Source organism: Glycine max, chromosome 12, assembly GCF_000004515.6.
Source record: "Glycine max cultivar Williams 82 chromosome 12, Glycine_max_v4.0, whole genome shotgun sequence".
Classification (NCBI taxonomy): Eukaryota; Viridiplantae; Streptophyta; class Magnoliopsida; order Fabales; family Fabaceae; genus Glycine; species Glycine max.
Genome location: NC_038248.2, coordinates 9,878,313 through 9,950,401, shown reverse-complemented (window position 1 = coordinate 9,950,401; position 72,089 = coordinate 9,878,313). Strand labels below are relative to the sequence as shown.

Genomic DNA, 72,089 nt, shown 5'->3' with positions numbered 1-72,089 from the left:
AAATGACACTCAAATATATTTTTTTGTGTGTTAAGTTGGTGGAAAAAAATCGACAAAAAGAAAAGAATGTGTAGAACAATTAAAATAAATTAAACTAAACAATAAAGAGAAGATTTGACAAAAACAGATGAAGAAAAGAATAGTTTACAGAGAAAACGATTTGATAAAGAAAAAATAATCCTTAGATAGAAAAGTAATTCGACAAAATAAATCCACAAAAAAATTAAAATTGTTAGAAAGTACATGAAAACTGAAAAGGAAATTGGATTGGTAATTAATTTAAAATGAGAGAAATTTAAAGGTGTAAAAATATAGATGGATAAAAAATAAAAGAGTGTGAAACGTACGATGCAAGAAAGGAAATAATGACAAGAAAGTGAAAGGGTTGAAAAATAACTTTGGCAAGTGGCAAGTAAATGGGTTTAAGAAAACAAAGACAAGGCGGCACTTATCGTTTGGTTGGGAAGAGGAAGAAATAGAGAATAGAAGAAAATAGATGAGTAGAGAAAATAAGAAAAATAAGCAAGAAATAGAGTGAAAATAGGGTTATTTTAGTTAAAGAGAAATAAAAAATATTTAAACTAAATTTAATTGGTAAGTAAAAAATGAAAAAGGAAAAATTAATATTAGATTAAAATATATTATTATATTATAAAAAGTAGAAAATATAAAAACTTGTACCTTTTTGCACTGAGTGCAAGTATGCAAGATGCAGTATAATATAATTCCGCCGCGCTCATCCCCTTGGTTTAGTGAAGAAATGAACAATAACATTATTTTTTTCTCCATACTTCTTCGCTCTTCGCTCCTACCAAACAATGCAAGTATCCCAATATCCTTTCGCTCTTACACCCTTCCCTATCTTCTGAACGCTTAAAGTTGCAAAAATAATAATGTTTTGAAAATAAAATAACGATAAATTAACAGGCAATAAATAATATATCTAGAAAAAGTTGGAGTGTTGAAAACAAATGAAACGAGAAATTAAATTGAAAGAAAGATAAAGACGATAAAAAAAAGTAAATGGATTCAAATTGCACCGGCAAATGTAAAAAAATACGATTGGAAGACTTGTGGTAGAATCTAGTTTTTTGCTTCAAGGAATTACATGTGTTTAGTTCAAAAATGCCAAACTAGACATCATTTAAAAAAACTAGTATTTATAGATATATCTAGTAAATTTATAAGTTTTAAATTAATTCCATTTGTCCAATATAATTGAATGATAATTTAATTTTAAAATCCAAAAGTAGCACACTATTAATAATTATTTAGGAGCGGACAGTTTTTTTTAATAATTTCTTTCCATGTGCTAAAATTATAGTAGTTGTCTTTAACTACACTAAATTCTCATCTTGTTTTTTATTTTATTTTTTTTTAAAAAAAAACAACACAACACACTCTAGTACAAAATTAATATTTATTATATCGAAAATATATATTGATTTTTGAAAAGTTAACGTATGAGATATTAACATTTCTGTCAATTGTGATCTTAAAAGTTCTTTTTTTTAAGAGTGACAAGTGTTTTATTGATGTATCTAGTCATTTTGTGATATTGTTTAGATTATTTTATTTCGTAGTTGGTAGTGAAACAAAAAATTTTAAATATGTAACATGTATCTTTTTATCAATTAAGCCAAATTTATTTATCAATCTCATTATAACATCTCATTTTAAATGTGATTGCTATCATCTTGATAGTTAAAAAATTTCCTCCTTTACCCTTTTAATCTCACATTATGCAATTGTTCTTTTTGCTTCCACCATAGTTATTGTTTCCACACCACTCTCATTTTCTTTAATGTTACTAACCTTCTCACATCACTACTACCATTGCTCCCACTCTATTATCACCATTGTGGTATCACAACCAAGGACAATTGTTAAGGGAATCAAAATTATAGATTTACAAAAGGATGATACATTCCACTCATGAATAAAAATTAGAAGGGACAATTTGTTTTTAAACATGTAAATGTAAACATTAATAACATGTTCTTTTGGGGAGGGGAACAGACTCTCTAGGTTAATGTCTAGTTTTGCTCCTAATTGTAATCACCACAATTTGTTGCCTCTATCACCATTTGTTATTATTCTTGAGCCTCATTATCACTACCTCTATCTCTATTGCCACATTTACTATTACCCTCACCTCTATTATTACAACCATTATCACCACTATTGTTTTTATTATCACATTTATTATTGCTCCCACCTCATCATTGTCATCATTAACATACCATCATTGTCATCACATTTGTTGTCTTAACTATCACCACTATTATCATTTCATTACCACCATTGTTCTCACCATTACCAACTTGGTGGGGGTCAACAGAGTGAAGAATCAGACTCAAGGTGGGCCTTTGGAAGAGAATGACAAGGCCCATGTCTCGTTACTTTATCACAAGGTTGTGAGCGGTAATAATACATTGTGGGTTAAGGGTGGCTTTTTGTTTTCGTTGGTTATATAGCATTTATGGAGACATAGGCTCATATATGTTTAATAATCGAGAGGTAGCTGGTGTGTTATGTCTTTATTTGAACATTATGTAATATGTGGAGATACGCCTAGTACCTTGTTATATCTATAAAATTTCATTTCACTGGCAAAAAAAAGGCTAGATAGAACGGGAGTAGATTGCCTAACTATGGCACGGTAAAGTCAAGTGCAGTTCATGAGTTTTGAAGCATTGGATTAAGGTATGTACTAGATTTTGGCACTTGCACTTTTGTGTAAATACTTTTTGGAAAAATATGCACCATGACTTTCCGGCGCCAAAGTCTGGCAATATGCTCCTAACTAGAACAAGTATTGTGTGTTTATATCTTTCTTTCTTTACACTTTACTTACTCTCTTGTCTTACCACGAAGTATAGGTTGCCAAAGTAAATACCGGTCGTTAGATATATGAGTTTCAAATTAGATGGCTAAGAGTTGTTTTTTTCTCTTTTTATTTCTTCATTCTTCTTTACCAATTTACCTTTTGCCCTCATTCTATTTTTGTTCCTTCTTCTTCATCACCACTGCCACCTACGACGAAGCTCTACCTTATTCAAGAGCCACATCCTCATTCCATCACCAACACATCCAAACCCATAACACAAAAACATGGATCGTACACAAATAAAACCACGAATCTGATGGTATTCTGGCCACAAAAATCTAAGAGACCCAAAAATTCATTTGGGAGAATCAAGACTTATACAACATAAAGGTGATTGATTGAGCTAATCAAGCCACCCAACTTCCATTATCACATCAAAAAATCAGTATTGAATACAAAATGCCACAACCCTTCAAAATCCAAATATTGAATGATTATTAATGAATGATAATCATTACTAATTGATGGTAATGACTATTAAGTGCATTCTTGATGGTAGAATGTCAACTCGTATAAATGCACTGTTTCTACACTAGCTAGGTTTGAAACCCACAAGTTACCAAAAAACGCATGAGCCACTAGATCATTTAAGATTATTTGATATTTATTTGTTTTTCATATCTTATATTCTTATTCGTTTCTGTTTACCTTTGCAATTTATAAAGTTTTGATTTATTTTACGAATGAATATATTATGGAAAAATTTATTTTATGCTTATATATATGAAATCAAATGCATAATATTATGTTTCAACTACGAAATTATATATGAGAATTTTATTCATCATTGTATTATATCTTGATCTTGAAGTGCGTAATATGATTTATTCTCATATGATTAAGTTTTATGTCTAAGTGATCTTTATAATTTTGATTAATTATGGATTAGTCACAACATCAATAATTTGATTAAAATTATATATTAAGTTGTTTAAAGATCATATAAGGAATTAGACATAATATTGTGATTAATGGTACTTTATATAATGAATTTTATCCCACAAGAATTTTTATTATATTTGTATAATTAATTGGAATAAAATGACATATTATTTTTCATGTTTTCATGGTTTACCCACATGGATCATGGGGTATGCATAATTTGTCAGTTTTATCATAAAGTAAATATTTGCGATAGAAAATCAAATTATTTCATGTTGTACCCGTAAAACATGAATTTGAGTATGTAATTTGATTATTCTATCATAAAATTTAATTGTTTTTTATTGAATTAAAAATTTAGCCCACAGACAATTTTTATCTCACAAGATTCAATTTTCTGATATGTTTACATTGGTAAAACATAAAATTAAGATTAATATGTTTCAAATATTGACATAAGCCTTTCAATTTTTGTAGCTTCTCAAAATGTTAGTTTTTTTAATATTCAATGTGATGTTCCCAAGCTCAAAGGAGATAATTATAAGATATGGAATGAGAGAATTCTTCTGGAATTGGGGTGGATGGACATAAACTATGCTATAAGAAAAGACAAACCACCTTCAATCACTGATGAAAGTAACCCAGTTGTTGTTGCGCTATATGAGCGGTGGGAGCGATCCAACTGGCTCAACATGATGTTCATTAAGACCAAAATCTCGGCTGAGGTATGTGGTTATGTCGGCCAGCATGAAAAGGTCCCAAACTTGCTTAAGGTTATTGATGACCAGTTCATCACTTCAAATAAAGCTTTAGCAAACACTCTGATCATCAAATTCTCCTCTCTCTGGCTCACTAGTGTCAAAGGTGTGCGTGAGTACATAATGCAAATGTGAGATATTTCAACTCAACTTAAGAAACTGGAGGTTGATATGTTTGAGCCCTTCTTGATGCACTTCATTCTGAACACACTTCCACCAGAATATGAGCCATTTAAGATTTCCTACAACACACGTAAGGACAAATGGTCTATCAATGAATTAATGACTATGTGTGTTCAGGAAGAAAAAACACTTGTAATGGAGATGAGTGAGAATGCATTAATGACAACTGCTTGTGGGAAGAAAAAAGCAACTAAGTCTTAAGCTAATCAGAAAGGGAATGGTAAAATACCACCTCAAGCTGATATTAAGAAGGTGACAAAGTGTTTCTTTTGTAAGAAGAAGGGACGCATGAAGAAGAATTGCCCCAAATTCCAGAAATGGCTTGAGAAGAAAGGTAAATCAATCTTATTAGTGTGTCATGAATCTAATGTGACTAGTGTTTATATTAACACCTGGTGGATTAATTTTGGATCTACAATCCATATTGCAAATTCTTTACAGGGTATGCAAAACTTAAGGAAACCAGTAGGAAGTGAGCAAAACATTTTATTAGGCAATAAGCTAGGCTCACCTGTGGAGGCTATTGGAACTTGCATTTTAACTTTTAGTAGTGACTTTATTTTGAAATTAGAAAGGACCTTTTATGTGCCAAGTTTTTCTCGAAACTTGATTTCTGTTTCCCGACTCATACCTTTTGGATATTCCTTTCATTTTAAAGACACATCGTTTGAGTTATTTTATAATTCTGAATGTGTTGGGAATTGTATCTTGTCTGATGGTCTTTATCTTTTTGGTTTACAAAATTATGCCACTTATAGTTCAATGCATGTTCAAACTGGTATTAAAAAGTGTAATATTAATGAGAATTCCTCTATGTTATGGCATCGGAGATTAGGACATATCTCTACATAGAGGATTAAAAGGTTAGTGAAAGGTTTATACTCTAGATTTTGTTGACTTTAAGACTTGTGTGGACTGCAATAAGGGTAAGCAGACCAACATGTTTAAGAAAGGTGCTAACAAGGGTTCAAGCATATTAGAAATAATTCATATTGATATTTGTTGTCCAGATATGGATGCACGTGGTCAAAAATATTTTATCACCTTTATAGATGAATGTTTATTTGCTTCATAACAAAAATGAAACATTGGATGCCTTCAAAGTCTTTAAGGTTAAAGTTGAGAACCAATGTAACACGCAAATAAAAATAATAAGATCAGATAGAGGTGGAGAATATTATGGCAGATATACTAAGAATAGACAAGCACCTAGTCCTTTTGCAAAGTTTCTTCAAGAACATGGGATCGTTGACCAATACACCATGTCTGGTTCTCCAAATCAGAATAGTGTGGCAGAAAGAAGGAATTAAACATTATTGGACATGGTACGAAGTAGGCTTAGCAACTCTAATCTTTCTAAATCCTTGTGGGATGAAGCACTAAAAATGATAGTGTATATATTAAATTGTGTTCCTATCAAGGTTGTCCCAAAGACACCTTTTGAGTTGTTTAAAGGTTGGAAACCGAGTTTGAAACATATGCGCGTTTGGGGTTGTCCGTTTGAGGTGAGAATATATAATCCACCAGAGAAGAAACTTCACCCAATGACTATTTTCATTGGATATGCCAAAAGGTCTAAAGGTTATAGGTTTTACTGTCCATATCATATTACTAGGATTATGGAATCAAGAAATGTCAAGTTTCTTGAAAATGATTTGATCAATGGAAGTGATCAATTGAGGGACTTAGGTTCTAAAATTGATCATATAGAGTCTCAACCTTATACATCAAGTGAAATATTGGTTGTAATTCATATCCCTCAAGTTCAAAGGACAATGAACAACAAATGGCTGATATTTCACAACCTATTACTGATAATCCAATAGATTAAGTTGATCATCAAATTCCTGAAAATGATGAACAACTGGCTGAACAACATGATCCCTAAGAAAATGTTGATGCAACATTAAGGAGATCTACTAGAGTAAGAAAATCAATTATTCCTAGTGATTATATTGTATATTTGAAAGAGTCTGACTACAACATTGGAGCTAAAAATGATTTGAAACTTTTGATCAAGCCATGAGTTGTAAAGAGTCAAATTTATGGTATGATGTCATGAAGGATGAGATGAATTCCATGCAGAGTAATGGAGTTTGGAACCTTGTAAAGTTGCCTAATGGGGCAAAGACCATTGGCTGTAAATGGGTCTTTAGGACCAAAAGGGATTCATTAGGAAACATTGAGAGATACAAGGCAAGACTCGTTGCTAAGGGATTTACTTAAAAAGAAAGAATCGATTACACAGAGACTTTCTCTCCTTTATCTAAGAAAGATTCTCTTTGTATTATCTTGGCATTAGTTGCTCATTTTGACCTTAAGTTGCAACAAATGAATGTGAAAACAACCTTTCTTAATGGTGATTTAGAGGATGAGGGTTATATGAAACAACCTGAAGGCTTCTCCTTTAGCAGTGGTGAGCATTTGGTTTGCAAGCTTAATAAATCTATATATGGTTTAAAACAAGCCTTCCATCCGTGGTACCTTAAGTCTCATGGGATAATTTCTTCATTTGGTTTTGATGAAAACCTCATGGATCAATGCATATACCATAAGGTCAGTGGGAGTAAAATATGTTTTCTTGTTTTATATGTAGACAATATTTTACTTGCAGTCAATGATCGGGATTTGCTACATGAGATGAAACAATTTGTCTCTAAGAATTTTGACATGAAGGATATGGGTGATGTATCTTATGTCATTGGTATTAAGATTCATAGAGATAGACCTTGAGGTATTTTAGGTCTATGACAGGAAACCTATATTAACAAAATTTTAGAGAGATTTTAGATGAAAGATTATTCACCAAGTGTCGCTCCCATTGTGAAAGGTGATATGTTTAATTTGACCCAATGTCCAAAGAATGACTTTGAGAGGGAGCAGATGAAAAACATTCCTTATGCTTCAATTGTTGGAAGCCTCATGTATGCTTAAGTATGCACAAGGACTGACATTGCTTTTGCAATTGGAATGTTAGGAAAATATAAGAGTAATTCAGGTATAGACCACTAGAGAGCTGCAAAGAAAGGGATGAGGTACCTTCAAGGGACCAAATATTACATGTTTATGTATAGACAGACAAACAATCTAAATGTGATTGGTTATTTAGACTCAAACTTTGCTAGCTGTGTTGATTCTTGCAAATCAACATTTGGGTACACTTTTATGATGACTGGTGGAGCTATTTCGTGGAGGAGTGTTAAGTAGACTTTGACTGCTACTTCTACCATGGAAGTTGAGTTTGTCTCTTGCTTTGAGGCTACATCACATGGTGTATGACTTAAGAGTTTCATTTTTGGGCTAAAGATAATTGATACTATTTAAAGGCCTTTGAGAATTTTCTGTGATAACTCAGCAGTTGTCTTTATGGCTAAGAATAACAAAAGTGGAAGTCAAAGTAAGCACATTGACATTAAGTACTTAGCCATTAAAGAAAGAGTAAAAGAAAAGAAAGTGGTCATTGAGCATATAAACACTGAGTTGATGATCGTTGATCCTTTGACTAAGGGCATGTCACCGTTTAAATTCGAGGATCATGTAGAGAGAATAAGACTTGGTTTCACTTTATGATTGTATACATACAGGTTAAAGTTAAAACTTTTATATTGTGATATTTCTCATATTCAAGTGCACATTGATTTATTTGAGAAAAATTATGTTTTGGACCAAGAATAAACATTAGGTTTATTCATTAAGTTTTATTACCACCTTGAATATACTACTTAGGAAATTGAGCATGTTGTAATACATGGATGATATTACTCGTTATAAGAGGAAATATAGTTATGCTTCATATGTTCATTTTTTAAGAAGATTGAGCATTGAATTATTTTAATCAATGAGTCAAAACGTTTAGACCAAGTGGGAGAATGTAATAATTTTGGTCTGTACATTTTGGAATGTCAATTGTTCCATTAGTTTTGGAGTTGAAAAACCAAATATTGAATGACTACTAATGAGCGGCAATGACTACTAATTGGTGATAATGACCACTAAATACATTCTTTATGATAGAATGCCTATATATAGCACATGTGTTTGGTCCCTGAGCTCATATCTTTCATTTTTGTATGATACACCATCTACAGAGAGAGACAGAGAGAGTTTGGAAAAACCAAAACAAGACAGCTCTTTCATGGAAATGGTTGGAGGTATATTTTGATTTTTATTTTTCCGTATTTTTTAATGACCTATGTTTCATTTTGTAGTTTGTAACATCATAGGTTTTATATTTTAGTCTTACAGTGTAACGAAGCAAGTGCATGTTTCCATCATTGCATAATCTCGACCATCGATTGGCATTTGCCGTCATGCACATTTTTGAGCCACCACCGTCGTTTGCCGCTGACGCCTATATCTCTCTTTCTTTATCTTTTTCACCCTCTCTTTCTTTCCTTCCCTTCTCTCGCTCTGTCTCTACAACTATTCCACCCAATCTCGTAGCCACAATTAGAGTCTTGCGTTGCTGCTACATTGAACCCCTTTTGTCCCTTTTTGCACACATAAGTTTAATATTAAGGAAAAAGAAAGGGAGACATAGAAAACAACAGAACCAATGAGGCAAAGAATTTTTTATTTATTTGTTGAGGCAAAGGGATTAAAGAGCAGAAGGAAGAAGAAGAGAGAGAAGGAGAGAAAATTTGAAAGGTAAATGGGGAAATGAATAAATAAAAAGGAAAAAAAGAAAAGAAGAAAGGATAACAACCTTTGATTCAAAATTTTAGGGGATTTAACGGTCCAAGTTACTTTGGCACGGTGCCAAACTTCTTTGGCTTTGGCACCCTAGCCTTTGTGATTGTCTTACTTATTCTTTTCCATCATACTTACAAAAGAAGCCCTATTTTCAAATTTTATCATAAAACTAAGGTGATGCTTTGTTCGAGTATTTTTTATTTTCATTTTTAAAGAAGACAAAAAATACAAGTGAATACATTTATTTAAAATTTAGAAAACATTTTTTCTAAAGATATTTTCAAAAACTGTCCCAAAATTGAAAAAAAACAAATGAACGTTTTCAGTCTTTTATGAAGAAATGAAAATGCAATAATATCTTAGAATAATTTCTTCTTAATGCATATTTTATAAATCTTGAACATTTGAAAATAATAATTATTTCAAAAAATAAAATAAAAATTGAAAACAAAAAATAAATACTCAAACCAAGCATTACCTAAACTCTTGTTTTTTAACTATAGCTAAAACTAGATTTTTAAAATATGAGAATCCTTGAAAAAAAATTTGGTGCGATGGTGGCAATAGATTTTAAACATACAAGTTCACATAAATTAGTTAAACTCTTCTTCATCAGCTTAATGTTAACAACTATCATATTTTCATATTATTTTCTTTTACACATTTTTTTTTCCTTTTCTTTTGTCGCATTATTCATTACATCAATTATATTCCTTCCATTCTTAGCTCTCTTTTCCTAAACAAAATGTATATACACCCTTGTAGAATTATGTTTGGTATAAACGACATAAATAAGTTAGCGACGACGAAAACAAGTGTTGCTCATTTCATATGTGTGACTTATATGAGAGATAGGTTTGAAATTTATGGGTCCCATATGCATCATTTCTCTCTTCGAAGAAAGTTGGGTATTCAATGAAAAATGCAAAAATATTTTATTACCCCTACTTACAAAGCCAAAGAAGATGAAGAACAAGGTGCAAGCGCCATCGACCATGAACATCAAAGCCACTAACGCTAAATCACTGAAAGCCCCTCTCGTTGCCACCAACACCCTAATTGAACTCCTAAACGACGCCCAACATGAGCTTGAACACTCCAACGACTCCTAGAAGATGCCGAAATCCGACCATGAAGAAGGCAATGCCTCTGAAGAGGATCCATCCTGAACAAATAGACACGACGACAATGTTGCGTTTCCCGGATAGGATCAACCACACAACAAAGATTGCGACCACCACCACCACTCTGCTTCCACAACTCTAAACGACACGACGGCAGTGCCACAATTTTAGAAGAGAATAAGTGCACTGAGCACCAAGAGCTACAAAATGGTGCAGATGACGAATAGGCTTATGCAAGACACATGTGTTTTAGAGATACAACAAATATAAGGGCACATGCAATGATATTTTTGTACACTTATTTAATTATCTCCTTCCTAATTCATTCATATCGAACAACTTGATAATATTATTTTTTATTGATTTTTCTTAAACCAAACAATAAAACATATCACTTTATTTCTACTATAATTCTCCTTTTTAAAATTATCTTTATTCTATTTTTATCTATTTTATTTTTCTCATCTAAACCAAACATAAGGTAAAGGATTTCAAATTATCTCTCCCCCCCCCCCCCCAAAATGCATAATTGTAAACAATAGAGCTAGTTGGTTTGAATATATTTTGACAAAAATACTAGAAGTGATGATTTGGTCAATAAAATCAAATAACCTTTTCTACCATTTATCTTTTTCAAATTGCAAATAATAGTATAGATGTCCGTATAAAAAGCCAAAGAGGGGTTAATTTTATAACTTTGTCTATGAAGATGCAGACTACCTGCACTTGGACAAAAAGACCCTATGAAGCTTTACTGTTTCTTGGGATTTGGGCTTTTCTTGTGCAGATTAAGTAGAAGACAAAGAAGGCCTCCTTCTTGGGGGGCTAGAGCCATTAGTGAGATACCATTCTGGAAGAACTAGAATTCTAACATTGTGTTAGGACCTATAGTTTGAAGGGGACAATCTCAGGTATATAGTTTCTATGGGACATAGGCCTCCCAAAAGGTAATGGAGGTGTACAAAGGTTTCCTCAAAGCAAACGAATATTAGCCCTTGATAATTGCTAAATAAGAACTATTTTTTATAATAAAAATATATTGAACATATCTTTAAAAATATTTATTTAGTAGTTATTTTTGGCTTAAATGTTAGGAATTGATATTTTTCTTATTTATGGCTTGCAGATATAAAAAAAAGGGATTAAAAGCGAAAAAGATCCAGAAAATATCAAAAATATGAATAAGGAAATTTTTTTGCATCATGCCCAAGTCCACTCCAACAACTATAAAAAGGGAGTCAAGCCAAGGAAAAAAGATACCAACTCAAAGACTTAGAGCTCTCCAATGAATACATTCTAAGCCTGAGTATCTCTAGTAGGGGAAATCTTTCTTTTTATGTCGTCTTTTCATCCCTTCTCTTCGATCAGTTTCTAAACCCTTTGTTAGGGCTGAGCAAGCCTAAAAAGCCAAAAGATGTATTATACACTTCATATTCATCCTTGTATCATCTTTAAGGGTTAGTTGCTCGACAGAGGGTAATCCTTAATAGAAATACAAGGAAGGTCTTACATGCATCAGTTTTAGGGATTAGTCGTTCGACAGAGGATAATTTCTAATAGAACTAAAAGGAAGATATATCTTAACAAAATTATTGTTAGACATAGAATGATTGCATTATGCCCATGCATTTTATCTATTGAGTCTTTGTAAAGTCATTTGAGAGATAGATAGGTAAAATAGACTTGTCATCCTGAGACGTTAAGAGCAAGTATTCTAACAAATGTGGGTAGGAAGAAGATCCACCAAATTGATAGAGAAAAATCTAAAATAATACATCCTAGGAAAATAAGGCAGGTTAGGTTCCAACATTATAATTTATCTTTCTTTATCTTTATCTTAATCTTTTATTTTTTTTCTTATCTTTTACTTTTTTATCTTATCTTTTATTTTTATCTTTATCTTTATCATCTTTTAATTTAAATATTTTATCTTTTGTATCTTCTATTTTTATCTTTAAATTTTTATCTTATCTCGCATCTTTTATCTTTCTTTATCTGTTATTTTAAATTTTTGATCTCTTGCTTGTAAATTGAATTTGCATCAATCTAAATACAAACAAAGTCCATGTGGATTCAACACTCGAGTACTTTACTACTTGTGACAAATTTGGTGTACTTGTCAAATGAGTTAATAGCCCTGGAGTGCAAAGGTAAAAGGGAGCTTGACTACAAGACACACTAATCAAATACGGACGAAAGTCGACTTTATTAATTCAATGGTGCCAAGTGGAATGGCTAGAATAAAACTTTGTGTGTGGAATGTTCACACATATAAATGCAATTTTTTTGGGTGTGTGACATTTGGTCCCTTTTTAGAGTAGTTGTAGAAATTATGTACTCCTTCTGTCTCAAAATACGAATTAGATTTGAGAAAAAAATTATCTCAAAATTAATGTTGTATTTGACTTTTCAATTTAATAATAATTGTTTCAATATAATATTAGTACTAAGGTTAGTTTTCTAAAATCATTAATATTTTTCATATATTTACTAGTTTTTCTTGATCTATGTAAAACTAAGAAAATACTTATTTAAGATGATGGTGTCATTTTTGTACTTATTCCTTCCTACTTGATAGCATAAAGCAACATGTCCATGTAAATGCAGAATTTGAAGACAAACATTTTAACATAATTTTTAGAATTTATTATCTTTTTAATCTTTATATTTTTAGTTACTATTTTTTAATCTATTTTTAGTCCTTTAACTTTTTTTAGCCCCTAGCTACTTCTATTCTCTTAACTTCATTCAGTTCTTATTTTTAGTCCATTGAAACTTTAAAAAACTAAAAGTAAAGATGAAAAAAAGAGTTAAGGAATTAAAAATAAAAAAAATAATTAAGAACTAAAAATAAAAATCTTTAAAAGTTTAGAGAAAAAAATATCAATTCCCAATTTTTATATTCTTTGTCTATAAAAATTAAAATGGCTATATTAAACGAGAATATTTTTACGAATTATTCTCCAGCAATAATGATTTGAGATTTTTTCTTCATTTAGATCATCTCCAACAAAACTCAACATTTCAATTTATCATTTTTATCTTTATTTTTAAATTTAATTTTGATATTTTAAAAAATATCAGTTATTAAAATAATCTTGTAGTTTAAGATAATTATTTATAATAAATCTAAAATATAATTTATATATTTTAAAATATTTATTTATTATAATTTGTAGTTATGTTAGATAAACAATCAATTTGCACATTGCACTGACAAATGAGAGGGTGTATTTAGATGAAAGTTTATAAGTTATTAGTTTACGTGGTTAGGATGAAAATGAGTAAGATTTAAGCAAAGTAGTCTTTATATTCGTATTTTAAAAAAATTCTCATATCCAAATTCATATTTGTACTGATAATTTTAACTTTCATCTAAATACACCCTCCCAAATTCATATTTGTACTCATACCTATATACATATACTCACACTCTGGTGACTCACACTTTACTTTTGTATAAAGTTAATAAAAGAATTAATTAAAACAATTATTACAAGTAAATTAAAAATATATTCTTAAACTTAGAAAATATATTTTTAAAAGCATCCCATCATAATATTAAAAACAAATAAGTATAGTACATTGATTTGTCTAAACTTAAGTCATAAATAAAAAATGATAAAGATAATCATTCAACTTGAATATAGTGATTCTTAAAGTTTATAATTAATGTTCTATTGTTTAACAAAAACTCTGATTAAACTTGAATATTATTGGTGACGACACTCTCTAAAACTTGTAAAAAAAGAATACATTAAAACTAATTAACTTATAATTATATATTATAAATTATTAAAAAAAACACAAATAGATAAGATATTTGACCTTATCATCATAGTTAATTTTTTCATATTTTTGCATACGCTTATCTCCCAGGTCTTTATATTGCTTTGGTCCATTAATACTAATAGAAACTATAATATGATAATAAGGCTAAAGATTAGATTATTAAAAATAATAATTAAAACTATTAATAGAAGATTAGTCACAAAAAATTAAAAAATAAAGGGATTAAATTTAAAATTTCACTCCAGTACTCTATGTCGGTTACTGTTAAAATATTAATTACAAAAAAGATACATAATTATTTTTTTACATAAAATCATATATATATATATATAATATTATTTATTAATATAACACATTATAATTATAAATAAATAAATAATCAAATATATATGACATGTATAAGAAAAAATAGGTACTATAATATCTATATCCATTTCTATATAGTTACAAATAAATACCATCTCATATCCTATTTCAACATGTAAGTAATTACCCTTTTTCAGTTACAAATTTATTACGAATATTCATAAGGTTCTTAATCATGACTAAAGTGACAATAAAGACACAAAATTTACTATTGGGAGAAAAAAGATCTAACGTATTTGATTGAGCTTATTAGAAACAAGTCAGACAACACAAAAAAAGAAGAAAAAAAAAAGAGTTGGTTTGGAACTATATTATCAAAGAATGAAAATCATAGTTAGTGCTCCTACGTACTCCTTAAAAAAAAGACTTAAAACAGGAAAATAAATAAATAAAGGACGGAAGAGGAAAAAAGTTAAAGGCGGTGAAATATATAAAAATCATATATACCATTATATTTAATAAAAAAATATGTCTTTTTCATTTTTAAAATAAGATTTCATTATTCATTCAGTCTCTATGGTTACACAAACCTTACTTTTTAATCCCTATATTTAAAAATGATCTATTTTAATCCCTATACATATTATTTTTAATCCTTATAAATTATAAGCACTTTTTTTATGTGTTATGGACTAATTAAAATATAAGTAAATTTTAACTAATTTTCTTTTATTTAATGATATTATATCCAAAATATGATTCATTTACTTATAGTTTTATTTCTTACAACCTTCTATTTATTTGTCCTATGCAATTAAATGTAAAGGATATTTTCTAAAGGATATTTTAGAAAATGAATTATTTTTTTTCATTGAGACTATCAAAATTAATGATGTTAATTACTTTTTTAATAGGTGTAAAACAATTTTTTTTCATATATTTCAGTCGGGAGGAAGTACATATCATTTTTATCCCTTTTAATTAATTCCCACCATATAAATTTATAAGGATTAAAATAGATGATTTTATTAGTATAAAACTAAAAGATAAAGTTTGTATAATAGTAACGACCAAATGACTAATTAAAATATGAATTTAATTTACATGTATTACTAGTACAAAATGTTTTTATAAAACCATTTAATAAAATTTTTTGGTAACTAAGTAATTAAGACTTTTGATTTTCCGGTAAGATCTCGATGTATTCTTATAAAGTTTGATCATTTGGATTAATTATAAGATTGATTCTTGATCTAAAGTTTGATCACATTTAAAGTTTTTAGTTCTTTCTTAAAGATGTATTGAACCAAAATCAAACTTAACTCATTTCTCACGAAGTGCATTTTACCAATTAAGCTAGTATTACACCCATCGGTCACCTCAATAAGATGTTGTGATAAAATAAGTTCTTATTAAATATTGAATCAATTATTCTCATATTATTTTATTCATCGATAAGATATTACGGTAAAATAAATTACTATATATCTGTATAAAAATATTCTATACTCATATAATATTAAATATATCGTGTTATTTAACAAAAGAACATTCAAAATCTAAACTCGTGCATTCACCCCAAAAAAAAAAAAAATCTAAACTCATCAAATATTTGGCCTCATAGCAGCCCCCTATGGTCCCATCGATTCAGCACCCAGTTTAGCAGTGTGATTATATGTAATGAAATGAAACGTTAGGTATTTGTTTGATGTAATTGTTTTTAGTCTAGCAGTGTGATTATATGATTTTTGATTCCACATGTTCTAATTACATCAAGTGAGTTTATCAAGTTTTCTCCTATTCTCAATTAAATTTCGTCATCCTGATCGATTTATCCACAATTAAACGGAATTAACTTACAAAACACTGAGCATAACATGACAATAAATAAATATAAGACACCAAGAAAAAATATAGAATATTAATTTAAGCTACAATAACCTAAAAGAGTACTATGACTAAATTAACTTAATTATCATATTGATATACTTTAGGTAAATTATTATTTTTATGAGAACATTTCTTTCTGGACAGTTTTTTATTCTTTGTATGAGAACAGTTAACAGTAAAAGAATGTCTTTTCATTCTCAAGAAATCATTGACCAAAATATTAAATGAAATAGTGGATAGCTAAAGAACCTAATACTGTACCATCGATGCAATTAAATAAGAGAAAATGTACCGTATTTTAGAAAGTCAAATACTCAATTAATGCAATTAAAATATGGAGAAGAAAAATCTCGTAATCATAATACATGAGACTGAAAATAAAATATAACCAAACCTGTTGATTTTGTTTGACGAGCTAACTCATTTTTTGTTTAATGTTTGATAAAGAAGAGAGAAATTTTTGCATTTTTTTTGGATTCACATCTTTTATATTATATTTTAATTTAAAAATTTATTTTCTATTTTTATTCTCTAAACCATACAAACTCTTCGTGAAGAATGAAGCATCACATATATAGATTTAAGTAATTAAGCAATAAGCGTGGGGGTGATTGAATATTGATACGTGGAGTGCACATCACATAGATTCCAAGCACCGTGATTAGTGACAAGTTGGTTTGGATAATAAAGAGATAAAGATGGCCAACCGTTTTAGCTTTTTTTTTTCTTCGTTGCTTCTTCCTTTTCATAACATAACGGTCGCTTTGGTTGTTGATGGCTATGAAATTGACTTCCTCTTCTTTGGTCTTTTTCTTTCTTGTTTTTTCATTTCCAACGTGGAAATTATTCTTCCCACGTAATAATGACTTGGAAACTCTAGTAATAGTTATCCTCTTGCTGCCCGATGCTTCACATTTTCAAGGAAAAACAAACAAGAAAACGACAAATAGCATCAAATCACCCAAAAAAAAAAAGAAAAATAACAGGATGATTTTTAGCGAGAAAAAAAAATGCAATTAGTACTAGATTAAATTAAGATTAAAGTATTAACTTTTGAATAAATTTAGGTTATTTTTTCATATAAAATATATTCAAAATTCGTCCTGGATAAAATGTCATGATGACATTCTACCAAATTTGTATTTGATTATCATTAATTCTCTTGATATATTGTTTATGTAAATTTAGTTATAATGTTTTCAAAATCATATAATATCTATGTACCAAAAAATATCATATACTATCTTGATTAATTTGATGTCTTTTTGTTCTGTTCTATACACTTTTCTAAAATCCAATCATTGTTTCATGAAAATCAATGATTTTTTTGAAAGCCTTTGGAGTTTTTGAGTTGAAAGCTAAAATGCAGTTACTTATACGGTTTGTTTTACTCGATTACTAATAGTATTTTTATACAAATTCTTAAAAACAATATTCTTTCTGCTCCATTATAATTATCATTCTAAATTATTTTAGACAAAAAAACTACATAAATAAATATTTTTTATTAAATTAACTTTATCATTAGTATCACTTTGCTGTTTGTTTATGGCTATGAAAATGACTTTCTTTTCGTAACATAACAATTATTTTTAAATTTATTTTTTCTTCTTAATGACTAATTATGGATTGGAGGAAGTATTACTATTTTGCTTATAGTAAGAGGATGCATTATTTTAAAAAACAAGCATGAACCTGTAATAATCAAAATCAGTATCCAACCAATTATAGAAGTGGATATTCATAAAATTCAGTGGGCTTTTAAATTAGGCATCACGAAACCCATAATAATCATTCAATACAGCACGTGAGCCCCTCTTTCAGAAACTGACGTCTCTTACAAAGTTTCACTTTGAAGATAGACGATGAATTATTAAACATTCATTGTTTGTTATTATTACGGTTTATTTGGATCCTACTTCTTTTAAGAGTATGTTGTCTATCTTTAAAAGATTTAGACATAGAATTTATGTTTTATATATATATATATATATATATATATATATATTACATAAGTAATAATTTGCATGAAAAGGGCGTGTGAAGATTTATATTAGCCTTTAATTTTAGTACATTGTCATTTTAAGATTTTTAAATTTTAGTTAATTATAGATTATTTTGTTATTAGCTGAAATTTATTATTGTCTAAAAGTCACAAATCTCTTAAAATACATACATCTATATCATTAAAGTGTGGTTTTCCTCTTTCAATAAAACATTTTTCATACATATAATTAATAAGGGAACTTTAATTTAACATGCTTAAAACTTAAAAGACTTAAATATTTATTAATTTTAAGAATTTTTGTTAATATATATATATATATATATATATATATATATATATATATTCCTGTCACTTTTATTTTTTCGTATGGTTTGCATATTAAATTAGATCTATGTAATTTTTATAGAACAAGTGTCAAAATAGAAAACTTAGTACATAAAATACGAAAATGAAAATAAACATATAAGAGTAAGTAATATTAATTTGTGAAGATTTAAATTTAATCATCTTAATTTGTGAAGTTTCCAATTTAATTACCTTTTTCAATTATTAGGCATTTTTGTAAAAGCAAATATTAATAATTGCTTTTAAAGATTTTGATTAAGAAATTAAAAGTAAATATTTAATATTAATACGCTCTATCACAATTTTTAATGAATTTCTAATAAAAAAATTTAAAAAATATTTTATTATTTATTTCTTAACGAAAGACTTATAACAGTAATAATAATAAAAGAAAAAAAATTACAGTTTGGCAAATTATATATTCTAATAAATTCCATGATCACCCCACGCGCATCTGAAGCAGGTGGAAACACTCCAGTCTCCACGGCGAAGCGCAACCATCGTCCAAAAAATTAGGAAGGAAAATCTGAAAAGTGAAAACTATACATTCTTGGTAAATTATTTATAAATTTCCATTTTTTTTCTCCCTTTAAACTGATTTTTTTTTAATTTCATATTTTTCTAGTTGATTTTTAAAATAAAGTTGGATACACTCACTATTGTGTACGTAAACCACACATTATATTCTTTTATGACTGATAAAAAATCGCATATTACATATTTTTACCCCAGGTTTCATGTTTAGCATTTAAGATTATTAAATCCGTCACTCTGAATCTCTGATAATATATAGCATAAGATTTATAGGTGGAGAAATAAACTTAGTCAACTTCACTCATGTGCTAATTGAAAGAAGGGTACCAACATATATAGTAGTACCATTTTGCCAAATGAATGCCGAGAATGATGCTTAATTAGCTTATTCAATTGCCTGCCCTACCTTCTTACACATGCTAATAACTAATAACGTAGTATTTAGTGCGTTTTTTGTGTCCTAAAGTTCCAATGTGTATAAAACTTCTGTAATTTGGTCAAACATAAAGAATAATATGGTGCAATTATACACTAATTTGTGCGAAGATAAACTGAAAGGTAACGTGTGACATTTTCTATAATTATACGTATTCAGTTATATATGTCTGATTATAATTTCTTATTTTGAACTGTGTACTTAACGAGGGTATCTTAATGATGAAATATGAATTGCATATAAGAAAATATTATTTTTGACAGATGCATATAAGAAAAGATATAGGTATTTTGAGAACAGGGGTTTAATGTTTTATTAATTAGTAAAATCAAGTTAACACTGTATTAATGATATAAAATAATTTGTTATCATTCAATTACAAACTAAGTACATGTTTGATAATCTGTTGAACAAACTCCAAATGAGATTTGGCCAAAGTATATTTTTCCTTTATTTATTCATTAATTTGTTGGATTTTTCTCAAAATACCACCGCAACAAACTCACAGGTAAAGCATACATGCTTTAAAATTAAATATATGATAAAAGTTGTTTAATTTTACTATAATTATCTTTATAAATGTGTTTGGAAATCCACTTGCATTAATGCAAACAAAAATTCTCTTTCCAAAACATAAAAATAAGAAATAACAATAATAGAGATCTGAAGGTTTACAATTGGAAATCAAATACACTTAAAAATCGTATTAATAATAATTTTTAATTAGTTGATGATGTAAATTTTTTTATACCAGCAGCCATGTATAACGGTTAAACTTTTAAAAGATACTTATAATTGTGACAATACCCATAATGTGATAATTTATTTTATATGAAAGAATATATGCTAATTTGAACAAGCTACTGACTTGTGCTCTAACAAAGGAGATAAAAAGGTTGGAATCAGATTACCTTTTCTCAGGTCTTCTTCAAGGTTGGAATAATTTCCAACGACACAACACCAAGGCGCACCATTAATGGGGAACATGTACATACATGTATTCCATGACAGAAAATAACATACGAAAGTGGAACCATGCAACAACAAATGAGTATTATAAGTATTTATTAGTATTTAAAAAACAACAACATTGGAAAGAATTTAGGATTAATGATAAGCTTCTTTAAATCTATTTGTTGAAGAAAATATTTATTTTAATAAAATAAGCAATTTTTTGTATTTTTTAAGTATATTTATCTAAATTATTCTTGTTTAAAAAAAAAGTTGCTATTTATTTTTTTTTAAAAATTGTATCTGCTTATTAAAAAGTATGTTTTTACATTACTTATTTTAATACATTTTTATAATTTTAAACAAACTGCTCCTAAGATTATAATAATCTTAATTATGCATGGAACACAAGCAAAGCAAAGAAAATGCACGCGCCCTCGTTGGGCGCGTGAAAACAATAACTCTTGCATTCTGAAAAAAACTTTTGCAGAGTAGGTATATATGACTTGACTTCATTTTCTTGCACACCCTTTTCCTTTGTTTATAGAAAGAGAGAGAAAGAGAACACTGAGACACACAGAAGAAGAGGGAGAGAGAGAGAGTGTGTTTCAGAGACAACCTCTTACCTTCGTCATTGTACCTTTCCAAATTTGCCTTTGCCTTTTTCCTTGTTCCCAGCTCCTTCTTTTACAAAGGTTAGGGTTTTACGAAAGTTTCAACTACTTAACAATAATTATTAGTTTATTGATTATTTATTATTATTATAAGCTAAATTTCCCTTTTTGATGCAATGTTATGTGTGTGCTTACGTTCCCTTCTCTTTCATCAATCTCATACGCCAAGTTTATTTTTTCTTCAGCACTCCTCCAGCAATTGTAACTACTTCTTCTTAGTAGAATCTCAGAACAAATTCTCAGCATTTGCCAACCTTGTTCTGCTCTTCACTTAATTTTTCTACAAGTAAGTTCGTTTCATTATTTCATTTAATTTTTCAGATTTTATCTTTTTATGGTCATGGTTAATGCTTGAAACAAAAGTGTGCATTTTATTTTATTGTTTTTGATCTTGGGGGTGTGTTTTGCATATTTATGCTGTGAATGGAATCATGGGGTGTTTTTTTTTTTGGTAGGTTGGATTTATTGAGGTGGTGGAAAATAGCTTCAAGGGAGTTGACCTGGTTCTTCTTCTGTTTGGAGGATGCTTCTGTGATTGGGTTCACTGAGAGTTGTGTGCTGAAGATTAAGCTTGAGGTGGAGATCAATGGGTTGGAAGAGATCTGGTTTGGAGTGGGAGAGAGTGAAGATCTATGGACAAGTTCTATTGGGATTTCTGTATATCTGCACAATTCAGACTTCAAGTGCAGTCACTGATCCCACTGATGGTAAGGATTCTTACTCTGGCCTTTGGCATTTTGTGTGGTCTCCGTAGTGAATGATAGAAGATTCTGTGGCCACACAGGTGTAGTGGTTAGCTGATAGTGCAGTCTTCTGGGTCTTTTTTTTTTTTAATATTATAGTTTGTTTGTGTGTGTGCGTTTCACTGTTTTTCAATGGTGGTTGAAGTTTATCTTCTTCTCTCATATCTACCGGCAATCAAATAGGATTTCATGTGTTCTATGATGATGCTTTTGGGTCGATAACGTACTTCCCCTTTTAAACTGAACTGTTACAATTTGTGTTCTTGTGCCTATTCAGTCTTTAGTTAATGGTTATGTTGAAATGTCCTTGATTTAATATTTGGTATTATAATTTTACTATTTCCCTTTTGCTTTAATGTCTATTTGGTCTGTTGGTATTTAACTGGTCCGAATGGCAACGTGTGATCCATGTAACCAACCTCACTTGGTGGGAAAAGACTTCTGTTGTTTGTTTTGTTTGTTCAGTTGGTCTGATATTGAATGCTGATTGTGCTATGTTAGAATGTTCTGCCTTGTCTTGATTGATGTGTGGAGGGTAACTGAATTGTGTGGCTGTGAACTAGAACAGAAAATTTATGAATTACTGCTTTTAACATATTCTTGATTTGTTTTGTCATATATCTGAAGTCTAGGAGTTCTAAAATTTTCTGATTGTATCAGTTGCTGCAATTAATAGCTTATATATTGCATTGCGATCCCCTGTTCTGCCTGGGTGGGTTGCTAGTGGTGGAGATCCATGTGGAGAAGGGTGGCAAGGCATTCTGTGTAATGGATCATTCATACAAAAAATGTATGTTATATTGTTATCCCTTTGGCTTGACTCTTCATGTTGATTTGTTTATTGACATCTCTCATATAGATGATGATGAATTTTCTTATCATCTTATTTATGACAGAGTTCTAAATGGTGCAAATTTGGGAGGAGAACTGGGAGATAAACTGTCAACTTTTGTTTCAATCTCAGTAATGTAAATAGAATTCTTTCTCTCTCTGCATTTATCCGTGTGCATATGCATGAACATGTGTATGTTTGTGCATCTATAGCATTTTCCTCGGTTCATGAATTTCAGTGGTCATTCTTCTCATAGTACACATAAATTGCTTCTGCAACCTCTTTACTATTTGCTATGTATTTTGGAGTTAGTGATCTAAGCAGCAACAACATTGGAGGAAATATTCCATCCAGTTTGCCAGTTACCTTGAGAAACTTGTACGTAATAACCTAACTCTGTGATATTAGCTATTTCCAACAATTTGTGCAAAAATACATGATGGGTTGTATTTGCAGTTTTCTTGCAGCCAACCAGTTCACTGGAAGTATTCCGACCTCTTTATCCACTTTGACTGGACTGACAGACATGTGAGCTTGTTGCTTTTCCTGTTTTATATTAAAATTTGAATGATATTAAACATTATGCAAGTTCATCCAAATTATATTGAATTATCTCCTTTCAGGTCTCTTAATGAGAACTTTTTAACTGGAGAAATACCAGATGCTTTTCAGTCACTTACACAATTGATCAATCTGTATGGCCTCATTTTAATTTAGACAATTTGAATGAAGATTCTTTGCTTCATTATACATTATAACATTTGATGGAGGCATTAACTGTTGTGCAGAGATTTATCTCATAATAATTTGAGTGGGGAATTGCCTCCTTCTATGGATAATTTGTTGGCTCTGACCACCCTGTTAGTATTTTTTCTTGGCAAGATCAAATTATGACCTATTTTCTGTATCAAGCAAACTCACTATTTCCTTGTTGGCAGACGCTTACAGAACAATCAACTTTCTGGGACACTTGATGTTTTGCAAGACCTTCCTCTGAAAGATTTGTAATTCTCTTAAACCATATTTCATGATGTATTAGTTTATAAAGCTGTTTTTGTTATGGATTGGATAGCTTTTAGAATGCGTATAGGATTAGATGCTGTCTATTTAAATGCTAGTATTGCTTGATTCTCTTTTAAATTTGTGATTATTCTGTCCTGTTTGAGCAGGAATGTTGAGAACAACCAGTTTGCTGGCCCAATACCTCCAAAATTGCTAAGCATCCCTGCCTTCAGGTGAAAGTCTTACAAAATCAAGGACTTTATGTCTTTTTCTTCTTTATGCTTAAATGGGACAATATCTTGAATTAGAAAATGTGAAAATGAATATGGAAAATCAAAGTCTTGAAATTTTATCTGATCCTTGTTAATTTCATAGCTCTCCAGTGTTGCAATTAAGCAAAAATAGGAACATATAAGGCTGAAAGAGAATAAATAATAAATAATACTTTGATGTAGGGCATTTGGCAGAATTTCAGAAGCATGGCAACTCTATTAAATAACCAATTACATGTTGCCTTCAGTTAATTTGCCTGGAAAAAGAAACACTATTTATGAAAAGTTTCAAGAGTCAAGATTTCTCACAATTTCCAATTTAGATAAGACACACTTCTTTTGCACCCCGATTGGAGATGAGGATATTAGCTTGTGTGGTGTATACTGGTGCTTTAAAATAGTGATTCTGGCCCTGGATAATAATACTTAGCAGTTAGCAATAGGACAATGATAATGCCAAGGTGCATTTAAAAAAGTGGTCATCAGACTATCGTCCAGTTCACAATAGCAGGATTTAAGGTGGAGTTTTGGGTTATTTTATGTGACTGAGTTCAGGTTGAGTTTTGGGTTATCTTATGTGGCTATCTTTTTTCTGTGACTATTGAGAAAATTGAAGTGTTTATTCCTAGTTTGAAGTTTCTTCTATTCTTGTTATTTACTGATTTTGATCACATCAGAAATTTGATTTTGAAGAATATATAGTTATTTTGTAGCTTTAGTTATTGAAGATGATATTTGTTATGCAGACAAGCTGGAAACCCATTCAATGTTAATGGTACTACAACTCCTGCTTCTTCACCTCGCTCCCCAGCAATAGCACCACCAGGAACTCCTATTTCTGGGGCACCACCCGGAACTCCTGTTTCTGGGACACCGCCATCTTCTGGTCGTGTACCTACTAAACAGGCTGATGGACCAACTGCAGTAAATGAATCACATACTGGGAAATCCAAAAAATCCACAAAAAGGGTGGTTTGGATATCTATTGCTAGTGTGTTGGGATTCATTATTTTGTTACTAGGATTTATTCTCTTTATTCCAAGGTGTAGCAGAAGAGAACGGGATGACAGAAGGTCCAAGCAACATCAAATTGGTGCATATGGAGGTGAAAGACAAAATGCTAGGGATTATGAGGCTTTAGTCCAACCACCTAGTCAAATGGAAAAAGGCAAATAAAGATACCTTGGTCCTTCATTTAATTTTTTATCTAACATTTAATTGTCCATTGGAAGGATTATCCAGTTTAAATATTTTTTATTTTTAAACAATTTTAATTTATTACAACAGTACCAGTAGGGGATGTTCCAAAGCCAAAAGAGGGTCATCAAGCAGAGAGCAGGAGAACTTGGGTTACTCCAAATCCACAGGGTGAGCAAGAGAAGGATGTGCATAGAAATAGAATGGCAACAATACCAAAGCCAGTAGAGCATGAGATAGATACGAGTACTCTAGAAGTATATTCAATGCCTCCTCCTCCCCCTCCCCCTCCCCCGCCTCCACCCCCGCCTCCACCTCCACCTCCTCCTCCTACTGAGAAGGTGATTATTGAGCCAGCCTCATCCCGCAGTGGGACTAATGTCAATCCTGTGAATCCATCCATTAGAAGTTCAGTTCCTCCTCCCACTTTTGCAAAATTTTTCGCCATTGCATCCCTTCAACAGTATACAAATAGCTTTTCTCAAGAAAATCTTATAGGAGGAGGCATGTTGGGTAATGTGTATAGAGCAGAGCTTCCTAATGGAAAGGTAGGATTGTTGATTATTAATTATATTGATTGTGTTCTGTCTTCTTTGACTTTTATCACCCTTAAATAGCCAATAGTGGTTACATTAATGTGATTGATACTTTGTCTTCTTTTTTTTGGTTGGTAGTTTCTCAATTTTTCATTTAGCTGAACAGATGATATTCATTGTCTTCTTATTTGTTCTTGTTTCAACATTTCTAGTCTGATGGTAAATATAGTGTAGAAAGCATGCAAATATTTTATTGATGCAGTTTGTGGTGTGTTTTCTGATGGTTATTCTTGCATGATAATGCATATTTCAAACATTTGAATTTTTTTTTTAAAGAAAAAATCTTATACGAGAAGTCTTTCTCCAAAATGCAGTTGTGGTTTATGCATCCATGGCTCCCTCTTCTTTTTGCTAACACAAATGCTTAGGTCTCTGCTACTTCCATGCTTCTTGAACAACTTTAAACTATATAAGATTGTTTATTCTATATTTTATTGGATGACATGGTAAATTGCTAAATGCATATATTGATCTATCAAATTTAACTACCAATATCTGTGGATCACTTGTTGATTCTGGTCTCTCTGTTTCCCTTTCACTTGCTAAAAAATCTTTTTTGTGTTATCACTTCATTGGATTCATATTTGACACTTGCCTTTTTCTTTATAATTTGTCAGTTGCTTGCTGTAAAGAAACTGGACAAGAGAGCCTCTGCACACCAGAAGGATGATGAATTTATTGAATTGATAAATAATATTGACAAAATACGGCATGCAAATGTTGTTGAGCTTGTTGGATACTGTTCAGAGCATGATCAAAGGCTTCTAATCTATGAGTACTGCAGTAATGGATCACTGTATGATGCACTCCACTCAGATGATGACTTCAAAACAAGACTCTCATGGAATTCTCGTATTCGGATCTCACTTGGGGCAGCTAGAGCCTTAGAGTAAGTCAAGTAACCATTATCATCAAGAAAAGAAATTGCTCAAGCTTGTTATTGTAGCTTACAATGGGTTCAAAGTTTTTTGTTTTCAAATTCTAGTTTGTCCTGCCTTAATTTTTCAATTTTCCTCAATGAATTCATTTAAAGCTGAAAGTATTTATTCAAAACTAGAACTTTCTGAAGTGTAAATTGGTAAAACATCATGCTTATCCTCAAATCTAAATGCTTCTTGATGTGGATCTTACAGTTTTTCAAAATACGTTATGCTCTATTCTCTGTACGAAAGAGATTATAAATAGTTAAACACCATTTCAAGAACCAATTGAACCCAAAAACATAAGCTGCTGATTCTGACCAAATAATGATCTGTCTAAGAAATCTCTTTCTCAGTCTCTTTAGAGAGCTATAGGATTTTCTAGACAAATAAATGAAGCTTATGCAAAAACATAATTGGAAGTTGAGGGTTGGTAACTTTGATTTCTTTACTTTAAGGTATTTAAAAATACAAGATTTGAGGTGCTAAATCTAATACTTCTTGTCCTTTAACAAGATATCTGCATGAGCAATGTCAGCCACCTGTAGTACATAGAAATTTGAAGTCTGCCAATATTCTCCTTGATGATGATCTATCCGTGCGGGTCTCTGACTGTGGTCTAGCTCCATTAATAGCTTCGGGATCAGTCAGTCAGGTAAGACATGATTTGATGTTGTAAAAGTTGTTTCGACATTATGAGGGAAATGATTAAATTTTTACTGGGACTGTTGATGTACCTCATGCTATGGTAGGAGTATTTATTGTTGAATAGCATATCATTAAATATGTCAATGTAGTTTGCATTATAAGTCTGTTAATATTCTGTGTTGTTAGCTCTCGGGGAACCTGTTAACTGCCTATGGCTATGGAGCGCCAGAATTTGAGTCTGGAATTTACACATACCAAAGTGATGTGTACAGCTTTGGAGTGATCATGTTAGAACTTTTGACTGGCCGTCAATCGCACGATAGGTGAGAATGCATAATCAAAGTACATCAGTAATCTGTTTGGCTTTTTATCCAGTTGATTCATTATTTGGAATATCTTGGACAGGGCACGAGCACGAGGGGAGCAATTTCTGGTCAGATGGGCAGTTCCCCAACTTCATGATATCGATGCATTATCAAGGATGGTTGATCCTTCATTAAATGGAAATTACCCAGCAAAATCATTGTCAAATTTTGCAGACATTATCTCTAGATGCCTTCAGGTGACCCTTTGTCTTTGTGAACTTAAATTCCAGTTATTATTTGCTTATTTATCTTTATTCTATGGAATTAATTTCTTGTCTTGAATGTATGTAATGCAGTCTGAGCCAGAATTTAGGCCAGCAATGTCCGAGGTCGTCCTATACTTACTAAATATGATGAGGAAGGAGTCTCAGCAAAGTGAATCAAATGAAAAATGAGAAAGGTAGTGATATTTGTATGTGAATTTATCATAATGTGCAGAGATGAGAGATCCACTTGCTGAATATCAACTTGTAGAGATATCATGTTATCTGAGGGGAGCCCAATTAGTTGTCTCCATGCTTCATTATTTCCTACTAACCTATTCAACATTCACATGCCAAGTTCTACCAAGAGTTTTGTGCAATCAAACTTAAGAGAATGGTAGTGACCAACCATCATATTTGTAGTCTTATGATATCTGATAATTTCATAGTGGACTAAAATATGCCATATTAGTATTGTAGCGGCGTGCTAACTAACCCATTTGTTTGGTAATAGTTTCCAAATTCTTGATAGCAATGTAATTCCGTATTGGCATCCTTGTGCTTTTTAGGTTCATCCTTCGTAATAAAAGTTTGTTGATCATTTGTATTCTATCACAGACAAGCATTGTAATTTATTGATTGTTCTTTGTACACTATAAAAAGATGTCAGGGTACAATCATTGTATTTTGGTCTTTGAAAGATCAGGATTTGTTCATTTTTAGGACCAAAATAATTGTTATCAAGGTATCTAGATTTTTAATTTGTCAGTAAATTTAGTTCTTGCGTTAACTAACCTTGAATTTGCAATAGGGTTTGAATCTAGGATTTCATATAAACTACTAAAGTTTCTCACCTCTAAATCAACTCTAATGGGTTGTTGACCTTGCATGTTGAGTCTTACATAAGATATATTCGAGGTTGTGTTTATCTTAAAAATGATGATGATTTAGATGCTTAAAAAATGAAAAAAGAACACAACCAGAAAAATAAATGATTCACTTGAAACAGTAGGCATAAGCTCCACTCTTATAGAAGAATTAGCATCTCAAAACTACAAAAGAAGATTACAAACTTGAACAACCAACCACATAAAGAATACAGCTTGGTGTTAGAAAACTGTTGCTATATTTTCTCTATTAGAATTCCATATAAAAAAGTGAATTTCTTAAAATATCAGATAAAGACTAACATGGATATTATCATATTAGTTATGCATGGGCATCATAAAAATATAAAAATGTGAACTTCGAAAACAAATCAAGGCCTCCCAAATTAATAATTAAAAGAAAAGAATTAAAACAATATATGTCTCGTGATCACATGAGGTCCTTCCTTCTCTTTCAAAACTTCTATTTTAATCTGCCCGACCATGCCAATCTAACAATCCAAATCCTCCCTAGTCAATTTTAGTGCATATTTGAATTTCATTTTAAAAATACCTAATCTCAAATTAACTATTTCTTCTTTCTTCATTTTGCTTATTATAATTCAGAGATGTATATTGAAAATTTGTAAAAGTACTTTCCAAACTTTATCCAAAACATAATCTTATATTGAAACACCAACAAATCAACATTGTGATTGAGCAATGACCTGACACTGTGATTCTTTGGATACTTCATTCAGTTCTTGTTCATCGTTAAGGTATCTAATGCTGAAGAACTCTATTCAGTATCTAACGCAAAAGTTTCCTCCTCAATGGTAAGCTCCTAGAGGAGAATATTGTACATATTCTAATACAGTGGGAATTTCAATTCAGAGCTATCTACTTGAGATGTTCAAACATTGGATGATTCAGGGAAACCTCGTGGTTTGGTGGGGATTACATTGAGATTGATCTTTGGCGTGTGAATCATGGAAATGTGTGGAGAAGAAACAAAGATGGAGGGGGAGGTTCTAAAGGTGTCTGATATTTTTTTTGTTGCTTTTGTAAGTTTGAGTCATCTTCTTAAGAAATAAAATTGATGTTACATGGACGATCTTATGTAACCAGTATTGCATCACCATCTCCTTAAGTATTAGCTACCACTAATTAACACATGTACAATGACTAACGGACTGAAGATTTAAAACCTCCAACCAATTTCCTCCTTTCAGATTTAAAGAAACCAACATCTAATTTTTCAAGGATTGAAATGATTATTCTCTCTATGATAATAGTGACTACAAATGGTTGATTTGAGTGGTAATATATTCAAGTTACTTAAATAAGTGGTCATGTGTTCAAATTCTAATTCTTATATATAAAGAAACCTAGTTGAGAGAGGGCAATTCACCTATGAGTGTCTTTGGATCCCTCAAAAGAGATTAATCTCGATAGACAATTGAAATTATAAGATTAATTTGGTGGTTAGAAAGAGAGATTCAATGATTGAAGGGAGAAAGAGAGGAAGAGAGGTTGTGGATTTGAATCTTTCCACTAACAATCTAATAAAACTAACAACTAATATTGGTCGATAAAAAAAATTCAATAGAAAACTAAAAATACTCCTTATGATTATTTATGTAAATTGGAAAAAGATATCAATGTGAACATTTTATGTGATGTATCATGTTAGCATTTAGTAGTGTTAACTAATGCTAATTAATTTAGAATTAAAAAGATCTAAAGGTCAAAATTTTAGGATTTTGAGAACAATTTTCTTTTTTTTCAGGACTAAATAATCAATTTCTAATTTTTTGTATCCAACATATTTACTTGGTTATTATGTTTTTTTTTTCTTTCTGAAAGTTATTATGTTATGATGTTTGTTTTTGGTTAAATTAGACAATTCATTCTTATACTTTTATTCAATACGATTTTTTATCCTAATAATTGTTTTTTTTAGTGGAAATTTGTTCAACAGTATAACATTTTTGGATGATAAAGAATGTATTTATATTTTAGCTTAATTTTGATCTTTGTACTTATTATTTATCAAGGTATAAGACCTTTATTAAATAGGTAAATGAAGTAGTTTCATATTTTCAATCGATTTATATAATCTTTCAAGTAAATTTTTAAATTTAGCCAAAATTAACAAAATTTTACAAGTTAAGACTCCTTTAACATTTCAGTTCTACTATTTAGTAAGAGAAAATTCTTACGAATTTGAGTTCGAAATAGATGAAATCAATAATCATTCATGATGAGTCCCTATGAAAAGACAATTTTATGGTGACTCCATATCAATAAATGTCTTCATTTATACAACATTCACCAATCACATTGTTCCATAATTTTTTTACGAAATAGTATTTGTACTAAATTTCCTTTTCAGAAATCCAAAATTTCTGTCAAAATATTTTAAATTATAAAAGTTATTTAAAATTTATTGAAACAATAGACCAGAGTTATTTAGCAAAAGGTTACATGAGATGAATTTTATTTAAATCATGTTCTAATTTCTAAATTTTCAAATTCTAAACTATGTTTTTTCTTAACAATCTATTATGCCAATTAAAAAAAATCATCTGAAGTTGAAGTTTAAACCGATTGGTATAGATCAGCATCAAACCAAATTTGGCTGAGGGTTTATGCAATGTGTTGCATGATTAAACATTTAGACAAAGAATGTCTTCTACGTGAGGTTTCATGCTAAATCGAATTGACAAGCCCTTATGCACTGAAAGAGAAATCTTACTACTGGCCCAGAAAACAATTGAACATTAATTTTTTTTTGTACTCATAACTTTTGGATGCCACGTAAGAGCCTTTCTTTTTGTTTGAGTGGCTTATTGAATACGATATAAGCCAAAAAGTTAGCCTTAGTTGAACAATTTTAAGGGGTGAAGAGGTGCAAGAATGCATTTCATTTTCAATGCTACTTTTACAAGACTTTTGCCACGAAAATCTCCATTTTTCGTTTACAAATTAGGTGTCTCATTTTCATACTTGAATAAACTTGGATTTTTGTTTCTAGGTTTAGGTTTTGGCCTTAATAAATAAATTTATAAGGATATTCTTTTCATAAAAGAAAATAAAGTTTAGTATATCAATAAATAAAAAATAATGAGCAAAACTTAAGTCTGATATACTGACAAATAAAAAAGAATGAGTAAAATTACCATCTGCGGATAGATCAATTAATTAATGTGAAATTGTTATTGTTTAATAGTAATCTTGAGATCATGTCTTATACTTCACATGTGTCAAATATATAAAGAAAAAAATTATTGCTTGTAATAATTTTATCAAATTCAAAAAACATTCTTTCTTGTAAAAAATGTTTACCGTCATGAACCAGACATACCAATAAAACTTAAATGAAAATTACAAGAACCGATAGTCAAATCTCAGATGAAAAAAATATTAGGACTAATATATAAAATGAAAATGATAAAAATTAAATTAAATATGTCAAAAATTATTATAAACATCCGAATCTACTTCTGAAAATCTAAAAAGGAACTAAAGAATTAATTTTTCTTTTAAATATATTGAAGGGCCATTATTAGTTGTTAAACTTTCGTCCATCTGGAACAAATTGACTAAATTTAATCGTTTTTAACTTTTTAAAATGTTTTGTGAATTATCATTCTTAAGTTAAGGATTGTTATTTACAACACCTTAAGTTCTCATTTTTAAAATTTTGTTTATTTTCACATAAATTTCCTTTTTCTCTTTAAAATATGACACACGAATTATTATTTTTTAAAAAATCTTATACCATAATATCACTTTCATATAATGCTTAAAAATTTTAATAAATAAAATATTTATTCTTTTAATAAAATTTCTTAAAAATTCTTTTGATGAAAGTTTTTTAATTTTAAAGGAAATCACACACAAAGCATTTTTTTAATAAGGTAATAAACAAATCTAAGGGGGGTGTATTGGATTGGGATTTTGAGAGAATATTTTGACAAAAACAATCTTGAAGATTTTAAAAGATTATGTGGGATTGTATTGATTTTGTGGGATTTTAAAAGATTTTTTTTAAAAGACTTTTTACAATCAGGATTCTTAACCTAAGATTTTAATGGATTTCTAACACAGATTTTTAAGATTTCAAAGTACTTTATGGATTTTTAAGATTTTGAAAGATTAATACATTTTAAACAAAAAAATAACGGAAGTTACAAAAGTGAATGAAAAAGATGATAAATAAATTATAATGTTTGAATAAAGAAAATAAAAACGATAGAAATTTTAAACCTTGTGACAGTTTTGTTTTTCTATGGGAACCTCTGAATCTAAAGGGGGTGGGATGGTGGACTTGGTTGGTTTGGTGATGGAGGCTGATATGCTGGTTCATAGTTATTTGGTGTTATGAATGTATCACTATTAGGATCATATGAAAATTCTTCTATCCCAACAGTTCTATTTTCTGGCTCAAAAGTTGTTGCATCAGTATCATCTGGATCGACTGATATAGAATTATTCCCGCTAGAAACTCCACCCCCAACAACGATCTTCAAATACTCATAATCAACCATACTTTTTCCTCGAAGTTTGCTGTGACTTGGGTGGGACTAAAAAAAAATCATTGTTAATATACTACAAATATTATAATTTACTAAATTTATAACTATTAATATATTTAAAAGATTATGAACTTAGCTCACCTTTAAGTAATCTTTCCATACATCCTCATGAGCAGTGAAAGTTTTTCCAATTGGGTCCCATCCAAAGCCAGAGTTGTTGCGCATAAGGGTTGACATCATGTTATACTGGTTTCGAAACCACTTCATCCGACTCAAATAATGACTATAAGTTTTAGGGAATTTATTAGTTTTTGCATTGAGTTGAGGAAGTATTATTCGTTCTACATTATGTTTGCTAAGTGACCCATTGGCATCACACAATCCCCTATTCATAGCATCCACCAAGAGGTGCAACAACTCATTGGTATCCTCCATAGTCCAAGATACATAATTATCTTTGTCTCTACTCTTTCCTTTGTTATTTTCTTGTGAATCCCCCATTTGATCGCTAATATATATATAAGAAACTAGTTATTTGACAAAAATAGTTATTGTTTCCTAATTGTCAAAAGTATAGTGACTATATCCCGAATAATATACAATTCAATAGAAAAACCAATAAAAAACTACCTAATAATAAAATAAGGGTCATGCTAACATGCGCACTTAGGGCACATGTTAAGGATACTTCCAATAGTAACTATGTCTTAAAAACAACAATTTTTGACTTTTAAAAAAGTAAATTGCACAACTTTCAATACAAAATTTCTATACATAATACACTAACAAGTGTCTTAAGGGCACATGTTAGCATTTTCCATAAAAATAATACTCATATATCATAAAATCATTTAAAAAAAAACTATTAACAAAATAACAATAATAATAACACAATAACAATTAAAAAATTATTAACACAATAATAATAATAATAACACGCTGTCAAAAAAATAATAATAACACATTAATAATTAACATTTTAATAATAACACAAGAAAATAATAATAATAATAATGGACGTTGTAAAAAAACAAGTTGAAGAAACAGAAAAAAAAAAGAGTTTTTTATTTTGATTTGCAGATACAGTACTAAAAAAAAAGCAATATGAAATCTTGATGCATATCAATTGCCATTCTTTTGATGCATATTCATTGCCTGGACGTTGAAAACAATATGAATACGAAATCTTGAAGTATATACAGCACCCTTTTCTTTTGATTTGCGTAATATACATTTAGTATGAACAATATTGACTATCGATTGCCATTAAAAAAATAGGTAAAATTGATTGAAAAGTTGTAAGAGAATGAACCTGGTAGTGGTTTGTGTCTTGTTCGGCAGGAGAAGAAAAAGTCTTTGGAAGATTATGAAAAGTCTCAAGAGTTTGGGTGAGATTGTTGGAGGAGTATTTTATGTGTATTTCTAACTAAAAAGTCTCTCAAAATCCATTCCACAAAAGAATCCATCAAAATCTATTTACTTTTGAATACCAAAAGACATTTTAAAAGTGGTAAGAAATCTCAATTGAATACCAACAGATTTTGTTGCCCTGAAAAAAAAATCTTTATTGTCTTAATTGAATACCACAAGATTTGTTTATATTTTATAAAAGTCTTGATTGAATACCACAAGACTTTTTAATCATAAAAAAGTCTTTTAAAATCCTTTGAAATCTTAATCCAATACACCCCCCTTAAATATATCCTAGTTTTAATAATAAAATAAAGTTACTCTAAATAAAGAAAAATAAGATAAAATTCTTAAATAAAAAATAGTTTAATATCCATACATTTATAATATAAAAAAGCATCACTATTTAATTATAAATTATTATTTAAATTACTTTAAATAATTATTTTAAAAATTAATAAATTTATCGTATATGATATAAAAATCAACAAATCCATTAAATTATTGTATAAAGACTTTCTAGGGTGTAGATTGCTGTATAACCTTTTTGTCAATAAAAAACGAGAATAAAATAAATTTCCCTCAAAATAAAATAAAGTAAAAAAAAAAAAAAGTGTGAAGTGAAGTGAAGGAGACGGTTATAAAAAGGACGCATGCAGATTTTGCGTTTGTGTGAAGTTTTTGTCAGAAAGAAACAGAATCGGGAAGAGAGGAAGCCGTAGATTCCAACGCCTTCTCTCTCAGTTACACACACATTGCAGCAACAATCACATCCATTTTTTCTCTATCACTCTGATTCCATGAGTCGCTACGATCCCAATCCCTTCGACGAAGAACCAATCGAGGTTAATCCATTCGCGGTTAGTCTTCATTTTCCCCTAACTCCTTCGATTCGCTTTTTCATTGTTCATAATCGTTTTTTCGCGATTCCTAGATCTGTTTCCGCTACTCGAGATCGTTCGTTAATTGAACGCCTCATGTATCATTCGTGAATTTTTGGATGTGTAATTTAACATTTTAACTAATTGCCGAACCGCAGACATATCTAGTGACATCGTAAGAGTCCAGTGGAGAAAAAAATCTTATTAGTCATGTAACTGAATTTTAATTAGTTTTGATTTTAACCGTTCGTTTCAATTTTACAGTTTGGTTAATGCACCTGACTTTTTATGAGGCTGAACGACTTGAATTGTTTGTTTATTTAACGGTGGAATAGTTTTTTCCAACGTGATTAATGCTGTAAATTGATTTAGGGATTTGAGACGAAGAACCATCGCAAACAGTGTTTCGTCTCGGGATAAATTTTTCGACTGGCTAAACAATGTAGTTAATTTGTAAATATGTTGGCTAAGTCATGATTACTTGAAATTGAAAGAAATTTTATCATTTTGCTCTGTCACTAGCTTCTCCGTTGAAAAATCTATCCATCGATTGATTTTTTTTTTTTTTTAACTTTGCTGATATGCTTTCAAGTTTCAACATAAAATACAATTTTGAAATGTATTTATATGATATTATAGTGGTCAGACGAAAACCAAATATTTCGGGCCAACAGCCACACTTGTATAAAAAGGAAATTCTAGCTAAGAAAAATCAAATAGCATTTTACTAATTACTCTGGTAGTTCTCCCTCACAAATAAAACGGATATGTAAATCTCATGATATTAAAGAAGGTTAAACGTGTGTTTACATAACGATTCTGTCTTATGGGGAGGAAACAATCAAGTATGCAATAACATCAAGTTTCTCAATCAGTCATTCCGTAAATGAATGAATAGAGATTGACTTTTCATAATTTTTCTCTATACTCTTGTTGACCGGTTAGTGATTATTAAATGAAAAATGTTCATCTAACTATGCCATGAACATGATTGTTGCTTTTGTAGATTTGAAATTTCAGATATGCCACCTCACATATGCTGAGTTCTTTTTGTCTTGCTTATTTGATTATTATTCTAAGAACCAAAACATTTAACATTTTTATTAATAATATTAGGATGGAACAGCTAAAGGAAAAGGGTCAGGGCAATCAAGTTATAGTGGAGGTGCATTTTATACTACTGTAAGTTTTCCTTTTCCTCTAACTGAGATTTGTTTCAGTAAAATACATCACTTTATGAAATAATATTTTAACAAATAAAGGAATCAGTTGGTTGTTGACTTTTGATATGTATCATCTGTATTTTGATTGTGCAACAGTGCAAGGGTGATAACTATTACAGGTCTTACTGTCTGGAAATTAATATATCGAATTTTGATATTTGTGTGGTATTTCCCCCTTCATAATTAATCTATAGATTTATATATACTTGATGGGTTGGGAGGGATCCATTGGTAGTTTGGTAATTTGGTAATGTTACTCTGGACGGCTTTGTACGAGTTCTCTGAGAGTGGTTGTAATTTTTATTATAGTAATGGCACACTCATGTTGAAAAATATTGATTTGCATTGTTGAGTTATTGAAGATTATTGCTTGTTGCAGAATACAAAAGGCTAGAAGGGACTCTTTTCTATTTTTACTTGTGGAATGGATCATATTGAGTTTTGGCAGAACAAGAATTCAGTGATAATGCTCTTTCATATTACCATGATTGTCAGGAATTGACGTTTTCTCATTGAGAAAGAGTGATATTAATGCTCAATACAAGATTTGAAGTGATTCCCGTACAATAGGTTGTAAAGTTGTAAATGGATGACATCTCTGTTACTGCGGATATTTTGTGGGGTATGATTATGAGAACTGATTTCCTCTGAAGAGGGCAAGTGATATTCAGTTTCACTTGGTTAGCTGTCAAGACATCTCTTCCATTCAAGTAGGGAAACTAGGAATGTGAAACTTATGAGATCTCAGTATGAAACTTCACGGTGAATGGTCATGGAGTTATTTTCCTATTCACATGAAAGTGATGATTTGTGGAGGCAGGTTCTAGATGTAAGTAGGGTTTTCTTTTTTTGTGAAGGATGGATGTAACAATACCATCAGGTTATAAGAGCCTGCGGGATGGAGCTTTCAAAGACATCAGGTGGTTCTGGACTCAGGTTCAGTCATCAGCAAAGAAGTAGGAAGTGAGGACAGGGTTTACTAACTTAGAAGGGTAGATGTGTATGTATGGAATTTCTTTGAGTTGAGATTTTACTAAGTTTTTTTGTAGCCTATGAAAAGGACTATGAAATAGCAAGAGTATGTGGATAACCAGAATGGCTCAATGTCTTCTGTTATGACTTATGATCACCAGAGACATTATGGGTAGCAGATAAGTTGGAAGGCAATTGTCTCAGTGCAGCCTATTTTTTATTTAATGTAGTAGTTGAGGAAGGGTTTTGTTGAGGTGGAGATTGGAAATAATATGTTCTGTGTAAAGTTTGCACTTGGGGCTAAGAAGCAAATTTTACCCAGTTTCCTTGGAAGGCTGTCTTAAGTGTCCTTGGTTTGCATAGGCTTTTTCCCTGTATTGATTGCGTAGTAAGAAGGTCATAAAAGTCTACAACCAAATGGTCAAGAGCTAAATTTTGGACTGACTTGCTACTATGTTATGCTGTTTTTTCTTGTCATGAAATTGGGAACCAGTTTGTGGTAGTGCACTGCCATTGTATAATGGTTTTCTTTTTTCTAGCTATTTCTGTTTCTTTTCCTTTGGCATTTGAGGGGGTTACTGAATCTAGAGTGATGCACTGCTATTATATTATGGTGTTCTTTTCCAATAATTTGTCAACAGGATGATTTGGTGTCCTTTTTATTCCTACTTTCTCTTTGGGGTCCTTTTCCTAAAATTTAATGTGTTTCCTTTTAAGCATAAATGTAAAAGGAAGAAGAGAAAATGCCTTGTATATTAATTAACTTATTGCGTATTTGTTTGAATTTGCAGAACACTGGAAGTGTTCCCTCTGCAAACTCAAGGCTCTCGCCCCTTCCTCCAGAGCCTTACGATCGTGGGGCAACTATTGACATCCCCCTTGATAATGCAAAGGTAGGCTAGATTATGAAAATATTGAAATAGATATCAAAACTATCTGTCTCAATGTTGTTGTTTACCAAAGGTTTAATTATGTACTTCTTAATTTTAGGACATAAAAGCAAAGGAGAAGGAACTTCAAGCTAAAGAGGCTGAATTGAAAAGAAGGGAACAGGTGATTCATTTTGATATCTCATTTGATATCTTTAGAACCAAGTATACAACTTACTTTTATATGAGTTAGAGACTTGGTTTGTCAGATTCAATATTTTATATTGCTATCTTATATATGTGCAAATAAATTAAAATGAATCTAGAGATTCTAAGTTAATCAGGGACCTAATTGGTAGCAAGAGTGGGTTATGTCAATTATGTGATATGTGGCCACTTTTTCTTATATTTAATATATTAGTATTACTGTATTAGTATATTAGTACTTAGTATGCGGGTAAACTTTCTGTCGGGAATCTTGTTCAGTACATTAATTAAAATTGTGATTTCTGATTTTTATTGCTACATTTGTTTAGTTTAACCTTACTATGAATTAACTTAGCCATTATGCTACAATATCATTTGTTGTAATCAGGAAATTGATTATCTTATAATGTTCTGTAGGAACTAAAACGAAGGGAAGATGCTATAGCACGAGGTATTTGATTGAGTTCACCTATTCTTATAGAAATCAACTAGAGTGATGTCTGTATTTTGGTGTTTTAATTTATTTATTTTTTCCATTTGCAGCTGGAATAGTTATAGAGGAGAAAAATTGGCCACCTTTTTTTCCCATCATTCATCATGACATTGCAAAGGAAATACCAATACATCTTCAAAGGATCCAGTACATTGCATTTACAACATGGTTGGGTATGTTGAACTCCAGAACTGTCTTCTAGAATGTTTTAAGTCATAACTAGCTACTAACTTGATGAGAAGTAATCTGTACTTTGTAGTTGAGTTGGTAAATGAAATGGAAACTTGTAGTATAATTCACAAGATGTATACAAATTATTAAGGCATTTTCTTATATGAGCAACAAAACTAGCTGTGATTGATATTTTACTTAAAATAAAAAAGTACTTCCATAGTTGCATGTCTCTCACTTCATATTTCCTGATGGAGTTAGTAAGTAATTAGTAATTTTGCCATGTATTTTATTGTTATATACTTGTTGAATGCATTGCCCAAACTTAAAGTGTTGAAAAACCTTCATTTATTAAACTATCTAGAAATAGTGCTTCCTTTGTTTTCATGACATAAGATCTAGCTAGCATTTGAAGTGACACATTAAGTGTTCGATATTTTATTAAGTGAAAGAAAATCAAACTATTTTCAACTAGAGTTTTGTATTAGACTATTAGTATACTCAGGTGTTAATATCTTGTATTTTACATCACATCTAATCAATATCAATTATATTTCATAATTTCAACATTAACATATTCTCTTTTCCTCCTCCTCTATCTAAATCCCCATAATTTCGGCAGCGTAAATATCTTTTAATCATAATTTATAATTTAATTACTGTATTAGTCTTAGTTTTTCAACTTTGTAATATCTGCAGGTTTGGTTCTGTGTCTTTTATGGAATATTGTGGCAGTTACTACTGCTTGGATCAAAGGAGAAGGTTTGTCTTGCAACTGGATATTGCATCAATCTTGTTAAGTCATGCTTAATTAACAGACTTGTCTCTCCATGTAGGTCCAACCATCTGGTTTCTTGCAATTATCTATTTTATTTCTGGTGCTCCAGGATCCTATGTGTTGTGGTATCGCCCTCTTTATCGTGCTATGAGGTAGTGTTCAATCAGATTTAATGCAATTTTTGTAGTTTAGAACAGGGATATCTGCTTAAGAGTTTTTCAGCCTATTTGTTTAACTGAAAAGGAAAAAAAAAAGATGCATATGAAGCTTAGCTTTAAGCTAAATTATGAATCATCAAATATTTTACTGCTAGAGCAGTGTGTACACCAGGATAATGTGTGGGAAGAATGTGAGCATTTGAAAGGCAATACTGTGATTGTGTTAGATTGTAAAGCTCCGTGGACTCAAAGTTTACCTTCAGCAATAAGTTGATCTGATTTTATTATTTGGAAGTGGACACCAAAAGAAGAGGGGAAATGAGATGAATGGGAGAGGCAGGTGGAGTCTGTAAATGCATAACCATCTTCAAAATCACATTAAAAAAGCATGGATATGTTAATACTTTTCTAGCAATATTTATACTCTGAGCAGTAATCACTCTATTATCTGAATTCTTGTTAGTTTATTATTGATTTTATTGTTCCAAATTAATGCTGTTTCTGTTTCATAATTGTGTGCCATCACGTGTTACAGGACTGACAGTGCTCTGAAATTTGGCTGGTTCTTCTTGCTTTACATGGCAAGTTTTATCTTTTTTACTTCTGTAGTCCCTAATTCTGTACTAATTTTGTGAAGTGCTCATTTCTTTTTCCCCTCTTTCTACAAGCAGTTGCACATTGCCTTTTGCATTTTAGCGGCAGTTGCTCCACCAATTATCTTCAAAGGAAAATCTCTCACGTGAGTGTCCTTCTAATTTTGCATTTACAGGGTATATTTTGCCAACTGATATTCCTCTGTAACTAGTCTTTTCCTGATTTGATCTTCTGGAGGCAAGGAAAACACTGGGGAGGGCTGAAGCGTCTTTTATTTGAGCTTTATTTATGTTTTGTCTGGGGTTTCATCCATTAATTATGTAACTGGAGGTGCATAAGTTGGAGGCAGTATACCCTACAAAAGTATTAGTTGTTTAGTTTTGTATCTACTCAATATAATGATTAATGACTATCTCATAATCATCAATTAATTATATTGTCATGTCAGGGTTGATGGTATATTCTCCATGATTTTGTTGTAGATCAGCAATATGACAAATACATTTGTTATTTTCTTATCCTACTTCTACTAAAACTAATATGGTTGTATTCTATGTTATGATGTGGACAGAGGCATTTTGGCTGCGATTGACGTGTTGGGCGACAATGCATTGGTTGGGGTAAGTTTCAATTGCGTATATATTGGCTTTTATAATAATGACCTACCTTGGATGATAAATAGTTGGATATAGTTATTCTGTACCAAAGGGATGCATTCTCAAGTTATGATTTCACATTGAGATGATGTTAATATTTGTTGTGCTGAATTGCAGATATTCTACTTCATTGGATTTGGCTTTTTTTGTCTCGAGTCAGTGCTGAGCATCTGGGTTATACAGGTTTTTATAATATTAACACTTAATCTAACTTGGTAATTCTCCTGAAGTTACTTGTGTCTTTTTGTTTGACTATTTGATTTTATATTTTGCAGCAAGTATATATGTACTTCCGTGGCAGTGGCAAGGCTACAGTTTTAAAACGTGAGGCTGCCAGAGGCACAATGATGGCAGCTCTATGACATGGCACTTACATTTGTTTTCCCAATGGTTATATACCCGAAAAAAGATTTCTTGAGTTACCAGTTTTCCTTACACACTTTGCGCGTCACAAACCAGATAATTAAGATAGAAGCTTAGTTGTGCATATATAGAAATCATTGTATGAGATAGCCCCTTTACAAATGATTTATTTCAGCGTCTCTTTTATATTTTTGTTAACAATATACTCCATCTATTCGTGTGGGATTAAACGTTCTATTGGCTAGACTATCGGATGAAAGTAACCAAAAGAACAAACAAGTGAATCAATTAGGAGTGCTTAAGTTTCAACATGTTAGGTAAAAAGTTATCCAATTCAAATGTAAAAATAAATTGTGATTTAGGAATCCTTTCTTACAGCTGCTTTTCTAATAGAAGCACTTCTTTTAGGTTTTTAGGTGGTTGTTCAGCTTTTCAAAATAATCAGAAACTGAACAGAATTTAAAATCTGATTAAAATGAATAGTTTCTCATAAAACCAATTTTCTTTAAAAAAATTCTCTAAAAAAATAATTACTAGATTATTTTATATTAGAGTTACCTTTTCTAATTTTAATTTTGAACAAAGTGGTTTTTGGTTTAAATATAAGTATCTTGAAAATACTATTAAAAAATATTTTTAAGTTAAAATGATAGTTATTGTGAGTAGAAAAATAAAATGCGGCCACTAAAAATAACTTTAAAACTTTTGTTGAGTTCTGTTATTTGAGTAAAAATTAGAGAATGCTTCTAATTCTTCTACCATTTGTAGTAAAAATTAGTGAATATTTGTAAAACTTATTTGACCATAAGTGATCTTGTAAAAAACTAGAGCCCAAATTAAATTAGTGCATATGTGAACCTTTTCATTGACCTTGAGCACACGTGGCAATGTGTAATTTAAACTGTATTTTTAGTAAAAATGTGATTTTAATTTTGGAACTAATTACAATGATATCTCATGTTTTACATGAATTACAAATGGCATGCTTTGGTTTCAAACCATTTCTTTGACATCTTTTTGTGTACAGATGTTAACTAAGTTTCGTTTTAAAAATTGAATTACATTTTTACCCCTCAAAATTATCCTTCACATGAGTGACCTAATAGAACACTCATTCCCTCTTTTGCACACCCTTATTTTTACCAATATTTCACTGTACTCACTGTATTTTACACATATTACATGCACATCCCTTACGATTTACAAATGTTACAATATCCCTTTGCCATTTGTAGAATGTCAATATGCACCCTGATTGTTTCTCATATCACAGACTTATTTCAAAATCTTGGCACCAAATACTAAATAATGTTCATACCATACAAACAAGGATCTTCAACACGGGAAAAATTAAAACACATATGTTTGCTAACCTACAGTCACTTCTTTTTTAGAAGGAATACATTAGCATGTAACACCTTTAATAGATTCATAATTATAACTTGTTATCATACTCCATCTAAAACAGAAGTATACGTTAAAAAAACACAAATATAAAAATTATTAAATATCTATAAAATTTTATATTAATAAAAAAAATTGATACCTCAATGGTATAAGTCAAAGCTTATTATTAATATTATTATATATATATATATATATAAATATAGTAAAATATAAATCATTTTATCATTTTATTGATCAATTTTTATAAAATTTGATTCAAATAAGCATGATAATCATGCTATATAAAATCATTGAATAATGTAATGATTGGTATAAGTTACACTTCCTTCTCTCTAAAGGGGAGAATCAACTTAATCTAAGAATAACTCTTTTGAGTTTGAGAGACTAAGACTCTCAATTTATTATTGAATTTGAGTAGGTATTGGGATGTATACAATCATTGTAGTAGAATTATGGGTCATTCGTAAAGTCATTCATATAGGCTATTCACAAAATTAACTGAAAATTTAACTAAAAGTTGATAACTCAGAGCTATTAAGCTAACTTACTAAATTATAAGTATTTGATACGTTAAAGTAGCTGAAAAATATAAAATGATAAAAATGAACATATTGATATGATTTGTATCAAATTTTCGTGATATTATGCATGGGTTAGATACACTATGGTGAATTCGTCATATTCCATTGTGAAAGACATGATAGAATTTGATAAGTAAGATTCTGGGTAACCCCATTGTGAGGAAGCACCCCTTCTTTCGAAGTTATAAGACTATTTTGCTAAAATCCTTACAAAGAGTTGTCTCGCGCCCCTAGTAGTCTCAACCTACCCACCTATGTCGATTTCAAGTACATGTACCCATTTGTTGAAGTTTGTTCAAGCTTTTTCCTGAGAGTATGGATGGATTACTTCAATGTTATAGCATCTGGTACTCAAACTTTAGCTTAAGGCATTTTCTCTATCCCTTATCACCCTAAAAAAGCAAGGGTATCATTTTTTTATTTCCCAATTTAGTATTAATATATATATATATATATATATATACATATACATATATATATATGTACCAAATACCTATAGAATCTTAGTAATGAAGGATAGTGAAAGAAATGGAGTTTTAACCTCTTGTCCTTTACAACAAACCTATCATTCACGTAAAAGATTTTCTCTTTATCTGACTTTCTTTCACATTACTTTCGCCTGATCTTAGGCCTCAATTCACCGTGGACAAACCTTGCAGAGGAACCCTTTGATTTTCGAGACATTAGATTATCACCAACGTTTGTGTTACTCAAGTCGACATTCTCACTTCCGCTTCGTCCAACATTGCTCACGCGGGTCCTTCACTCTAAGGCGAAACGCTCCCCTACCGATTCATTTTTACATCCAACATTTGTGGTTGTTGAAGATATTTTTTTCTATTTTCTTCTGTATTAATTCAAAATTAAATAAATTGAAATAATAAAGTTATTATTCTTTGTTTTTGTTTTAATATTTGTTTTTATTTTAACAAAAATAGAATTCTATTCTAGAATATTATATATATATATATATATATATATATATATATATATATATATACACACACACACACATATATATAGAATAATATGAAAGATTTTGATGATCATTAGATTAGTTTATTCAATTCATGAGTTGATTAATAAGTTTGTTGATTTGGAATCATGGGTTGGATAGATGAAGGGATTCAAAAGACAACATGGATTGGGGAAAGGGGAAATTTGTCTCTACTCATCACATCCTAGGGTTGAAGAAAGTCCCAAGATTTCGGTTGTTCACCAATTCAAGTTGTATGTGAGTTGGGTTTAGAACGTTGTAAGACAATTCAGTTCCTATCTATTGTTGGTGTTAAAAGGAGAATTGCAAGGAGCCAACCCTAGTATGAGAGGGTTGGGTTAGGCCAACCTATGGTGTACCAGTTGTTATGCCAACAGTAGCACTGATCCGCACCCATATGAACTATGAGATCACCCCAAGGACGTATTCGACATCTAGGGGTCGTAGACTGATCATAAAACCTTGTTCAAAAAGCAAAACACATTAGTTGTCTGTTCTCAAGTTGGAAAATAAGGGTCAAAGAAGGACAATCACTCATTCTTAAAAGCAATATTCTTAAGAGCGAAGAGTCGGGTGGAAAAAAAGAAGGGCAAGGCAAGCTCTTCGTTCCTGTTTATCTTGTAGTTAGATCCTCTAAAACCACAAGAATCCTTAGTTAGAATGGGATTCCAACTCAAAGCATGTTTTTTTTACCATCACAAAAAGAAAAGATTTTGTTGCGAATGGAGAAGATATTGAGAAATTGTCCATACGTAAAATCATAATTATTGATACATGTCTTTTCTACATAAAAAGGGAGTATTTTGTTACAATAGAAGCAAAAGTGACATGCCAAGAATCCTCTTGAAAGAAAGGGGTGCCTTGGGGAACACAAACATGGGTGGTGCATGGCTATTGTTAGCTCATGCCATAAGGTGTTAGGTTAAGTCCTATAGCAAGTGCAATCCTTGTGTTTAGTTGTCAACATTTAATTTGGAACCCTAAACAAACTATTGGTGATAAGTCAAAGGAAGGTCGGGATAACGTCAAGTACATTGGAAGAATCCATTTATGTTATTAATAGACTAGGAAGAAGAAAAGAATAACTAAAAAATCAAATAGTTATTCATCAAATTCTCCAATTATTCAATGACCAAAATTAAACGAGGAGATATAGCTTGGAAACAAAAGACAAAAATTATTTTATTTACATCAAGCTTTTGCGAAGCTCATTCAAGACTTACTCTGGTTATTGGATCTAATCCTCCATGAAAAGTCAGAAATTTTACATATTTTGACCAATTCAAAATGAAAAAAAAAAAGGATTGCTTCCTTGACAAAACTAGAATTAAAGTTAAGCCAAAAGATCCCAATTCAAAATAAATTCATGAGAAAATGGAATATCTTTGAAATTTATTGTAGCATTCAGAAATTGATTAATTAATAAAGATATGCATATTTGATGTCCAGTCCAAGAAAAAGATCTTTTTATATAAATTTTAATTTTATGAATAAAAATATTTTTTGAATTGTTATAATTTTGGCTTAATAAAAGCTCAAAGCCATCAGACATGTAATTAAAACCTAAATGATTTAGTTTAATTATGATCTATTTACTTCTATTTTCATTTTTAATTTATAAAATTATTACTTTTCTTTCAAATATTTGCATAAGAAATTGAAAAAATAAAATAAGAACCGGGTCGTATATATAGCAGATTGTTTCTCGTTCATCCGTAAAGGTTACAATACAAAAACCCCTAGCGCCTAGGGTTTAAGCGACGAGAGCGAAAATACCCCAAATCCTCCCTTTGAATTCGAAGCCACCCACTTCTGATTTCGATTTCGTGCCGATTATTATAGTTAACAATGGCTTTCCAACACGAAAACGGGTCGAATATTGACCCGAATCCTATTGGGGTGGAGACAGCAATGGCTTCCCAGCACGAAAATGGGTCGGAAATTGACCCGAACCCTACTGGGGTGGAGACATCAATGTCTTCCCTTCACGAAAACGGGTCGGAAATTGATCAGAACCTTATTGGGGCGGAGGCACATGAAGCGGAGGCTGAAAAGTTTGGAACTTTGGGTTGTGCTGGTCCTATTGAGGAAGGCTTGGAGAAGATCACTTTGGTGGGTTCCTCTCTTTCAGTTGAGGAGAACGGTGTTAAGGATGATAGTGAAATTGAAGTTGAAATTGAGAGTGAGAGTGAAAGTGAAAATTCAGAGTCTGAAAGCCCTTCTTCTGATTCTGGTAGCGGAAGTAGTAGTAGCAGCAGCGACAGTAGTAGTGATAGCGAGGACACCGACGATGATGATAAAGATGATGATGTGGAAGTTGAAGAAGGCGAGATAAGTGGTTCCGATGAAGAGAAAATGGTTAGTTGGAGCATGGCTGATGAGGATGATGATGAAGATGGTGATGTGGGAGGAGGACCCATCAGGTCAAAGAACGAGCTTCAGGTGTTCTTTTATTTATTTATTTTGTTTTTCAATTTTAGATTTATATATTAAATTTTTGGTAACTTGATTGTGTAGAGTTTCATTGGGAATTAGCAGTTTTTTTTATATATATAAAAAAGTAAGTTGTGAACTCTGGGTTTAGACTCTTGTGTATTTGAGTTTGGTTTGTCATGGGGGAGGATATTTTGTTCCAGTTATTGTCATACAAGTTAAAAATGTAGACTTTGGGTAGTTTGGCCTTTTATTTTGAAGCTTTGCTAGAGATTTGAATTGAAGGAAGTTAGAATATAAGAAATTTTGAAAAGCTCTTGATATTTGATGCAATACTCCGATGGTGAAGAAGGTTAATAGCTGGAACTAATCTGAGTAACTAGAGGGCCTGGATCTGTGCTAATATGCTATTTTATTTTGCACTTTTTGGGTATTGTTTTGATTGGTGTTAACATTTGCAGAATCTGCCTCCTGTTCCTCCGGTCGATGTGACTTTGGAACCACACCATCAAACACTGCCAGTGGGAATTGTTACGTCGGTAAGCTTATGGAAACCTAGATGTTCCATTATTGATTGCAAATTTAGTTTCTTTAGTTGATTAATTAGGTGTTTGTGTAGAGATAATAATATGACTATAGGAATGGATAGAAAGGGTACTGATTAGTGTTGGAATCAACTTAACAAGTTTCTCATTGGACAGATTCTTGGTGCTCAAGTCATTGTGGAAGGAGTGGAGAAGCATGGCCCTCTTAATGAGGGTTCTATTCTTTGGTTGACTGAAAGTAGAAAACCATTAGGTTTAATTGATGAAATTTTTGGACCAGTCAAGAATCCTTATTATGTTGTGAGATACAATTCTGAAAGTGAAGTCCCCACGGGGATCCATGAGGGAACCTTGATCTCCTTTGTTCCAGAATTTGCTGATCATGTGCTTAATAACAAGGATCTTTATAGGAAAGGGTATGATGCATCTGGTGCAGATGATGAAGAGTTGTCTGATGAAATGGAGTTTTCAGATGATGAGAAAGAGGCTGAATACAAGAGAATGCAAAAACAGACAAAGAGAGGCGCAAACGATCAAAATCATGGCAAGAAAAAAAACAACAGAAAGAAATTTTCACCGAAAGAGCATGCGGCACCTACCATCCATGCTGCACCAATGCTTCATCATGGAAACTGTCCTCCTTTTTCTGGCACTGGACAAGGTCTTATGGGGGGAACTACCCCACTTCCACCCTTAAACGTAGCTCCAACCTTTGCTACAAATGGAGTCTGGACAAACGGAACAACATTTCCACATCAGCAACAGTCTCCCATGCTTCCTAATGGATATCCCACAAATGGCATGCCATGGTACCCACAAAACCCTCAAATTTCTCCTCAGTTTCCTATGCCAGGAATTCCATTTCAACAGCAATTACATCCCAATCAGGGATCTCTTCCCACAACTATGCTACCTGGGATGCCCGATATGTTTGCTCAATCCCAATATGCAGCAGGACTTGCCGGTCAAAATCAAATGGCATTTGGGATGGGTTCACCCTTTCCACAGAGTCAGCCACCTATGTTTGCTGCACAGCAGGGTTTTCCATCCACCGAATTGCATTCCCAAAGAAACCTGAATTTTCATTCTAATACTATATCTGGCGCCCGATCTCAATTTCATCCGCGTTCAAATGCTAATCGTGGGAGAAAAACATTTCATGGTGCAGGTAGGAAAGGGTGGCGACCACCCAAGTGAAGGTTATTATTTATTGTGTGCTCTACTGCACACTGAACTAAATTTGTTGTGTTGGGCCATTTTGCTAGGAATGTACTACACATGTAAATTTCCTGTAAGCCTCGAATTTTGAAATGAATTCGGTTGGTTCCTGAAGTAGTTTTGTTCCTAATCTTCAATTAAAGGCCTCATTTGTGCTTGAATATTATGAATTTGAAATGCTTGGTGCTGATTGTTTATTCACCTACTTCCAATGTGCTGAATCATGCTAATATAAGTTGTGGGATTGCACAATTTTTCCCTTTCTTTTTTTAAAGTTTACAACAACTTTCCTTACGGAGTTACATGGTAGATGTCGTAATGTTTTTCGAATAATTAAAGGGGTTAGTGTTATTTATGAGTGTCAAAAAATTAAGAAAGATTAATATAGTAATAAAATAATCGGAGATTTTGTACAATCTCACGATACTTCAAAGGGTGTCAATGTAACTTTAATCATTATGTCAGCATCTCATGAAAAAATCCTATTTATTTGAGAAACACTGTTACAAACTCAAATGTTTTTGCCTGTCTACAATAAAATTTAGTCAATATTATCAAAATGAAGGTAATTGCTTCGTGCACCTTTTTAACCTTCTGCGAGGTCTAATTCCAAATGTAATTAGGGTGCAGGAAGCAATTGCCCCAAAATGAATGAATCGGCCCAAACCGTACCAGGACCCTCATACATTACAAAATCTCGTATTAGCAAATTATCTAATTTGAATAGTTGTAAGTTGTAACAATTTTATGCATAAAGCAGGGTTGCAGAATATTGCTACATCATTTATCTTCGTGTAATCAAAATGTCATTTATACTCCTTTAACTTTAAACTCTTGGCTTTTTCATGCCTAAACTGTATTATATACCTCCGGAGGGTGCTAGAACGATATAACGTAGCGCAACACTGGAAAATGAAAGCAGCGGAAATGTTTAAAACGCCCTTCGTTGAGGTAAAAAGATAAAAAAAAAAAAAATGGATGCTTTGCTACCATCTATAGACTATAGTCTTAGAAATAATAATCTTTTTGAAAAAGTGTATATTGTCACTGTCTCAAAGATAGATGTTTTATTGCCATGTACATCTCACGTGTTGTAACATAGTATAGACAGTGACTAGTTTTTATTAATCAAGCAAGTTTTCATTTTTTTTAAAATTTTAAAAAGCTAAAACTCTTTAAAAAGAGTGTTCAAACAGGTCCCCAAGTCTCAACCATCAACCAGATTAACCAACCAGCCCTTGCAAGCTGTAGAAGAAAGCATTTAAACTTGTGGCTCAGCAACTCTTTCCCTTGGCTACAGCAACTCCTCGAATCATTATCACTATACTTGAAACAATAACTTGTGGCTCATATAATAAAAGCAAGCACACTCATCAAGGACTAACATCTCCAACCCTCCAAAGACCACATTGCCATATTATTGAGCACTAAAAAAAGCGAACATAATCGACTAGGCAATAATTGTCCAAAACACGGAGCTGGTCGGGTACTATATTATTATGGCCATGTCACCATCGATTCCATATCAAATCAGTAGTACTCTTTCCACTTTTTAACATTTTCTTCTCATCATATGATATATTATAAACAAACATATGGAGAGAGAGAGAGATTAAAAACATTGTTAAAGAGAATAAATAGCTAAGATTGAAATTTATGATCCAGTCAATGTGAGAACAATGAATGGTGAACTCAGTCAGACTGGTGATTGTGCAATTAGGAAAATCAAATTAAACATTCTTATAGAGGGGGGAGGCATAAATAGGCCACATGATGTGAAGTGAGAAAATGGCAGAGAATATGATATGAAGGGAGTCAAGCTTTGGCATTGTTTGTAAAGTCAGCACAAGTCTGGCAGCTGCAATCTGAAAAGCGGCAGATATCACAGCCAAAGCACACACAAGAAGTGCAACCTTTGCATGTTGGAGAACGAGTGCATCCCCTGTAAACTCTACGGCTTGCTCTTTCTTCTTCATCATCACATGTAATTCTGAAAAAGTTACCATTAATAATTGCTCCAAAATATATACATAACAATATAGTTTTAGTATAGGTGAACATGCAGATAACATAAACAAGCCAATAATGTCTAACTAGGCCAATTTAATAAATGATAATGCAGGATATAAAATAAAACCATTTATGTACTTGAGTACTGTTACCGAACAACATAAGCTTTCAGATAATTATTTTGTAATAGATTCCTCACCCCCAAAGTGATGGCAACAATCTATCCATTTTCGTTGGTACAAAACTCAAGCAAGGTATTGTTTACTATTAAAGTTAAAATAAAAAGGTGATGGTGAACAGTCATAAGAGGAGGAAAAGGAGAAAATGGAGATAGTGCACGGATAACTGGAAATAACGTGTAAATGTATAATGGCTGAGCAAAGTGATGGTATACATCAAAGTCAACAAATAATGAAGTTCTAGAAGCTATCAACTAGTATAATAATAGCATGAGCAATAGTGTCTGTTGAGACTACTGGAGCAAGATATCACTGCAGAGGGGCATAATAGTCTAAGCAGTAAGTAGCATCAGCAGTGGTAATATACTAATATAGATGTAGGATGAACATGCTGGCAAATAATGTTATAAAAAGCTATATTATAATTTGGGAGCAAGAATAAGATATCCCTTTGCATTTGGTTCGAGAAAATGTTTTCTATTTTTCTTGTCTTTTTTCTTTTTAATACAAAAAATGTCACCTTGTTTTTACTTCATTTTCTATTTTAAAAAACTTGAATAGGAAATAAGGAAAACAACATTTTAATGTTTTCTTTTATCACTGTTTCTTATACAAATTTCAAACCCGGGGAAAAAAAGACCCATACAGAAAAAAAAATCCCTAAATATATTTTACTCCATAAACTTTAAAGAGTAAGTTCAATGGAGTCTCCACACAGCACACTTGCAGTAACCACACTAAGACCTATTTTTCTACTACATCGCCATAACTAAATTGTGTCCAAATATACTGCCTTGGGAGTGGTCTTCTTTTCAATAATTGCCAAAATGTGATTTGCAAGACAAAGCTATTCAATCTAGTAAAGCAACAGATCACTTCACAGTTTTGAAAACTTGAAATGATCATTAATAACTGTATTTCAATCATATATTCATAGTTGTAGGCTATTATATCATGCACTGCAATTGCACTTATCAAATGGCAGCTTCAGTATATTTTTGTCCCTATTCCACTTCTGAATTCCTGTATAATTTCAGAATACGCAGCTTCGGCCAAATTGAAATATTGGTCCTTATGTACTTGTAACAACAGATGACACATTTATGTCTGTATAAGGAATTCAACTAACTCAGGTACAGATACAACCAAACACAAGAAACCAGAGAAAACTTTGCTTCAGAAAACTCTAATTTCATCACTAAGATGCTGCCAAATATTTTTAGAACCAGGTCTGGTTAATCTCCCCCGGCTTGAGACATAATGACATCATCACCAAGACTGTATACTATAGCTTGCATAATACTCAGCAAACTAGCAAGTATTGATTGGCTTTACCCGAGGTTCAGAAAGAAAAGATCAAAGTTATTACCTCAACTTGGAAAGTGACCATACCATTTCCATCAATAAAACAAATTATAAATAGACAGTGCTATTTGGCATAAATAAATGCATTCAAAGCATGGTGAATTTATAAACATCAACCTAATAGATGGACATTATAACACCAAGCCAACAACATTAAAAACATGACTTGCTCATTTATATTTTAGTTTGTAGCAAGAGTGTACTATAAGAGAAAAAAAAAACATACTTGTCATATGGAAGATCAGAACATTTCCAATTTGCATCTGCCAAAGCATCATGGTGAATGCGGCATTCCTCTTTAGTCCTCAGACGAAACCTACGCTCTTTATTGCAACTAGTGCAGCGAACAAACTCATCACGGTGACAAGCCCGACCATTATGGGATCTATGGGAGCCATTTGCAGCTTTTGACACCTGATTGTAGTATTTGAGCAGCACTGTTTTACACAATGGAACCTTCTCACCATTAACAATTACCCAGACATTATTCTTCCATTTCCTGGCAGTCTCTCTTCCAGAGTGTTTCTCAAATGCAGAAGGAGTCAACTTGTCTATCAGTAAAACAACATTAATGCAAATAAAGTGCTCATTAAGGAGAAAAACACTATCATAAAAAGAAAAAAAGATGAAACACTGCATAGAATGCAAAGTCTGGAATAAAAAATAAAAAAAATAAAAGGTTTTCTTTTCAAGATTTAGACTATTAGAGTTTACTTTCCCCCCTCAACTAAAATTTCAGAATTTTTACCCACGCTTAATCATGTGATCTCTTCCCTAATTGTTGATCTCTCAGAGCTTTGAAATCCAAATCATATTGGTATGGTATGACATTACTCAATGAAAAATTATATTCTCAAGTCGGTATTTCATGTATATATAATTTGTAGAAACAGTTACTTAAATATATCTCATGCCGAGTGGCGAACAAGATTTCCAAAGTAACTATCACTACTTTTTGTCTTTCTTTAAATCAGTTAATCCTCATGCATCAGCAGAGGTACGATTCCTTCTATCTGGACAGATAACATACAAGTTCTACTTATATAAATACATCATTGCGCGAGCAAAACAACACAGACATAAGATATATGGAACAAATACAACTTGACAAAGCATATACATAGTGACTGAAAGAAATAGATTCTATAGTCAACCTCTGCCAATGCACTCATTCACCTCAGTCCCCAACAATTAAAAACTACTCAAGTGGCACGAATGGTCTAAGCCAAAACACAAATAGCAATCAATCACATTCCCACCAAACATGAGACAATACATATTCCATCAAAGACAATAACCAAACATAGGATCAAAACTCATTACATATTATAGACAATACCATAGGATCACACAAACAGTCTACTCTGCCATACAGACTTGGATCATTTTCAACAAACATAGACTCGGATCACTATTGACAAACATAGAGATAGAGTAACGATATAATATAATGGTTATGCCACGTTATTATATACAAACAACAAAAAGGTCTACTTCATCAAGTAACAAGCCACGCTTGAACTCACAAAAAGACACGGTGTGACCTAAAAATCTTCCACAATTGCACACAACAAAAACAAACACCCCTCCAAGCCCGATCGTGTGGTACACCAAACCAACCAGTTCAGTGAGACAAATCAACATACACTTCAACTGTATGAAGCATGAACCCACCATCACAAACTCACAACCCAAAGCAGATCAAACCAGCCCCATAACGGCACCCATCAACGTCAAAAAAAATTCACCTCATCACAAACTACAAACATGCACACAACACAAACACAAACGCAAAACGAAAAAAACCAAAAAACAGAAAACCCTGATCTTTAGAGAGAGAAAGAGACCTTCTTGGCAACCAGGGGTGCATTCACAAGTGATCTCAAGGTACCCATTAACGAAAACCCTAAGTCTCCCCACAGCGTCACCGTATCTATGACTCGTGCACCCGCACGTGACTTCGACATAGTCCCCAACACGCTTCACCCCACTCACCTCCCTCAGCTCCTCCTCGCTGAACAACGTCAACCCACTTTCTCTCTCTAACCCGTTCGCCATTTTCCCCCTCAAAAGGCTCTGTTTTTGCCCCGAAAACGATGTGGGTGTAGTGGAATCGAACGCGATGCCGAGGAAGATCCAACACCACGTTAAGCCTTGAGATCTGACAGAGAAACGTTGAAATGTTTTAGAGAGAGAGAGAGAGAGAGAGAGAGAGAGAAGGGTTGGGTTGGTGATGGGGTTGAATGAATATAATGAATGAGCTGGCGTAGCGAAACAAATGTTGTGAGTGTGTGAGGTGAAGGGGTTAAAGGCTTAGGGTGCTACTTGCAATGCATGATATGACATGAGATGAGGGAGGATATGATATAGAGAGAGAAAGAGAGAAAATGAAAAAGTTTATAGGGGAAATCCTCTCATGAAACCAGACTAGGTTTTTGATATTCGTGTGTGTTTTTATTTTATTTTAACTGAAACGATTTTTTTGGGGTGGTGGTTTCTCGCTTGATAAATCATGATATTGCATTAAATAATGGAACGAATTTAGATAGAAAGAGGACTCTTTTTTTTTTTTTAGAAAAAGGGGAGATAAAAAAAGATAAAGTGGGGTTTTGCCGTTTTGGAAGGAGAATTTGATTCTCTTCTGCATAAACTGCAATTCGATCGTTTTACTATATGATGGGTGTGAGTTAATTTTACGAGCTAGTCAAATGGTAACCATAAGAAGCAAAAGGGTTCAGTTCAACTTGAAGTAGTTTTAATGCAATGTTTGTTAAACTGATACTATGATTTGGAGTAATTAATTTGATCCTGTATGCACATGTTTACGGTGGTAAGGGAAATTTTACGTTCCAACCTTCAAGAGAGATTATATGCATTCAGAATTTATATCCTCTTTATGTTGTTTTGTCATGCTCTTTACAATTAATAAGATTACTTAGTGATGAATGATGATATATATATATATATATATATATATATGCAACGACCAAGAATAAATAAAGGGACGAGTTTATTAGACTAAAGACAGTGACTAAATAACTTATGTATATGCATTGAACCCGAAAGTAATGGTAATTTTTTCTTCCCATTTTGTTTTGATTACTCGAATTACATCAGAAGTTACTACAGCCACAACCACCATGGTGATAATATATAGTATATACGTTAACACTTGAAACAAGACAAGGTGATGAAGAGGAGAATTGATTCTATTTCCATCTCTATATATGGCAGAAGACTTCTGAAGCCCAACAGCACACTAAATGTGTGTGAAATTTTCATTTAAGACAAAATTGGTAAAGTCCTTATTTGAGAACTCGCTACAGACACACTGAATAAAGTTGTCAACTCTCTTTACCGGGACTCGATCAAAATGGCGTGATAGTTTTATCAAAGGAATATACCTTTCCCTTGATTAAGTACTATATGAAAATCTCCCCCAAAAAAAAGAAAGCAAAAATATTCTTTTCATTGTTCACAAGAATGCAAATTACTAATATATATCTTAGTTGCTGCAAACTGTCAGGACTAATGCTTTTTAAGCTCTGAATTTGTTTTAGTTGCCATTTCTTATGGTGGCAGCTTTCATGTGCCTAAACTCTCTTGTAGGAGTTCAATAGCATGCTTTTGTTCTATTATTCCTTGAAAATGTACACCATCATATATGGCTAGCAAAGTTTTAAAAATTTGTCTTGATTTTAACTGCAACATCAAAGTTTTTAAGGTCTTTGCGACCGTAATGACATGATTGTAATTATGGCTAGTTGCATTTGTCAATAATTTCCTATAATATTAAAGATTATGATAAAATTGTGATTGTGACTGCAATTTAAAACCTACTAGCCAAACCAAGTGGTTCTAATTAAACTCTTGGTTGCATTTTAAAGGCTCAAGCATGTTACCATTTTTAGTTTTCTAAAATGCACACTATTGTCCATTAGTTACCCCAAGCCAATAATGCACATCATGTTACTCGAAGTACCAAGAGACCAATTATTCTCATACATGGCATCCTAATATTGCCCGTTTAATTACGTCCTAAGAGAAGCAGCAACCACCACAACTTTGACGCCGCAACTTAGGCAGACAAATTGCAAATACTAGGTGGCTGGTCTGGTCTCCTACCAATCTACTAGTTAATCCCATACATGTCTGTTCTGCAACTAAAAGTGTAGGCAAAGTGTGCCATTCTATAGATTTGATTCTGGAGAATATTTAGCAATTAGAGAAGGCGTTGATTAAGAAATCTATGTCTGGTCCAGCAGTTATTATTTTGTTCTTCATATTTTGTCTCAACTCAACTTCTAAAGATTTATGTTCCTCTCAGTGTATCTATATGTACTTCTTTCATTAAAATCATGACATTTTGCCTTGTTTGAATTAAAAAGTCTTAAAAGTTCCACATAGCTGGTCTCAATTACTGGAACGTCGTTTATATATGACTCGGCATTTCCTGTTGTCTAAGTTTTTCTTGTATTCACAAATTCAGTTAATCACAAAACTTATATATATATATAGATTTGTGAACGGTGGACATTCATCATCCAACTATTCCAAATCATGAATGTGTGAATATGAGAAATTTCTTTATGAATTCTTCCAGAATAATTTTAATTATTTTTAAAATCTAACATGTTAACAAAGTTTGTAGCCTATTTGTGTTGTTTTCTTGGTTTGTATAGGAAATCATCATTATTTTCAACCTTGTTTAATGTTAATTGGTTTATTTTTTTTGGGTCCCCATCCACAAAGTGATTGATCAGAGTTGAGATTACAGAGGCACATCTTTATCATCGAAAGGAACTTGTGCATTTTGGATTTTAGCTCTCAATTACATAACTTAGCTAGTTGATTGGGGCCCCCAGATAGGGCAGGGGGGACGCATGAAATTCTGTTGGTGCCCGAAGCTGCTATAATACCATCATGATTTTACCAAAGTGCACAAGATATGTATTGACTCCATTGTCTCATAATCTTTTATATCGTGGGATTTGGAATAGGCCATATTAAGAAAGAAAAGGCAAAAGGGATTTTTTTTTTTACCGTGTCTCATTTTTAAGCATGGTATGTGAAATGGGCCATATTGGGAAACAAAAGGTAAAATATAGGTCTTTTTTTACTGTGGCATGCAATCGTGGTTAAGGTATTTGTGAAGCCACCAAGCTCTAGTGCATAATACTCTTTTCCCTTCAAACAGTTGAATGCACAAACCTAACCAACAACTGTTCCAATAAGTGCAGTATATAGATAATCTTCAAGATGACTTTTACAAGTTATGAAATAATTGTCCTGAACTATTATTATTATATATGCTGGTGTATTTTTCAACGACAAAGTACTGATTATAATGATGGCTGACTTTCCCACTTTAATGATCAGTGTTAGGACTGTGTATGAGAGTGCCTCCATGAGTACTTTTGCAACCTCACATGAGATCGAGATTCCATTGGGCACTGGCGGTGGCTCATCACACATGGCCTGAGTTGAATTGTTATAGTACTAAGTAGAGTCGCACCAATGTGGATTTATATACACCTAGACCTAGGATTCTCCAGCTTGATAACATATTACATATGTTTGTCAACTTGGTATGCCAGTTTGAAACGCATATTCACGTGTAACTCTAGTGCCATAGTCCTTCCTTGACAAGTAACTAAAGCAGTTCCATTATTTGATTATTTGATAAAGGGTAATCATTATCATGAGATTTAATAGCAATATATACTACCTCCTATACATAAGAAACATATTAGGTCTGATAGAGATGAAATTGGTGAAAAAGTAAAAAAAAAATCATTATTTCCTGTGGGCCTTACATCTTTATTATATTAATTTAAACATTTATTCTCAAATTTCTTCATTTTCAATTCGTTTTATTGTTCCACACAATCAAATCATATTTAAGGGTTAGTTTAATTGTGTGGAATGAAAAGAAATAAAAAAAATTAAAAAGAAATATTTGAATTAAAGTTATTTGTTGGAGATATAGAACCTACATTATTTTTTAGAAATTTCTCCTTGAATAATAATCTCTTCTTGGAAACCAAACTAAGGGTAAGACAAAAAAAATGGTTAAATTAGTAATTTTTAACACACATATTATTAACATTAGCTTACCTGTGTCTTGTATGGATATTAAATTAATATTTTATAATTTATTGAAATAATTTTTTATATTATTTTAATTTTTTATATTATTAATTATTTAATTTAAATTTTAATAAATATATGTCAGTAAATATATCAATAAATATTTAAATACATTTTTATATACATATATCTCACAATTTTTTTATCATTATGGATGTTGTCTAAGATGAGATATTATTCACTTTAGTGAGATCTTGTATGTTCTCTTTTTACTTTCTTATAAAAAAATTGATTTAATTTTATTTTTTTGGACCATGTGATTGAGGTTAAATATTTAGTAATTTTGTCTATGACTAAGGGATATTCAGAATTAGGTAGAGTAATATTTATTAGTTATTTGTTGAAAGGAAAGTACTATAATTATTAGAATGAGGTCTAAATGCGTTATTAAATAATAATATATTAAAGATTTACAAAATTCATAAATTGTGTCTACAGTTCTTTAAATAGAGCTTATATTAACAACATATTTAATCTCTAATTATAAATTAGTATAATAATAATTCTTAGAATTTGTAAATTTAAAAACATCATAGTTATAAAAATTATTTCATAAAATTTTAAAAATCTTGTGCTGATAAGGGATATTCAGACTTGGGTAAAATAATATCTATGAATTATTTTTTAAAAGGAAAGTATAATTATAATTCTTAGAATCGAGTCTAAATATATTATAAAATAATAATATATATTAAATTTTAAAATTCATAATTTTTTTATAATATTTAAATAAATATTATATTAATAGAAAATTTAATCGCTAATAATAAATAAGTATAAGTATAATAATAATTCTTAGAATTTGTAAATTTTCTATTAATCGCTAATTATAAAGCACATTATATTTATAAATATTTATTATGATTGATTTACAATAGAATAGAATCATGTATACATTTAGGTGATAAAATAATTAAATTTACAATTTATTAAATATTTATTTATTGTGATTGAATTATGATATAGTCATTTATACAATAGAAATATCTACTATATCAATTATTATAAATCTAATCAATCAATTATATATTTTTAAAAGATAAATATATGATTTAATTTCATTTAATATTTTTTGAAGGGAATGAATATGAACTGTCACATGATATCATCCCATCTCATAAAACGAAACTTTCTTTTATATATATAATATATAGTAGATGATAGATTTTATCTAAAATTAAATATAAGTAAAGTTAACTAATTTTATACTAATTTAGAAAGTTGATTAATATCAATTAATTTTATCAATCGCACTTAACAAACAAGTTTTTTCCCCTAAAAAATATGCTTGTTTCATAGATTAAGTTGGTTCCTGAGAATGTAACATGAATATTACATATCCATATTTATTACAAGCTTTGAAAAATTATGCAGGTATGGCTGATTCTCAGGAATGTTCTAATTTCCATTTTATCACACTTTCCTACACTTTTATTCCCAATTGGAGGGATAGGAAAGTGATATTCCCATGAGAATTGACTATGGGCAAACATGTCGGGTTTGAACTAAAGGACTTGGAGTCTGTAGTTCTCGTTTCTAGCAATCAGGTTAACCCAGATACTGACAAGGGAAGTTATTTCCTAAAATACAGGTAACTATCTTTTTATTTAAATTATTTTGAATTTTAGAAGATATTCTAAAAAAATATTAAAATACAACGAAACACATTTTTTAAATATACCGTACCTAAGAATAACATTCCTAGTCATAATTAATATTCCCAAAAATGCAATTATTTGAAATATAACATAATACCTTAAAACAAACACTGTCAGAGTGTCTTTTTATTGGAATTTAATATTAGAAATAAAAAAGATTCTTTTAAAATAAAATCTCAATCAATTGAATGAAACTTTTGAGATGGTATCATTAATAGGATAAAAGAAGTTAAAATTTGCTTATACTTGAGTTCACACACCTTTTTTCTACTTATAATTGAGTTTGGATGGAGTATATGTCTTTCTATTTATTAAATACTACAAAATCATAAACAAAACTCATTAAGGTACAAGTGGTTTGACACTCCTTTAAACAAGGTATGAAGTTCAATCTCTAGCATGAGAATTAAGTCACATAGAGATATCCTTTTATTCTAAAATGGGTCAACCCAATAGGAGAAAGATTAGTAGGGTACCAAATTGAAACCCTTGACATCTCTTAATTTTGTTGTTTGCAACAAATTTCAATTAATAATAAAATGTGTAAGAGAAAAAAAATTATTAGGTGATTGAGATCATCATAGTCTCTATTAATTTTCACATGACACATAATTGAATATTATTAAATATCTCATAAATTAAAAAATTTAAATATATATATATATATATATATATATATATATATATATATATATATATATATATATATATATCACATAAAATTGATTAGAACTATTCCATACTTTTTAATTTTTTTCATTAGAGAGTGTCACTAGTATTTCTATTTTTATCATACATCATTTCTTTATCATTTATTTTTTTCTACTTTTTATATTTATTTTTCTTCTTTCTTTTCATATCACTTGTTATAGATTTAATTATCTGTCTTTTATCTCCTTTGTATATCTCTCTGTCCTCCACCAGATACCCAAAATCGGGGTGAGCATTCAACTTTATCCTTCAAGAAATATTAACATGGAATATTACACATGATAAAGAGTATCTCAATTAAATGAATAATGACTTATGGATACTTATGCTAATTAACACCTTGAAGAAGAAGAAAAAGATAAATGAGCACAAATATAATAAATAATAGTATGATGTAAAAAAAGAGAAATGGAGAAAAACAAACCAAGAAGAATCAAGCGAGTATATGTAAATGTGATGTTGATATCATTGTTGAAATTAACTGAAACAAATTTTTAATTGTCCTACTTTAACCCATCACAAAAACATTTTCCTAACAAAAGATTGTTAGGTCACCACCCTACCATTGACTTGAAAGTTTTTTACACCCTCTCCCACAGAATCCAATGAAAATTTTGGCATGTGAAATAAGTTAAGGTAGACACGCCTAGTGAGAGTGGAAATGAGTTCAAAATTAAATATTGCCACCACTAGTCTCCCTACATGACACATTTTGTTGGTACATGTCGTAAGCGCTATGACCAATCGCAACTACCTCCTACTCATAGAACACCCTAAATAGTCAGTCCAAATATATGCATCACCATCAAAATTTATAGGATCTTCACTCAGATTTTTTCCTATTATATATTTCAAATTTTCACTTCACCAAAAGTCATATTTGTTGGTCTAAACAAATGTTTGTTCAGTTGACAAAGACCAAACATATATTCTAACTGGATTTGATTTTTCCAGTTAACGTGTGAACCTGATTGATAAATAATTTATAAGTATTTTTATGAGTGTTTATTAAACATTGATGTTTATCTTGACCTAGTGAATCTTCAAAGTTTAATTTCACCAAAAATCATATCCGTTGGTCTCAGCAAATGTTGGTCTAATTAATAGTAAACAAACTTATATTTTAATGCAGATTTGATTTTCACGGCTAGTATGATAAATAATATATAAGTACATCTTTAAGCGTTTATTGAATATTGAGGTCTATCTTGACATAGTGAATCTTCAAAATATAACTCACCTAAACTTACATAAAAAAAATCATTGGTACAAGTAGTTTAATTTTTATATCAATTAACTTAGAATTGGAGTTTGATTAACTTGAAAATAAATCATAGTTAAAAATATCACTTTATTTTTAAAATACCAAAAATAAATTCCACTTTGTCCCAATTCACCAGCAGCATCAGAGTGGTAGCCAGACGTACCTTCGTAAAGTGAGAGCAGTGGAGCGTGATTGTACATTCATATGGTAATGGTTAGCCACAACCACAACCTATCATATTATGTAAGGCCAAAATGAGGATCCAAATTCTAAGATTTTGTCTTTCCTTGCAACAAATTGAACGATCATGTAATCTTATGTAGATGTTTGAAATGATTATGTTTTGTGCTTGCATTTCTTCGCTGTAAGTAATGTGTTTCATCTTCAAAAATGCATAACTTTTCGCACGCAACATCATTGGTGTTAAAATATACTACATGAACATGTGATGAAAGTAATTCAAATATATAACAGCTATTACATTTGGTATAATTTTTCTGTACAAAGGAAAAAAAAGCCTCCCGTGTATAAGTTTAAGAAAATGATTTATTAACGCCCAAGAGTCTAGATATCTAGAGAGAAATAAGAAGAAATAAATGATTGGTTGTGTTTTTGTTTTTCTACTAGTGTTAGTTTATAAAAGAATCAACTTTATAAACCTAACCATTTAAATCAAATCAATTAAATTAATTTAAATTGGTTCTTTTTATTTCAAATCCAAAATTAGTTAACTTGAATTGTTAAGTTCATCAAGTCAATCCATTCTAAATCTTCTGATGAATACCTCTATAACAAAACAAAATCATAATCAATCATTTACTTTACACTTTAAAATGATGTGAGTGAATTAACAAATTCCTTGTATAAAATATACAATTAAGAGATAATTTTTTTAAAAATATAATATTTTTATCATAATCCAATGATCCTAACTAAACTAAATCAATCTTAACTTCTTTTTTTTGTCTAGACTATAGGTATCTTCCATTAAATAATATTATTATGGGCAACAAAGTTCTATTTAAGTATTTAACTTGAGACAACTTCACACTAGTTGATGTACGCATTTGGTGATACTCAATCTTAATTGGATTGGATTGGCTTAGTATAGATTGACAAAAAAAAAAAAAAACAAATTCAATTAAATTTTATCAGTTTGAATTTTATATTATTTTTACCTTAACCTTGAACCAATCCAACTGATAAGTGTCTTTTTGGGTGGTCCAAATTGAGAACAAAAGGCTTAAATATAACTTTGTTTCTCTATTTTTTTTTAATTTTTAGTTTTAGTTTCCTATTTTAAAATAAAGATATTTGGTCTCCCTATTTTAAAATTTGCAATTTGGTCCAATCCTTAATTTTGCCTACATTATTTATTTTATTTCTTATATTTTAATTAAATAAATCATTTCTTAATTTACCTTAAATGAATATGTCAAGTCTAGAGTTCAATTTACTAAAATAAAAGAAATAAAACAGACAAAATTTAATGTTTGACCAAAATTGTAAATTTTCTAAAATAGAAAAATATAATGTCTCCATTTTAAAATAGAGGGACCAAAATTATATTTAAGTCAACAAAAATTATATTAACAAAGAATTATAAAATTGATCAAGTCATTGGGTGGTTCCGATTGAAAAAAAAAAAAAGAGAATATAAATTCAGATCTTATTTAACTTGAGCAAAATTATGTGTTGTGAAAGATACATGTAGTCTAATTTTTTTTACATGTATTCAATTTCAAATTATTTAATAAAGAGTTTTGATATTTCAATATTTTTTTTTTCACAGTAAAATATTCATATTTGTTAAAATTTCAAAGAAACAGTTAACTAATGTACACTAGTATTTCAGCATGTGTATTGCTCGAAATAAGTATTTATTTTATGTAACTAAAATTAATAATTTATAATATATAAATACATAAATTAAATTATAATTAAAATATGTAATAAATATTTTTTAACATATAAATATTTTATATTTATGATAAATAATCTATATTGTGATATGTTATTATTTTTAATTATCGATGATTTTTTTAAAATATTCAATTCAAGACAAAATTGAAAATGTTGAAATTTATAGATTGACAGAGCTAAAAACTTATGTTAAATAATTGAGTTGATAAAAGGGGATCAAAATATAATGGCATAACTTTAATAATTATTACATTATTTTTATAACTTGATATAAAATATAATTTGTATGGATTTAACCGATGAATTATATCTACATATTACTAAGATTATTTGTGTCAATTTTTGTCAAAATTGAACAACAACAAGAATGTAATTAAATGATTCATATTTTAATATATTTTAAAAATTTATATCATACCAATTTTAATCTATATGAATGAGATAACATATGATTTTAGATTAATATAAAATTTTACATATGTGATCTATGTGAAATGAACTTTCAATCCATCGGTAAGTTTTAAGAAAATATTATTCAGTTAAAAACTAAAAAATGGTATAATAGGTATCAAAATTACATTAGTGTATTTTGATCTCTTCTCTCTCTATATATACACACACAACAACAAGACAATCAAATGATCTATATTTTAATATATTTTAAAATGCTTATATTATGTGGATTTTAATTTATATGAACGATGTAGTAAATAATTTTGGATTAATATGAAATTTTACATATATGAACTATGTGAAAGGAACTTTTAATCTAACAATAAATTTTAAAAAATATTATCTAATTGAAAATTATAGAATAGTGTGATAGTAGTAAAAAATGTAACTTGATTCCTCTTCATATACATGTATATGGGATTGCAAACATACTCATATCTTTTTTTTAGTTGGAGTATGTTAGCATGTTACACCAAAGGTTTAGGAAAAAAAATTCGTTCAACTCTTGTTTTAAAAATTAAGTTTAAGGTTATTATAGTAATTTAATGTTGAATTTTAAAAAATAAATAGGAAAACTCATTTCTATCTCTATTCAGTATCCACTAATATATCGCTCTTCTTTCTCCTCTCTACACTGTCCATCTCTCTTGTCTCACTTGTGATGTTCAGTATTCGAATTTTATTAAACATTCTTATTCATGTTTCTCCACCAACAAATGTCACAATTTGGGTTCTAATTCCTTGGTTTTTGTTTTAAATATTTTAATTTTAACATTAGAGGACAAGAGACGTTTTTAATCTTAGTGATCTGTTGCGTTTTCTTTTAAATAGCTCTTTATCGGGAAAAAAAGGACACCTAAAGATGACAAAGAGAATAATGGTTTATGTACAAATTGATCATTATTTTGGGCATTAAGCGTATTATATTTATACCAAAAGTAAATAGACATAAGAAATTTCTCATGTATTGTGAAGATTAGTTTAAGAACACTACAATCCATATTGTTTGTTTAATGGTGTCGAGAGACGAGAGAGAAGTTGATAGCTTGGAATTTGGAAAGCCTAAAAAATTTTGGTGTAGCATGCTAACATAGTTCAACTAAAAAAAAGTGTGAGTATGTTAGCAATCCATATATATATGAATGAAATTGGTTTATGATATTTCGTTGTTTGTTAAACCATTTAAATGATATTAAATTTTTAAAAAAAATATAAGAAGGAATACCAGATACATATCGAGGGATTGATGTTTATTACTTTATGAGAGAAGAGTATCACAATAAAAGGGAATGTCCTTTTAAAAGCAGGATATATATATATATATATATATATATATATATAAAATTAGAAATGATGGAAGTTAAGTAATTATCATTTTCCTGTTCATTTTAAGATTATTATAGTAATTTCATTTTTCATTTTCCTGCTCATAATTTGTAGGATAAAAGTGTAATTATGATTTCTCGTTTATTTAAAGTTAAAAATGAAAAATTTTAATTTCCTTATTTTCGGTGCTCTTTTATATAAACCAAAAATATATGCTCAATTTTAATTCAATCAATATTTATTACAATTCACCATTTTGTGATTTCTCCAATCAATGCCTTGGTAATATTATGATATTGTCATGTTTCTTTGATTTTTTTTAATCTGTCCCCCGTATATTTTTTACATTGATATTTGACACACTCCTTGATCATGTTGTAGTTTATCTAACCTTTTCCTATTTCATTTTTATCTCATTTGTGATTCATCTACTTTGTTTTTATTATATGTAATTCAAATATGTAATGGCTCCAAGAATTATCTAATATAACTTAAAGAATTCCTAGGTCTTGGAAATGACCATTTTGCCCTCATTCCTCCGCGCGACACTTGTTCTCCTTATGTTGGAAAATAGGCATTTTGAAAAAATACTCATGTTCATTCGAAGAAAACAACACTCCTTGTTCGTGGACTCGAGCTTCTTCATCAAACCAGAGCCTCACACTCCCTCTTTATTGACCAAAGCTTCTTCATCAACGTGAGGTTTTCATCAGACGCACACCCTTGATCGTTCCACAAGTTTTTTTTTCTCTCTTCATCTCTTCTCTATACTCCTTCATTTCAATCTACTTCAATTCAAATATCCTTGGGGTTGTGGTAGGCTTTGTCGAAGGTTCATTTGGTAAGTAAGGGTTTTTGCAATCAACTTTTGGAGTTTAGCGTTGGGGCTGTTGTAAGTTTGGCCTCAAAAGTTCATTTGGTAAGTGAAGTGTGTTCTTTAAAATTGAATTTGTGTTAACTTTTTTTGTGGGTTTTTTAAAAAAAAAAAATGATTTTGTGTTAATTCTTTTTGTGGATTTTTTTTATTAGTAATGTATGAATGTTTGATTCAATATGGGTAAATACTGTGTGCATTGTTTTCATTCCTTATTTCTTGTTAAGGGTTTGTTTGAGGTTTGAAGTTTGAAGTTGTTTGATTGGGTTTGAGGGTTTGGATTTCAGATTTAGTTTATGGAGAGATATTTTGGTTGTTGAGTGATTATGATTATTGTGGTTCACTATGATTGTTTTCATTCCTTATTTTGTGTTAGGGGTTTGTTTGAGGTTTGGAGTTTGAAGTTGTTTGATTGCGTTTGAGGGTTTGGATTTCGGATTTAGTTTATGGAGAGATGTTTTGGCTGTTGAGTGATTTTGATTATTGTGGTTTACTATGGTTTGTTGTGTCCAATGTTGAAATGATTTTGTTGAGGTTGAGTTGATTGTTTTCCTAAATCTTGGATGTTGAATGATTATGATTATTGTGGTTTACTGTGGTTTGTTGTGTCCAATGTTGACATGGTTTCGTTGAGGTTAAGTTGATTGTTTTCCTAAATCCTAATAATTGATGTTTGGTGGCTATTCTATTTGATTGTTTCTATGTGGACGCTTTCATATTTTAGTCCTCCTGGATAAAGCTTGAGTTTGTTTTTTTACCTGTTCAATTATTGGACAATGGTTTTCGAGTGCTTCTCTGCAACCTCTTTCATATTTTGCTACTTCTGCCTATAAGTTTGGTTTAAAGTTTTCGCTTTTTCATATTTTGCTGCTTCTGCCTACAAGCATATTTTATTTTATAGGATTTAACATTTATTTTGTCTCTTCTCATTGTTGTGTCTTCAAATACTTTAAGAGAAATCAAAATTAAAGAGATCAATCTAGGTCAAGTGAATTGGTTTGTAAAATGTCAGATTATTAGATATTTGCCGATCTGCTAAATTATCAATGGGAAACATGAATCTTATATTCAGTTCATTTTGATAGATTCAGAGATACGTTTTTAATATGGATCATATTTAATTTTCTTCTATTTCCTATTTTTTATTTTTCAGATTTGAAGTAATGAATTGAAAATAAAAAGAAGCTAATTATATTTCTATTTCAATGTACAGGACATTTATACGTATTTCTATTTCAATGTACAGGGTTGTAGAATTGAAGCTCTAATGAAAGACAAAATTTATGATATGGTTTTAAAGGATAAGATAAATCCTAAAAAACTTTACACTTTTGGCAATGTTAAGTTATTGAATAATGTTGGCCTGAATCGTATGAGTGATCATGATTATATCCTACAATTAACCAAAAAAATTGACATTAGAGAGGCTGAATCTAATATCTATACTAGCTTTGGGCTAATATACATGTCCACATCAATGAAATTTCCTATCTAAAGCAACATTTAGAGTTTTTGATAGGTAATAACACATATTATTCATTTTATATCTTTATTTCTATGAAAATATAGGATATTACTAACACAGTGTTTCATGATAATAATGTAGGTATAGTTGGTGTTGTCACAGCAAGGTCTAGACCAGAGCAAAATTTACATAACAACAGGATCACAAAATTTATCTTTGAAATCTCAGATCATACATATGTTTTACTCATTTCAATTCTACATTCTATAATATACAATTATTTTTATATAATTTTGTTTTTGTTTAAATGCAAAGGGGAAAAATGAAATATGTGTTGCATGATAACTATGGAGAATAAGGTTTAAATTGACTTATTCAAAGGACAACTTTAGTACCAATAATTGTAATCCAATTTGCAAAAACAAGCGAGTCTTCCTCAATATTATATGGTTAGAAAACAAATTTGTTTAACACTTTACGTATAACGTTTTTTTATTATTGTTGCTATTGTTTTTTAAAAGTGACTTATCCATGTTTGCATTCTTTATTTTTAAGCGATTACCCTCTAAAATTTGTAGGTAATGTTGTGGTTGAAACAATTCAAAATACAACAATGATTTTCAATCCTCATTTAGATGAATGGCCTTCAATAAGAGATGAGTACATAAAATCTTTTCAATTTTAATTGAATGTATTTTGTCTTTGAAATAGAAATAAGCTTACTCTCTAAAATTTGTTTTTGACAGTTTATTTGAGTTTGGCCTTCTTGACAAACCAAATGTCAGATACGTGCCTTTGCCTAAAAAAAAGGTGATGAAAATATTCTCTTTCTTGAATTATCATTAACACAAAACCAACAGTGTATGTCTAACTCAAATCTATTTTTGTTATAGGACAAGCCAAGTTCTTCATGCCAGAGTAGCAAGCACCATTAAAATATATGAATAATTTAATTTGTTATGTTTTAAACATTACTTTGTTCAGATACATTTATTTTATAGATTGCTTTTTATATGTTCTTAGTAACATTTGTGCACAGCTTAATTTTAATTCGTACTTATTTCTTCGTTTTGGTTACATTAGTTACTTACTTATTTGTTCTTTCTCATTTATTTGCTTATATACCTATCATTAATATCACATGTCTTACATATATTTATTAATTATAAATAATATTGTGCAATTAAAATTTATGTTTTTGCTTGTGCATTGAGTTTACTATTTTATTATTTGAATTTATTAAATACTACATAACACACTGAATAAAAAATGTACTTTTTTACATTTAATTCAGAGAAAAATATTTTGGAATTCAATTGTGTATGCTATGTGTAGATTTTTCAAACACAATAATTATAGAGTATTATATAATATACAAAGGTTAAGCGAAAAAACATACAAAGGTTAAGGGAAAGGGCAAGGGTTAACATGAGAGACTCATCTTCTAGATAGTTGGGTGATGAAAGTGGCAATAAAGGTGTGTTTAGTTTTATTTGGTTTTTTCATTTTTCAAACATCAAAGTTTAATTTTATGGTATAAATATGTTTATTAGTTATTATTTTTTTTATTAGGGTTACCTGTGAAGAAGAACGACAAGCAAAACTGTAGAGGAGTTTGAGGTTTAAAGCAAGTATAAGAGAGCCATTTTGTTTCGTGTGGGAAATTGATTGATTGATTGATGTTGTTTATTTCGTGTTTCGACACCTGCATTATCGAAAAAATGGGGAGAAAAAATAAATGAGAAAGTGATGGGTTCAATTTTTTAAAGAATAAAGAACTTCTAAACACTTATCTACTGACTGACAAGATAGTAATCAACTACTATCACTCATTCTTCTCTCTTCTAATTTTTCTCTCTTCTAAAGGAGAAATGGTTTGTCACACTCTCGCTCACACTCGCATCTCTCATTTCACTTTTTCACACAATGCCCACGTTTCCAACATTCTTCTTTTCTTTTCATCTCCTCTGTACTACTACATTTCAAATATCGTTGGGGTTGATGTAAGCTTGGTTGAAGGTTCATTTGGTAAGTGAGCCTTTTCTTTGTAAAATTGATTTTGTGTTAATTTTTATTTTATTTTATGGGATATCAATTGGTTGCCTATTACACTTTTTTTCAGGTTAGTTATTCGTTGTGTTAACATTTGAGGTTTAGATTTAGCTGTTGGTTTTCTGTTTAAATTTAGTGTGAGGTGGGCGAAATGTAGAGGTTTTTTTTTGTATGTTTTGTACACTTTGCACTCTGTTTTGTTATGCAGATGAAGTCGTCAGAAGTTAATTGTGGGTCTTCATTTAGTTCTAGCTTTAAGGTTTTGGGGTTAGTTGTTCATTGTGTTAACATTAGAGGTTTCAATTTAGTTGTTGGTTTTCTGTTTAAGTTTAATGTTTTTTAGGCGAAATGTTGAGGGGGTTTTCATATGTTTTGTAGACTTTGCACTCTGTTTTGTTATGCATATGAAGCTGTTAGAAGTTGATTATAGGTGTTTTGGATATCTATGTTCACTGTATCATCTTTTACTTTTTTTTGCCACAGTTGTGTTGGCAGAATTTGTTCCATTGTTATGCCAACTATGCATATCATTTGATTTTTTAAGTTTTGGTTGCAATAGATAATGGCGAGGAACTTTGATTCCATAAAAGATATTGATGGAACACAAGAGACATTGCATCTTGTTATTCGCATAATAGATCTATGGGTTGTCCCTACGCGTGATTACTCTGGTCATTTAGAAATGGTGATCATGGACTCTAATGTAAGAACATGATTTAAACGCTATAATGAATATGTGTAGGTCAAATAGATAGTTGTCCATTTATTAAATGCTTGATTATTTTTATTGTGTTTAGGGAGATAAGATTCTATTTATGGCTAGGAAAGACCAGTTTGATACATGGTATGCAATGCTGAGAGAGGGTAGTACATATATCATGAATAACTTCAGAACTGTACCCAATGATGGACAATATAAGATATGTAATCATGCATTGAAGTTGTTATTTACTGGTGAAACAACGCTCAAGACTCAAGACCTTCTTGATATTGCCAACAATGTTTACGGTTTCATGAATTTTGAAGATATCCTGACTAAAAGGGCAAAATTCC

General features: G+C 30.7%; 5 protein-coding genes across 8 annotated transcripts; 3 read left to right on the top strand and 2 right to left on the bottom strand.

Moving 5' to 3' along the window:
• The first annotated feature begins 21,313 nt into the window (after positions 1 to 21,313).
• On the top strand, positions 21,314 to 29,004 carry LOC100499627 (LRR receptor-like kinase). 2 transcript variants are annotated; one of them, XM_026124529.2, is made up of 18 exons: positions 21,314 to 21,486; positions 21,651 to 21,751; positions 21,921 to 22,172; positions 22,869 to 22,998; positions 23,105 to 23,176; positions 23,353 to 23,418; positions 23,497 to 23,568; positions 23,664 to 23,735; positions 23,829 to 23,900; positions 23,979 to 24,044; positions 24,210 to 24,275; positions 25,061 to 25,482; positions 25,602 to 26,059; positions 26,725 to 26,996; positions 27,544 to 27,682; positions 27,862 to 27,998; positions 28,081 to 28,237; positions 28,337 to 29,004. In XM_026124529.2, exons 3-18 carry the CDS (start codon positions 22,052 to 22,054, stop codon positions 28,433 to 28,435), a joined length of 2,421 nt encoding a protein of 806 aa, XP_025980314.1. In that variant the 5' UTR covers positions 21,314 to 21,486; positions 21,651 to 21,751; positions 21,921 to 22,051; the 3' UTR covers positions 28,436 to 29,004. The 2 variants fall into 2 exon arrangements, with proteins under 2 accessions (XP_025980314.1, NP_001237380.2); NM_001250451.2 differs by lacking the exons at positions 21,314 to 21,486; positions 21,651 to 21,751; positions 22,869 to 22,998; ... (5 more) ...; positions 23,979 to 24,044; positions 24,210 to 24,275 and having other exon boundaries at positions 22,052 to 22,172; positions 25,126 to 25,419; positions 28,337 to 28,683.
• A 4,415-nt stretch (positions 29,005 to 33,419) lies between these two features.
• Positions 33,420 to 34,481, bottom strand: LOC102667315 (uncharacterized protein At2g29880). The gene is made up of 2 exons (XM_006592996.4): positions 33,792 to 34,481; positions 33,420 to 33,698 (listed from the first exon to the last, which is right to left on the bottom strand). The coding sequence occupies exons 1-2, from the start codon at positions 34,149 to 34,151 to the stop codon at positions 33,420 to 33,422; spliced, it is 639 nt and encodes a 212-aa protein (XP_006593059.3). The 5' UTR covers positions 34,152 to 34,481.
• Positions 34,482 to 35,719: 1,238 nt separating this feature from the next.
• LOC100796729 (secretory carrier-associated membrane protein) lies at positions 35,720 to 42,628 on the top strand. 3 transcript variants are annotated; one of them, NM_001255167.2, is made up of 13 exons: positions 35,731 to 35,920; positions 37,058 to 37,123; positions 38,928 to 39,029; positions 39,127 to 39,189; positions 39,630 to 39,663; positions 39,756 to 39,878; positions 40,576 to 40,638; positions 40,713 to 40,806; positions 41,348 to 41,393; positions 41,484 to 41,551; positions 41,978 to 42,026; positions 42,180 to 42,245; positions 42,338 to 42,628. In NM_001255167.2, the coding sequence occupies exons 1-13, from the start codon at positions 35,861 to 35,863 to the stop codon at positions 42,422 to 42,424; spliced, it is 921 nt and encodes a 306-aa protein (NP_001242096.2). In that variant the 5' UTR covers positions 35,731 to 35,860; the 3' UTR covers positions 42,425 to 42,628. The 3 variants fall into 3 exon arrangements, with proteins under 3 accessions (XP_025980320.1, NP_001242096.2, XP_040863017.1); XM_041007083.1 differs by lacking the exon at positions 35,731 to 35,920 and adding an exon at positions 37,544 to 38,635 and having other exon boundaries at positions 37,056 to 37,123; positions 42,338 to 42,611; XM_026124535.2 differs by lacking the exons at positions 42,180 to 42,245; positions 42,338 to 42,628 and having other exon boundaries at positions 35,720 to 35,920; positions 41,348 to 41,397; positions 41,978 to 41,998.
• Positions 42,629 to 47,130: 4,502 nt separating this feature from the next.
• Positions 47,131 to 49,807, top strand: LOC102660668 (H/ACA ribonucleoprotein complex non-core subunit NAF1). The gene is made up of 3 exons (XM_006592350.4): positions 47,131 to 47,852; positions 48,305 to 48,382; positions 48,545 to 49,807. The coding sequence occupies exons 1-3, from the start codon at positions 47,259 to 47,261 to the stop codon at positions 49,583 to 49,585; spliced, it is 1,713 nt and encodes a 570-aa protein (XP_006592413.1). The 5' UTR covers positions 47,131 to 47,258; the 3' UTR covers positions 49,586 to 49,807.
• A 1,423-nt stretch (positions 49,808 to 51,230) lies between these two features.
• On the bottom strand, positions 51,231 to 55,795 carry LOC100796203 (protein ULTRAPETALA 1). Its single transcript, XM_003539849.5, has 3 exons — positions 55,008 to 55,795; positions 53,387 to 53,711; positions 51,231 to 51,596 (listed from the first exon to the last, which is right to left on the bottom strand). Exons 1-3 carry the CDS (start codon positions 55,216 to 55,218, stop codon positions 51,422 to 51,424), a joined length of 711 nt encoding a protein of 236 aa, XP_003539897.1. The 5' UTR covers positions 55,219 to 55,795; the 3' UTR covers positions 51,231 to 51,421.
• Between the last annotated feature and the right edge of the window lie 16,294 nt (positions 55,796 to 72,089).

Coding starts and splice junctions, on each gene's coding strand:
- LOC102667315 (XM_006592996.4), bottom strand. CDS start 34,151: ATGGGGGATTCACAAGAAAATAACAAAGGAAAGAGTAGAGACAAAGAT. Junction 33,699..33,791: donor TATGGAAAGATTACTTAAAG/GTGAGCTAAGTT, acceptor ATTTTTTTTTAG/TCCCACCCAAGTCACAGCAA.
- LOC100796729 (NM_001255167.2), top strand. CDS start 35,861: ATGAGTCGCTACGATCCCAATCCCTTCGACGAAGAACCAATCGAGGTT. Junction 39,664..39,755: donor GGAAGATGCTATAGCACGAG/GTATTTGATTGA, acceptor TTCCATTTGCAG/CTGGAATAGTTATAGAGGAG. Junction 39,879..40,575: donor TGCATTTACAACATGGTTGG/GTATGTTGAACT, acceptor TAATATCTGCAG/GTTTGGTTCTGTGTCTTTTA.
- LOC102660668 (XM_006592350.4), top strand. CDS start 47,259: ATGGCTTTCCAACACGAAAACGGGTCGAATATTGACCCGAATCCTATT. Junction 47,853..48,304: donor GGTCAAAGAACGAGCTTCAG/GTGTTCTTTTAT, acceptor TAACATTTGCAG/AATCTGCCTCCTGTTCCTCC. Junction 48,383..48,544: donor CAGTGGGAATTGTTACGTCG/GTAAGCTTATGG, acceptor CTCATTGGACAG/ATTCTTGGTGCTCAAGTCAT.
- LOC100796203 (XM_003539849.5), bottom strand. CDS start 55,218: ATGGCGAACGGGTTAGAGAGAGAAAGTGGGTTGACGTTGTTCAGCGAG. Junction 53,712..55,007: donor CACCCCTGGTTGCCAAGAAG/GTCTCTTTCTCT, acceptor TTTTACTGATAG/ACAAGTTGACTCCTTCTGCA. Junction 51,597..53,386: donor TCTGATCTTCCATATGACAA/GTATGTTTTTTT, acceptor TAACTTTTTCAG/AATTACATGTGATGATGAAG.
- LOC100499627 (XM_026124529.2), top strand. CDS start 22,052: ATGGGTTGGAAGAGATCTGGTTTGGAGTGGGAGAGAGTGAAGATCTAT. Junction 23,736..23,828: donor CTTACACAATTGATCAATCT/GTATGGCCTCAT, acceptor ACTGTTGTGCAG/AGATTTATCTCATAATAATT. Junction 26,997..27,543: donor GGGGCAGCTAGAGCCTTAGA/GTAAGTCAAGTA, acceptor TCCTTTAACAAG/ATATCTGCATGAGCAATGTC.